This window comes from Saccopteryx leptura, chromosome 3 (assembly GCF_036850995.1).
Source record: "Saccopteryx leptura isolate mSacLep1 chromosome 3, mSacLep1_pri_phased_curated, whole genome shotgun sequence".
NCBI classification, from domain to species: domain Eukaryota; kingdom Metazoa; phylum Chordata; class Mammalia; order Chiroptera; family Emballonuridae; genus Saccopteryx; species Saccopteryx leptura.
Genome location: NC_089505.1, coordinates 160,310,164 through 160,381,488, shown reverse-complemented (window position 1 = coordinate 160,381,488; position 71,325 = coordinate 160,310,164). Strand labels below are relative to the sequence as shown.

At 42.6% G+C, this 71,325-nt stretch overlaps 2 protein-coding genes, 1 non-coding gene and 1 pseudogene across 3 annotated transcripts; all 4 read left to right on the top strand.

The window, feature by feature from the left end:
* The first annotated feature begins 18,790 nt into the window (after positions 1-18,790).
* LOC136398346 (coiled-coil domain-containing protein 91 pseudogene) lies at positions 18,791-19,432 on the top strand (annotated as a pseudogene).
* Positions 19,433-23,640: 4,208 nt separating this feature from the next.
* On the top strand, positions 23,641-23,716 carry TRNAA-UGC (transfer RNA alanine (anticodon UGC)). Its single transcript has one exon. It is a non-coding gene; the product is annotated as a tRNA-Ala (tRNA).
* Positions 23,717-30,817: 7,101 nt separating this feature from the next.
* BCL10 (BCL10 immune signaling adaptor) lies at positions 30,818-46,113 on the top strand. Its single transcript, XM_066376691.1, has 3 exons — positions 30,818-31,264; positions 38,789-39,077; positions 41,842-46,113. Exons 1-3 carry the CDS (start codon positions 31,208-31,210, stop codon positions 42,210-42,212), a joined length of 717 nt encoding a protein of 238 aa, XP_066232788.1. The 5' UTR covers positions 30,818-31,207; the 3' UTR covers positions 42,213-46,113.
* Positions 46,114-48,870: 2,757 nt separating this feature from the next.
* On the top strand, positions 48,871-58,575 carry C3H1orf52 (chromosome 3 C1orf52 homolog). The gene is made up of 3 exons (XM_066376690.1): positions 48,871-49,706; positions 50,345-50,543; positions 57,261-58,575. The coding sequence occupies exons 1-3, from the start codon at positions 49,230-49,232 to the stop codon at positions 57,332-57,334; spliced, it is 750 nt and encodes a 249-aa protein (XP_066232787.1). The 5' UTR covers positions 48,871-49,229; the 3' UTR covers positions 57,335-58,575.
* The last annotated feature ends 12,750 nt before the right edge of the window (positions 58,576-71,325 follow it).

Here is a 71,325-nt window from a genome sequence, read left to right as displayed (position 1 = left end):
AGAGGTGGAGAGAGGGAAGGACTGGGGAGGGATCAGGGAAGGGAGGGCAGGAGAGGAGGCTAGCCCAGACCCTTCTGCAGTCTGAGTCACTCCCAGGCTTCCAAAGCATGAAGAACCTGTAAGGGCACTTTTGTTCAATGCACCAGACATTTCAAGGGCTATTGCTTGGTGTATAATCTTTTTTTTCTTTTTTTTCCCCCCCATTATATGAAATGTCCAGGACAGGCAAATCCACAGACACAGAGAATGGGTTCACAGTTGCCAGGGGCTGGTGGGGGATGATGGGGGTCACTACTCATGGGGACAGGGCTTCCTGTTGGGGTAATGGAATGTTCTGGAACTAGATAGTAGTGGTGATTGCACAACTTTGTGAATGCACAAAATGCCACTTAATTGTACACTTTAGGATAACTAACTAAATTTATGATAGAGCCTGACCTGTGGTGGTGCAGTGGATAAAGCATCAACCTGGAATGCTGAGGTCACCAGTTCAAAACCCTGGGCTTGCCTGGTCAAGGCACATATGGGAGTTGATGCTTCCTGCTCCTCCCCCCTTCTCTCTCTCTCCTCTCTAAAATGAATAAATAAAATCTTATAAATTTATGATGTAATTTTACCTCAATTTTTAAGGTAAACTATGGTGATGGAAGCTTGAATAGTGGCGTGCTGTGGGCAGTGCTAGCCAGGTGGGCGCTGGGCAGCTGTTCAGCTCAGTGTGGGTGCTGTGCGCCTAAGACTTTCTTTTCTTTTTTTTTTTTTTAACAAAGAAGTTTTATTTATAATTATAACAAAATTGGATCTTATTTGTATATGCAAATTTTATATTTTGCTATGGTAGATTTTATTATGATGAACAGCATTAAACATAAATGTTTGTGTTAATGTCTGATTTCTTTTTTCCTTTAAGAATGATTACTACAAGTGGAGTTTGTGGGTGAAAAGATGAAACATTTTTAAAGCATTTGATATCTATATGTGGCCAAAATGCATCCAGAAATATTTACATTCTTTTTTTTTATAATTAAATTTTTATTAACGTTAATGGGGTGACATCAATAAATCAGGGTACATATATTCAAAGAAAACATGTCCAGGTTATCTTATCATTCAATTATGTTGCAGACTCATCACCCAAAGTCAGATTGTGCTCCATCACCTTCTATCTAGTTTTCTTTCTTTCTTTTTTTTTTTTTTTTTTTGTATTTTTTCTGAAGCTGGAAACGGGGAGAGACAGTCAGACAGACTCCCACATGCGCCCGACCAGGATCCATCCGGCATGCCCACCAGGGGCGACACTCTGCCCACCAGGGGGCGCTGCTCTGCCATGACCAGAGCCACTCTAGCGCCTGGGGCAGAGGCCAAAGAGCCATCCCCAGCGCCCGGGCCATCTTTGCTCCAATGGAGCCTTAGCTGCGGGAGGGGAAGAGAGAGACAGAGAGGAAGGAGGGGGGGTGGAGAAGCAAATGGGTACTTCTCCTATGTGCCCTGGCCGGGAATCGAACCCGGGTACCCCGCACACCAGGCCGACGCTCTACCGCTGAGCCAACCGGCCAGGGCCTATCTAGTTTTCTTTGTGCCCCTCTCCCTCCTTCCCTCCCGTGCACCCCACCCCCGGTAACCACCACACTCTTGTCCATGTCTCTTCGTCTCGTTTTTATGTCCCACCAATGTATGGAATCATGTAGTTCTTGGGTTTTTCTGATTTACTTATTTCACTCCGTATAATGTTATCAAGATCCCACCATTTTGTTGTAAATGATCCAATGTCATCATTTCTTATGGCTGAGTAGTATTCCATAGTGTATATGTGCCACATCTTCTTTATCCAGTCTTCTATTGAAGGGCTTTTTGGTTGTTTCCATGTCTTGGCCACTGTGAACAGTGCTGCAATGAACATGGGGCTACATGTGTCTTTACGTATCAATGTTTCTGAGTTTTTGCCAACTAGAGAAACAGAATTGATCAGATAAGTCGATAGATGATAGATAGATAGATAGATAGATAGATAGATAGATAGATAGATGATAGATAGATGATAGATAGATAGATGATAGATAGATGATAGATAGATAGATGATAGATAGATAGATAGATAGATAGATAGATAGATAGATAGATAGATAGATAGATAGATAGATGATGGATAGAAGATAGATAGGCTATACAGAGTTGGCTCACACCATTATGGAGACTGAGAAGGCCAAGATTTGCAATTAGCAAGATAGAGGCCCTGGAGAGCCTCTGGTATAAGTTCCAGTCTGAGTCCAAGGCTGACGCCATGAGAAGCCCTGTGTCTCAGCTCAAAGGCAGTTAGACAGAGACAGGGAATTCTTCCTTCCTCGGGCTTTTGTATTCTATTCAGGCCCGCAAAGGACTGGATGAGGCCAACCCATGATGGGAAAGGCAATCTGCTTAACAAAATTCACCACTCTGGGGTCAGTCTCATCCAGAAATACTCTAACAGACACACTCAGAAATAATGTTCAACCAAATGTCGGCACACTCTGTGGCCCGTTCAAGTTGATAAAATTAACCATTGCATTTGGCAACAGCACCTCTCAGCACATTGCCTTCTGGTTGTTTTGCCCAGGTTGTCCTCACCCAGACAGCAGAGGCTGCAGGCAGGAACAGCCTTTCCTGGCAGTGTACCCCCAGCACCTAACAGAGCAAGCGGTGAGAATGTTCAAAAAGTGCAAGAGCAGATAAATGAACAAACTCACAGATTTGGGCCCAATATAAAAAATATATAGTACTCGTCTCATTATACTCCTGGGTCCTCTACAAAGGACCCAGTGAGCTCTGAGTGGGGAGCTATGCAGGTCATCACTTTCCCAGTGCTTAGGTGGTGTTTGACACACATTAGGTGCTCAATAAATATTGGTGGCCTAGGAAGAAATGAATCAAGCAGTGAGTGAGAGACTGGAGCCAGCCATCTAGCACCTTAGATGAGCAGGGCTGGCTTTGCTTTTCACTTAGAGCTCATCAAAAACCACTCTTAGCTCTGATCTGAATCAGACACAGGCTTTCATAAACTGGTATCTTTGCTATTCTCTTCAGGTTTGAGAAGTCTTTGTTTGTAAAAACCCAGCCATGCCTGTTGTCACCACTGTTATCCAAAAACTGTCAAACACTTATAGAAACCCTTTGAAGAAAACCAGGAAGAGTGTACAATTCATGCTGTCCAGAGGAACAAGGGCAGCACCTGGGTCCTTCTAGGGGAAGATGACAGTCTTATGTAAAGTATGAATATAACCAGACTAGAAAATTTTGGTATTCTGGTTATGCACAGCTAAGTTCACATGCTGTGCTTTGTATGCAAACACAGCTTCCGCACAAGTCCCTTCGCAGTCCCAAACACCCCGAACCAGATCACCATCCTACACCTGTCCTATATGTAACTTCGGGAGCCAACACTAGCAAAGCACTCACCTCTGTAGGCTAGTTTCTTCCTCTGTCAAAACAATAACAGGTAATATAGTTATTGAGTACTTTGTGCTTTCCAGGCCATGAGCTAGAGGGCCTTACCTGAATTGTGTCCTTTAATCCTTATAACAACAGTATAAAATCCGTTCTTACCGCTCTGTGCCTCAACTTTTCAAGTTGTGAGATAGAAATACTACACCTACCTCTTGAGTTGGAGTGGAGGTTAAAAGGGATGGTGCACATAGAGTGCCTGGCACCGGGGTGTGCAATAAATGGTCGTTATAATGATTTTAATGATGCTGGAGAGGCTGAAGATGAGGAGGTGGGGGAGGAGAAGGAAGATGAAGCCATGGCTACTGGTGGGCAGTCTCTAGCTTATGCTTGGACCCCCTCAAGCACTCACACTTAGCTGCTCTGTCTCCTACCTGTAAGCCATGAAATGTCTCAGCAATATCTCCATACACATTTAATCCCTGTCAGCTCTTGGCTGAAGTACAGAAGGGACCCGCAACCTCTGTAAAGTATGTGGATCTGGCCTTGGATCATTGTCAACATACGGTTTCTCTCTTTGTGATACCCTTCCAGCAGAAGGTCCCCCACCCCAAGCAAGTTCCTAACAGAGACTTAGGGGAGAAGCAAAAAGAACCAGTCTGGAACAGGCCAGGTCCATGAATACAGAGAGAGCCACGGTTAGGGATCATGGGAATGAGGTTTGGGAGTCGATGATATAAGGATTCAAAAACAATTAGTGCAGTGGGGAAAGGACAGACGGATGAGTGATAGAGACTGCTTATTGTCCAGGTGTGTCCATTCTCCCCTTCTTCCTTTTAGTAATAGGCTCTGGAAATTTTATGAGGCACATGACCAGTCAGCTGGAGACTACATTTCCCAGCCTCCCTTGAAGCAAATTATAGCCACGGAAGTAAGTTCTGGCCAACGCAACAGGAATGAAAGGGATGTGAACAATTTATAGGTCATATGCCTTCCTCTTTCTTTGCTTCCCTTCCTGTAGGCTGAAGCACAGTCCTGGTCCAGAGGTGGCAACTCGGCCATGACAACCAAGGCAAGCCCCTGGAATTGGCAAAGTAACACAATAGAGGGAAACTGGCTTCCTAGATGACCTCACCCAGGGCCACCCAGTTATCTATGGATTTTTCCTTGAGCATTCCATAAACTTCTAATTAACTGGATGGTCCTCTGGTTAAAGCATCACAGCTTGTACCCATTTATCAATTGTCCAAAATGAGCTCAAAATCCAGATCCAAGAACGGGATTACTCCAGCCAGAATCCCAGCAAGCAGGTCATCACGTCCAAGGAGATCTTGACTGCTGCTCTAGCCCTTCTCTGAGGGACAGGTCTTTGGGTTTCAAAGGAAAGAGCACGGGTTTCTGAAGCTCAGGGTGAAAATGGCTGGGATGCAAAGGGAAGTGAACTGCTCCCATCAAAGAGAGTGGAGCCTCTCCCAGACACCAGGGACCAAGTTCAAGCCAATGCAGATGGTGTTTCCCAAAGATCATAGACCAGCTCTCATCTGTAGAATAGCTCATTCCTGGGGAAAAGTAGCACCTGGCTTTTCCTACCATTACATCCCCAATTCTTGGTCTGGCACACAGAGGAACTCAATAACTATTGATTTGATTAGTGATTGAATTAATAATGAAGCTTGTAAATTTTAAGCTCTCCAAAACAGGAACAGTTCTGGCAGCAATGACCAAGAATTGGGCAGCCAAAAGTAAAGGCAGCAGTTGGCTCTCTCTGGCCAGTTCCTATGGGATGGCACTCTGAAAGTCAAGGGACTGTGAGGCTCTTTGGAGAACAAGCTCTTCTTTGGGTATCCCTGGGCCACTCCCCAAACTTTAGGAAACAGGGAGTTGGAGAATTTCAAAAAGCCTTTTGTTTCAAGAAAATGGATTTGGGGAGACTGCCACTGGGCTACTGAAGATCTAAACTGAAAAAGTTGCTAAGGAAACCACACAAACGGAACTGCCTTCCTTCACCATCCATTCCTTCATTCAGAGCAATTTTATTGAGGCTTTACTAGATGCCAGCACTCAACCAAGTTCTGGGTTTATAGAGACTACAGATTACAACACTGTTCCTGCCCTCGGTGAGTTTACGTAGAGGCCTGCTCCCTCCTCATGACCACAGCCCCTCCCATCCCAGACGCACTTCAAAGACAGAGCAGCCAGTGGGGAGCACAGCCACCAGCTTAGGAGAGAAATGAGGGTGAAAACAGAGAATCAGCAATACCACCATCCAGAGGGAGAAAGGAGATGCCAGAAGGATCCTCCTCCACCGCCAGCCCCGCCCTTTGGGCCTCTGTTCTCCTCCCTCCCACCTGTGGAAATATTACCAGGTATTACAGCCCAGAGTCCAGCCCACGGGGAACTCCTGCATGTGCTGCTGGCTGGGAAGTAGATACAGAAATCGAATCACAAGGCTTCTCTTGTCAGAGCCTGGACACGCTCTTGCACGGTCCACCGCCATTTAAAGTGCAGCGGTTACTGTCTCCCAAAGCTTCCTCAACCTTGACCAGACTGAAGTGGGGAGCAGCCTCGTTCACGTGAAAGGGGAGAGGCTGGAGGACATCACCCGGAGCCTGGCGGTTGGGCGGGGAAGGGTGCAATCGGAGGAGTGGGAAGCAGAACACAGGAAACTGTTAGAGAATTGGGTCTGAAGGCTTTTTATCAGAAAGCACATGTAGGTGGCAGTGGTGATGGTGGCTATGAGCAGGCTGAGGGACCGTGCACGATATCAGGAAAAAGTGATCATGATCTCTGCTGCCCGCGCACATCAGGAGAGCCAGCAAAGAGGAAAGCCAGACTAACACCTGGCTGGACTGTCTGCGCAACATACCGACTTACCTCAGCCTAGAGGAACTGCTGACCATCTACGGATGAAGTCATAGTTATAGAAACCAACATGCACATTAAAAGAATATGTCAGGCTTCCTTTTTCTATCTTTTTATGTTGAACTAGTTTTAGACTTGCAAAAAAGTGGCAAAAATAGTACAAAAAATTCTCTCATATCCCTTCCTCCACTCCCCTAATGTTAACATCTTACATTCTCACAGTATAATTTTCAAAAATGGGAAATTAACATTAGTATAATAATATTAACTAAACTACAGACCGTAGTTGAATTTCACCATTTTTTTTCTATTAATGTTCTTTTTTGTTCCAGGAGCCTATCCAGAATCCCACAGTGCATTTAGTTGCCTTGTCTTCTTCCCTCTTGCAGTCTGTAACAGTGTCTCAGTCTTTTGTAAACTTGACACTTTCAAAGAGTCCTAGTCAGTTTGTAAAATTTGGGTTTGTTCAATGTTTCTGGATCAGGTTATGTATATTTGAGATTGTGTGCTTCTGATTATATCATAGAGGTTCGTAATGTTGATCTGTCTTATAATAGATGTTTTATCAATCACATGGTTGGTGTCTGGGAGATTCTCCACAGAAACGCTCTCTCCATCTGTAGTTGATATGTAGGAAGTCAAAGTAGATGAGTCTAAACTGTTTTGTGAACTGTAAACTGCTATAAAGAACTGATGTTTTATTGTTTTATTTTTCAATATAGGAACTACTCTATATGTGTCACACACCGTCAGTTAAAGTGCTGGTTTATTTTGGGTTTTGTTTGTTTTGTTTTGCTTGGGGATGAGTTTGAGGGGGTTGTTTTATTTGTTTGTTTGTTTTTGCTGTTGCTGTTTTTGCTTTTTTGTTCTGGTTTCTGTGCCATTCCATTCCACAAGGAAATTAGTGGTAATTCAGAAACCTAGCTGGCCTTCAGGCACAGCTGAGTCTCCTGGAAGCTCATTGTCACCCTGCAGCAGGCTACCTAGATTTGCTCAGGTGAGAAGTGGCTCAACTACCAGGTCACCCCTGACACTCAGAGTGTCTGTCCTGTGATGGGAATAACATCAGAAACCACGGAGTGCTTCCCCTGTTCTGATGTGTAAGGCGAGTGCATGGGCTTCTGACTGAATCTCAAACTCAGCAGCTTTGGGGGACTCTTTGTGACACCCCTCCCTGGGATTCTGCTGTGGTCTCAGTAATGTTTTGCTTCCCAGCCTGAGTTCTAAACCTATTGAAAACAAAGACAAAAGACTAAGGATATATTTAGAGGCCAATATATTGCATTTATTACTGATAAAGGCTAGATTGGAAGATAGAAATCATATCTATTGGCACATGGAAACTGAACTTTAGATACCACCCTTTCAAGGCAGCGCTGGACCACAGCAAGGCTCCCCTGCAGGGACAGAGCCTGCCTCTGAGGAGCTGGACAGAATGTGTGCTCCCAGCAGGGAAGCACGGGGCATTGAGCCAAGCTCCCAGCTTTCCTTACCCAATTGACCAAGTAGAAGAAATGCTGCCATAAATCAGACCTAGCCAAAGTCTTTTTACTTAAAGTCTTCCTGAGGCAAAGACATTACTGAGACCACAGCAGAATCCTGGGGAGGGGGTGTCACAAAGAATCCCCCAAAGCTGCTGAGTTTGAGATTCAGTCAGACAGCTTATAGAATGACAGTTTAAGAGCCATCTGGTTACCCTATGATCTATTCTGACATAGTAATTAAAACACCTCTATTCCATGCTCTTTCTGGTGTTTACCGCAAACCCAAGTTGCGTTCTGGCATTCACACCTCCCACCACTACAGTCATTTCTTCCCTTTACCTAACAGCCAACGCCCACTCACCACCAGCTGTACTCTGAGGACACGCAGAACATAGTGGCCTGAGTTAGCATTTGCTCTTAAACTATTTAATGTTACAACCTGTCCCTTTTTTGTACTTACATAGATACATTCTGTTGGCAGTTCCATATATTTGGACTTTAGTGTCATTAAGTATCATATGTACCCACAACAACAAAAAATGGGAAACCTAATCACTGTGGTTTAAAAAAAAAAAAAGTCTGTTCCATTTAAGTGAGTCATACCATTAGGTAAATACATAGTTTCCTTTAAACCCTTAAACAGTTACATAACTACGAAGGAGTTCACTCTGACCCTGTGTTATATTATGTTTTTTGCCTTGTTCTATAAAACTTTCGTTCTTGGATTACACATTGTCAGGGATGACTGCCAAATCCTCCCTTTGCCCTCAGCCCTCAGCGTGTGTGCGTGTGTGTGTGTGTGTGTGTGTGTGTGTGTGTGTGTGTGTGTGTGTGTGTTTAATGTTAGCATCCTAGTCTTGCAAATAAATGTCACCTTTCCTGTTTTCTCAGCAACTTGAATCACTTCCATTTCTCTGCTGGATTTCCCTGTTAGTGTTTGGTGTTGTGTGTTTTGTTGGATTGTTCCAATAAGCTTCCCACTCTGTTTCCAAGGCATCTAAGGTGAAGAGCATTACATCATAACTAAGCTGAACTTTCTAATCCTTCAAAGGCTCAGCCTTCTCCCCAGAGGACCCAGCCACTGGCGGGTGATTAAGAGAAACTGGCAGGTAGCTTCAGCCTCCTTGTGCTCCCATCCTCTTCCAGGAACACTTTATACTTCATTCTATTATGGACACAAGCCCTGCATCTTCATGGCTGGATTCTCTTTCTCCTTATCTATGCTGTGAATTCCTCCCAGGCAAAACTCGACCCTGTTCTTCTTTCGATCTGTTCCAGCTAGCTCCTGACTCCTAGTGGGAGCTCAGTTAATATTCAAAGAAAGGAAAGAAGTGAGGGAGGTCAGAGGGGAGGGATGCAGCCCCAGCACCCTTGAATATACTAGTACCCCGCTCTAGAAAGTGTTCCCCCACATACTTCCATGGCCACATCCTTCTCTGTTACTCCAATGTCCATCCAATGTCACCCCCTCAGAGTGTCACCCCTTCCCTGACTTCCTTCCTAAAGGAATCACCACACTGGCACACATGTATGCCCAACACAATCACTATCTTTCCCATTTTGTTTAGCTCATGGCTCTTTGCTATCTGAAATTAATTTAGCTGTATGTTTATTTATTGCCTGTCTCCCTCCACTATAATGTAAGCTCCAGGAGGTCCTATAGCTTTAGTATCTTCAGTAGTGCCTGGCATATAGTAAGTGCCTAAGTTTCAATTGGATGAGAAAACAGAAAAAGACAAGCAGAAAGGAAGGATGTGTCGCCCCTCTCCCTTTTCCTAATGCAATCAACTTCAAAATGTAGAGGTGTGGGAACCAACAGAGGAAAGGGAAGCTGTTCTTCTGCTCTTTGCTGCCCCATGGCTCTTCCATGTGAACTGCAGGGCCCAGAAGGCACCTTCAGTGGGAGAACAGGTGAAGGAAATGAGAAATGTCTCAGCTAACTCTCCTTTGAGATGCAAAGGAAGAATGCTATAAGGAATGTGGCAATCCAGAAAGGAGGAGCCTTCCTAGCGATGGTTCCAGCCACGTCCCCTGCGAGCAGCAAGATCAGGCTGAGCTTCTGTTAGGATAATGTGAACATGGTTTGCACTGACACTCACAGGCATTTAAGCAGAGGGGAGGCTTTATTTTAGATACATCATGGCACCATGAACAAGTGGCATAATGAAGCCTCAGGAGGGCCTGGAGCTAGACCTGGGAAGCCAGGGGCCGAAGGTGCTGCTCATCTGGCAATACTGACCCCATGTCTCTGCTGCTCGGTGCTCCTCCTCCTCAGCTCTCACAGCAAAGCTGTGCACGTGGCTGCTCACGAGCCTCAGTGGCCCGTTTGCCCATTCCAAGGGGGAAAATATGACAGGTCCCACTTGGGTCAAGTGCCCATACCCCTTCCAGTCTTTTGTGGGGTGGGGTCACATTGTATGGGGTGGCAGCTGATGCAGAGACGGGGAGTATGATCATAGGAGCACCCAAAAAAATATTTGCCATCTTATATTAATCAGCAGATGGCATGTTTCAAACTGCAAATATAACTGAGAAGATTTTGATTGTTGTTTCCTTTTCCTTTCAAATATTCAGATATTTTCCATTTGTCTTCTCTGTTGTGAACCCACAATACCTAGCAGTGGAAACAGAAACTACAAAAGGCCACCCTCTGCAATATGCGCTGGGTCACTAGGGCACTGAGCACTTGCTTCCAGTGCACATGCAGCTAAAGTAGCAATCATGAGTCAAGGACAGTGAAGTGAGTCCTGCCCCAAATTAGTCTCAGGAAGTCCTGTGGGCAGCTTTCCACCTTCCTCTTTCGATTTTGGGGTGTGAGAAAACAGCTCCTAGGATGCAAACACTGAATCCAGACACCTCAACAAAACAAGACAGTGTATCCTGAATCCACCCAAAACACACCTTTCCATGGGTAATTATGAGGCCAGCTCACACAGCCGTATGCCTCCCTTGCTGACTATTTCTGACTCATTCAAATGGTTTTTCTGGCTGTGTAGGTGTGTGTGATAAAAGATGACCCTAGATGAGATCATACCATGGGTTTTTTGAATACTTGGTATTTTTCAGTTGATTTACTTTTGAGCAAACAGCTCCTCTGCTGTGGGAAGCCTGTAATAGACTGGGATGTGGCAGAGAATGAGGGTTAAAACAAGAGGGCTTCAAGGAGAAAAGCTGCTCTGCAAATTAATATAAGATTTGTCATAACTGTGGACAGAGATATATTTCTAAAGATGATGTTCCCTTTGGAGAAATATTCCTATTCTAAGAAGTATAAGACAGATGTGTGTAGAACACTGTCCTGGCTTATTAAGAGGTTTAGGGGCCTGACCAGGCGGTGGCGCAATGGATGGAGCGTCGGACGGGGATGCGGAAGGACCCAGGTCCGAGACCCCGGGGTTGCCAGTGTGAGCGCGGGCTCATCTGGCTTGAGCAGGGGCTCACTAGCATGGACCCAAGATCACTGGCTCGAGCGGAGGGTTGCTCGGTCTGCTGAAGGCCCATGGCACATATGAGAGGGCAATCAATGAACGGCTACGGTGTCGCAACTAAAGGCTGATGATTAATGCTTCTCATCTCTCTCCGTTCCTGTCTGTCTGCCCCTATCTATCCCTCTATCTGACTCTCTCTCTCTGTCCCTATAAAAATAAAAAAATTTAAAAAAAGAGGTTTAGGGTAAGTTCTGTTTGGTCCCATGATACTATTTGCCCAAGTACTATGGAAGACCCTCTAGGGGACCAACATTTTAATCCTGGTGCTTTTAATTGGCCCAAGCTGTTCAACGGGTGCTTCCCACATAGTAGGGTGGGGCAGAGCACTGAACAAAATCCTGGGGCACAGGTCGTTGTCTTTGGACCTAGCTAATCATCACTGCGACTGACTGCAGCAGCCCACAAGCAACCCTCACCCTTGGTGAACAGGACATCTAATCTAGGTCTTTGGGGCAGGTGCAAGTGTCCAGCGGTGTGAGCTAATGGGCCATGCTCCAGTGGAGCACGCTGTCTCTTTCTGTCCCTGAGGTCCTTCCTCTCTCCCTATCCCTCAGCCTGTAGAATCTTTAGTTTGGCGTGGGGGGGGGGGGGGCAGAGTTCACCTTGCAATTATGCAGTTATGCACCCAGCTCTTTCTGTCCTACACCCGCATCAGTGACTTTTGAACTTAAATACAGTACTACAGATTTGCCTCCTTTATTCTCTGGTTCAAGAGTGATGTCCTTCCCCTGAAGCAGTGGATGACTCATACCTCGTTTTCTGGGATGGGAGGAAGATCCCCGGGGCTGCAAGTGAAGAAAATCTGAAAGCAGAGTTGGAAGGGTTGTGAAGGTTTGGGGATGGACAAGAACATAGAAATAATTATGTAAAGTATTGCCCCACTACATGTGGATTAAGCATTGTGCCTATTATAGAAGGCTTGTTATTGCTGAGTTGTGTGTTCTTGTTCACGTGGCTTCTTACAGGGCCGGAGGACAGACATATGGACCTGACATGGAGGAGAGAGCCGGAAAGGAGCTGCCCTGGGTTGGTCCAGCCAGATTGGGCTGGTCTGTGATATCCTGCTGCACCACGTACTGAGAAACCTAGACATTGGGAAATGCACTGATATCAGACCTTGCATTCTTTTGTCCTTGGTCTTCTTGAAGACCATCTTGCCAGCAATGAAATTATGTTTTTCCCTTGAAGGGATATCCCTGTCAATCATTTCTTGGGTAATGACATAAAACTCAATCAAGGAAAAAAATAAACAAGTACCTTCTTATTCTCCCTGGGATTAGTTGGACCTAGATTCTAAGCATAAACTTGAGTGGAGCTCTCCTATTCAGGGAGCTGCATTTGTTAATTAGGATGGTCTTTGCTATGGAGGTAGGAATGGGCGAGTATATAGGCACTGTCTATGCCCCCTAAAATGCTTCTTCCTGAGTCTGTGCCTAGGGCTCTCTTCAACTCAGAAGAACATTCTGCTTTGCACAAAGCAGCCAGAAACACCAGGGAGTTAACTTTCTCAGGAAAGTGTTGGGCCTGTGACGGTCTGGAGCAAGTGGGTAAATCTACCGTTTCTTCAGTTTTCAGGTAAGATTATTCTAAAGCACGTTCTATTCCAGCGCCATCCAATAGCATATAATGTGAGTCATATATGTAATTTTACATTCCAGTAATCACATTTTAAAAAGTAAAATGAAACAGGTGAAATGAATTTTAATAATAGATTTTGTTTAACCCCCTATATCTAAAATAGTATCCTTACAATATGTAAGCTATATAAAAGTTATCAATGAGACATTTTATTTTTCTGTACTAAGTGTAAGAAATCTGATGTGTGTCTTACACTTAAAGCACATCTTATTTCTGAAAAGCCGCATTTCAAGCGCTCAACTGCCGCATGTAGCTAATGGCCACTGTATTGGCCAGGGCAGTTCTATATCGTCTCTCAGAGATTCCCGATGGATTGAGCACCAGTTACCACAGTAGTGATCTTATTTATGCACACTATCCAGACTTCCTGCTTTGCTGATGAATGGCTTCTCCACTTTCTGACCGAGGCTTCCTGGGATTATCTGCCACCTGAACTACTTGCTCACTTTGTACCCCTGTGTCAGTTTCTGTGGAACACAACCTAAGACATGATGAGTCTAAGCCTGTAAGCTCTTAAGGGTCGTCACTTCTCAAATTTAGTTACTCTCAATTTTGAACTTTTCTTCTATTACTTTTATATAGTCAATACATGCTAAAAGTTACAGCAAGGTGTGGTCTTGTGGTCTACGCTGTGACCACATAGGAGAAGAATCTCTCCATTCTCAAGCCTGACAGCAAAGGACAGAGCAGTGTCCCCTCCCCTGAAGCCAAAATGGTAGTAGCAGTAACAGTGCATGGACACAGCTTTGCCCAGCAGAGGAGAAAATTTCATGAGAGTCGCCAGCAGCCATGTGACTGAGTGATAAGAGGAGGCTGAGGCAGAACACAAGAGACTGATTGCTTTCCCACAAATGGCCCTGGAGACCCTCAGACAAGCCAGAGGACAGTTTCCAGTCACAAAACTGCAAGGAGGGTGTACAATCTAACACAATTATATATATTTAAAAGAAAATTTAAATGTATAGGCATGGGTGGTAGACAGGACAGCTGGATGGCATGCAAATTAAGTCTCAATCTGCTGTTTCAACCAGGATGGCTTCAGAGACTCCTCCACTGCAATTCTGAGAGTCTAGACACAGACTGACTCTGCACTGTTCATGAATTCCCCTAGAGCAGGTGTGCACTTCTGGGAGTTGGAGCATGACTTACGATGATGTCAGACAACACTTAACACATAAAACAGCTCTATCAAGGTGTGGAGCAAAGATGAGGGAGCAATTTTATGTAAGTGGGTGCTAAAATATCTCTAGAAGAAACCTGACCCCAAAATATCCACATTTATTAATATAGTCTTTTGTTGTGTATTTATTTAGTGAATATGGGAAATTCCTTTGTGCTTATGTGTTCTCTGTCTTTAACTCTCTTAGGCAAAGTGGAACAGTCCTTTGAGAGAGAACCTAGCTGTATATTTTCAGGCACATTTTCTTTTCAAGTAATCACCCACACTCAATAAAGGTCAGTGTATTTCAACTGCCATGAGCCATACATTATAAATGAACAAAACATCATACAGAAGACTAGTATAACCTTGCAGCTTTAATTCCTTACCTCACAAAACTGTGTGCCTCCATTACGTTTTCCAAAAATTGTTTTTAAAATATCATTTCATTTTGCCTTCCACAACACATTCTACTGAAATTACCCTCTCTATGGTAACCAATGACCTCCTATCCTGAAGCCAGGGGCCCTCTCTCTGTTCTCATTCTTCTTGAATTTTCTGCAGCATTCAAGATATTGAACAACTTTTTTCTTTGTTCGTTCCATTTTAATAAATATTTATTAGCACCTACTACAAACTGAGCACTGTTCCAAGCACCTTTGATACATCAGGAAGTAAACCAAAACCTCTGCCTTTAAGGAGCTTACATTATAGCAGAGACATCATAAACCATAAGCCGCAGTAAAGGAGAGAGTTTAAAAGAAGTTGGAGACCAAACTGCCCTTTTTGCACTCCAAGAAAAGGACTTGGGCTTTGGAGGCTGAAGAGTGTGAGTCAGAGGCGTGAAGACAACAGAAAGCTATCAGGGAACACAGTATCTGCAGTCAGTAAATTTCTAAGCATCACAAGATGTCAAGTGTAATTGGATTTCTATGGAAAACAAAGTTGTGGTGCTGCTTCACATCTGGGTCTGGCACGTTGCACTGAGGCTCTAACCCACACCCGCTGCCTCGCACTCCTGCCACCACTGGATGAGTTCAGGGGCTCAGCCTTCAAGCAGCCCTCCCTCCTGAGCTCCAGCCTCACTCTTCTCTACCCCTCCCCTCAGATTACTGCCTGAGAGATGTTTCCCTAAAATAAAAATCGAATCCTCTTGCTGTCTTTGTCCTAAAATAGAGCTCCTGAAATTGGTAATAGGCTTATAAAATGTCCCCTGGCAAGATATACACTGAAAGACACGGGTTCGTTTCTTCATAGTATCATAACTGCACAATTCTGATTCTAGAAAAAGCACAATGGAATCATTTTTTCCCTTGCAACAAGGGCAAACTTGCTCTTCCAGTTTTAGAAAGCAGTTTTCACTGCTACTGTAACTACCTGTCATTGAAATGAACAGCAAAATCTACAAAACTATGGTGGTTGATAGAGCTAAAGTAATTTTGACCACAAAGACAATCAAAAGTGGTAAGTTTTGGGTTTTTAGAAATGGCATCCATTAGTTTAAAGCACGTGAATCTAACTCAACTAAGTACACAATGCCCAACCAGAAACACAGAATCAACTACTGTTCCTTACAACAGTTTTCTACACTCTGAAGGTACATCAGCAGGTGTGGGTCCTGCCCCAGGGAACCACAGTCTCCCAAGGCAGCCTTGTGGCTGTATCTTCCAGGCAACATCGTTGAGGGGAGCAAGTACACTGTGGCCAAGGAAAACCAAGGTCATCACCAAGAGGAAGGTGCTGACAAGCATCAGCTCTGAAGGACGAGTTAATAAAGACAATAAATCTCAAGAATAAAAAATAATAATAATAAATAAATAATAATGATCATTGTTAACATTTACTGCCTGTGTGGCATATGCAAGAAACTAAGCACTTCACATGCATTCAGTTAACTATGAAGTAAGATGTTGCTATTTCTGATCCTTTATGTTAGTATTGCCCCACATTCTACATTTCCTCCTCTTCTCTTCACAGATTTAAAGCGTTTTCCCAGGGTGGATGAGAAACTTGGGGCACAGAGCAGTTAGGAAACTTGTCTGAACCTGAACAGCAAGTGTAAAGGACTACCTCAGGTCCAAGTGAATGAAGGCTGAAAACCAGAGAATGGGTGAGTCAGAGACCACAAAGATTAGGGTCAGGCAAGGGATGGGCTGGGGCAAGGGGGTTGGAGCTGAGGCCTGGAAGAGTGATAGAACACTGAATTCTCCTTTAGCTGCATCCTGCTGTGCCATAGAAGTAAGAACAGCAGCTGAGAGAAGCCATGAAGGTCCGATGGGCGTAATGAAAGAGTGTGCTGACACGAAGAAGTTAAAAATGGTATTTTATTCTATTTATTTTATTGTGGTAAGAAACTTAATGTGAGCTCTACCCTCTTAATAAAATTTTAGGTATATGATACAGTATTGTCAACTATGGGCACAGTGTTGTTCAGCAGAGCACTAGAACATACTCATCTTGCATAACTGAAATTTTATACTCATCAAATGCTTTTATTTAGTTGGTCAGTCATTCAACATGTATTTATTATACACGTACTGTCTTAGTCCATTCAGGCTGCTATGACAAATTACCATAGGCTGGTGGCTTCTAAACAATGGAATTTTATTTCTCATGGTTTTAGAAGCTATATAAGTCTAAGATCAGGGAGCCAGCCTGATCTGGTTCTGGTGAGGGTCCTCTTCCAGGGGGTAGACTGCTGACTCATATGGTAGAAAAAGGAAGGGAGCTCTCTGAAGCCCCTTTTATAAGGGCCACTCAGCCCATTCATGAGGGTGTTGTCCTCTTGACCTGATCATCTTCCAAAGGTCCCACTTCCTAATACCTTCACACTGAGGGGTAGAATTTCATTACATGAATTTTGGGGAGACATGAACATTTAGTGTATAACACCTACTATATGTAAGGCACTCTTCTAGGAACACTACTGAAAAAGCAGATAATGCTCTGGCTGGGTAGCTCGGTTGGTTTTAGCATTATCTTGAGATGCAGAGGTTGCCAGTTCAGTCCCCAGTCAGGGCACATACAAGAACAGATCAGTGTTTCTTTCTCTTTCTCCCCCTTCTTCTCTCTCTAAAATCAATCAATAATTTTTCCTTGACCAGGTGGTGACACATGGGTAGAGCATCAACCTGGGATGCTGAGGATCTGGGTTTGAAACCCCAAGGTCACTGGCTTGAGTGCAGGCTCACCAGCTTAAACACAGGGTCACCAACTTGTGTGTGAGATCACAGACAATCATGGTTGCTGGCTTGAGACCAAAGTCGCTGGCTTGAAGCCCAGGGTTGCTGGCTTGAGAAAGGGGTCACTGGCTCATCTGGAACCCCTCAGTCAAGGCACACATGAGAAAGAAATCAATGGACAACTAAAGTGACACGACTATAGTTGATGTTTCTCATCTCTTCCCCTTCCTGTCTGTCTTTCCCTGTTTCTATCTGTCTCTCTCTCACTAAAAAAAAAAAAAAAAAAAAAAATCAATATTTTAAAGTCAATAAAATGCTGACTTTATATAAGTTACAATCTAATTGAGTAAGAATAGATTATATATTAAACAATAAAAATAGTAGATCTGGTGCCCTGTCCAGTGGCACAGTGAGTAGAGCTCCACCTCCCGAGAGCTAAGGTCACCAGCTAGAGCATGGTATCACCAGCTTGATCACAAGGTGACAGTTTGAGCCCCAGTCAAGACACATATGAGAAGCAATCAATGGCACAACTATGGGGAACAATGAGTTCATGCTTCTCTGTCTTCCCCTCTCTCCAAAAAATAAAAAGTAGATCTGATATGCCCTGCGATCATTGCCAGCACTTTTCAAGACAAAACCCCAGTGGAACTGCGTTAGGAAATCAGAAGAAAGCAAAGGAGAAAAACAACTTCCTACTCTGCAGTCCCCGCCCATTCTAGCAGAGATCTTCGAGTTTGCACAGTATGAACATGGTCTTTCAAAGGCTTAAAGATGTGGCCACCATCCAAATCACTTAGGCCAGCTACCTTGTCTTCTGGTTTTCGAATCTCCTTCTATGACTTTTTTTTTTTTGTATTTTTCCAAAGTTTGAAGTGGGGAGGCAGTCAGATAGACTTCTGCATGTGCCTGACCGGGATCCACCTGATATGCCCACCAAAGGGCAATGTTCTACCTATCCAGGGCTTTGCTCCATTGCAGCCTGAGCCATTCTAGTGCCTGACACAAAGGCCATGGAGCCATCCTCAGCACCTGGGGCCAACTTTTCTCCAATGGAGCCTTGGCTGCGGGAGGGAAGGGGAAGGATGGAGAAGCAGATGGGCGCTTCTCCTGTGAGCCCTGACCGAGACTTCCACACACCAGGCTGATGCTCTACCACTGAGCCAACCAGCCAGGGCTCCTTCTATGACTTCTTTATAGAAAGTTGTCTGGAATATGCTTGAATACCTTGCTGGAAAGAAACCTTTATACTTCTCAATATAACCCACTCTGGAGAAGATCAGTTTCAGTTTGGTTTTGTTTACCTCATACTTATCTCTGTTTCAGTTCATCTTGCCACTGAGTCTGTCATTAAAAGTATTTTATGTTTAGTGATTGAAACCGGGTGGTGGGTGGGCTACCCCACCTTGTGTGGCTGGTGGTGGTGGTTCCACCTATGGGTCTGGGGTTGTGCCCCGAATGTGCGTGTGTGGGTCTGTGTGCTGGGGGGTGGCTCACCCAGACTGAGCAGTGCAGCAGCAGCAGCGGGCAGCTGCTGCAAGTGGGAACAGGTGCACTTGAAGAATGGATGATGATTTTGGTGGTTTTGAGGCTACAGAGATTTTTGACGGGAGTAATGGTGAAACGCAAACTACATCTCCTGCTATTCCTTGGGCAACCTCTCCTACAGTATCTGGAGTCAATCTTTCTCCAGCTTTTCCTGTGACTGTACTGGACCATGACCACTCTTCTCTGTCAATTGGCCACCTCTCCTCTGAGCACATTATTTCATCACCACAGGTTACCCATGCAGACAACAGCATCATCAGTCCAATTGTTCCAAAATCACAGATTCGGCAATCAACACTCACTGATTTGTATATCTCACTTTTTCCATTCGGTTTAACTGATGAGAAAAGTCATGGAACAGATGTTCTTGTGTATGATTCTGAGGACCCTGGAGCCAAAGTATCAAACATACAGCTTCAGCAGAAAATGTCAAGTCTGGAGATTAAATTCAGAGTTTCTGAAGAAGAAAAACAGAGAATTAAAAAGGATGTGGAATCACTGCTAGAAAAGCATAGTGTCTTGGAAAAATATTTCCTTAAAGAAAAAGAGAAAGAGGCCATTTCTTTCCAAGATAGATACAACGACCTCCAGGAAAAACATAAACAAAAACTGGAGGACATGAGGAAAGCTGGTCATGAGCCCTCAGCATTACTATAGATGATACAAAGCTAATGGTGGGAAGAATAAAAATACTGGAATTTACATAGTTCTCTTGGAGTAATAAGTGATATGTTCTTGGATGAATTTATATTTTACTTTTTATTTATGAATTTTAAATAAAATGTTTGAAAGTTAAAAAAAAGCATTTTATGTTCTCAGCTTTGGGTTATCCACAAACTAATTTTAAAAATACCTTTTGGGCCCTGGCCAGTTGGCTCAGTGGTAGAGCGTCAGCCTGGCGTGCAGGAGTCCTGGGTTCGATTCCCGGCCAGGGCACACAGGAGAAGCACCCATCTGCTTCTCCACCCTTCCTCCTCTCCTTCCTCTCTGTCTCTCTCTTCCCCTCCCGCAGCCAGGGCTCCATTGGAGCAAAGTTGGCCCGGGCACTGAGGTTGGCTCTATGGCCTCTGCCTCAGGCGCTAGAATGGCTCTGGTTGCAACAGAGCAATGCCCCAGATGGGCAAAGCATCGCCCCCTGGTGGGCCTGCCGAGTGAATCCTGGCCGGGCATATGCGGGCGTCTATCTGACTGCCTCCCCATTTCCAACTTCAGAAAAATGCAAAAAAAAAAAAAACTTCTGGATTATGGGTTTTGAAGCAATGATCTATAAATCCCTGATTCCCGGGAAGAAGGGCCCAGAGTGGTGGGATGTGAGAGAGGAAGTGTCTAAGGGCCAACAGGCAGGACTCTGAGAACCCACCCTCTTCTCAGTGGTCCCTAGAGCTGCCCCACCTTTATCTGTTTTATCTTTTTAGCTTCCACAGAGGATTTCATTGAAGAAAGGATTGCAATTAAAAATTCTTATTCCAGATATTCATCCTGTGAAGTTATTAGTGTAAATGGTGAATCAATAGAATTAAGAGCAGGGCACCGAGGCACATCTCCCTGCATGTTGACAGCAATCACTAGTATCTTGGGTGCAGCTGGTAAACCTCGCCGTTCCACAGGGATCCCCAAGGGTTATGAAGTATCTCCCTTGAAGCTGTCAGTGTGTTCTTCTCTGTTTCATCATTTTGTTGATGTCAATAGTTCTCAACCCTGGAATTCTAATGATCTCATTAGAATGGACTGGGAAGTTTTCAAAACTACCATTTCACCTCAAAAGGTTAAACATAGGCCCTGGCCGGTTGGCTCAGTGGTGGAGCATCGGCCTGGCGTGCACGAGTCCCAGGTTTGATTCCCGGCCAGGGCACACAGGAGAAGTGCCCATCTGCTTCTCCACCCCTCCCCCTCTCCTTCCTCTCTGTCTCTCTCTTCCCCTCCCGCAGCCAAGGCTCCATTGGAGCAGAGTTGGCCGGGCACTGAGGATGGCTCTGTGGCCTCTGCCTCAGGCACTAGAATGGCTCTGGTTGCAACAGAGCAACGCCCCAGATGGGCAGAGCATTGCCCCCTGGTGGGCATGCCGGGTAGATCCCGGTTGGGCTCATGTGGGAGTCTGTCTGACTGCCTCCTCATTTCCGGCTTTAGAAAAATACAAAAAAAAAAAAAAAAAAGGTTAAACACAGAGTGCCATGTGACCCAGCAATTTCATTCCTATATATATATATATACACAGGAGAAATGAAAACATATGTCCACACAATAACTTGTACACAAATGTTTATAATATCAGAATTATTTTTAGTAGCTAAATAGTGGAAATAATCCAGATGTTCACCAGCTTATGAATGCATAAACAAAAGGTAAGTACATCCATAAAATGGAATATTATTCAGCCATAAACAGGGATAAAGTACTGATTCCTGTTGCAGCATGGAGGAGCCTTGAAAACATTATACTTGTGAAAGAAGTCAGGCACGAAAGGTCATGCATCATTCATTTACATTAAAGTCAAAAATTGGCAAACCTATAGGGAAAGCAAATGAATGTCTAGGGATAGGAAAGATGGGAGGAGTGAGGGTAAAGGCTATGGTAGTTTTTTTGTTAGGAGTGATGAAATATTCTAAAAGTGATTGTGGTTATGGTTGCACAACTCTGTAAATATGTTAAAAAACCATTGAATTGTATACTTTAAATAGAAATGCATGGTATATGAAATAATATCTCAATAAAACTGTTAGGAAAAAAACTAGTAATGCTCAGATTGCCAGAGATTTTTAAAAATTGGACCACACTGAGAACCACTGATTCTAACCACAGCTAATGGGAAGGGAAATGACTGATTTTGAGGGAAGGCATGCTGCCTCTCAGTGGTCATGCCACCCTCCTTGGAGAGGCACTCATGGGCTACTCCTTTGATATTCCTTCCCAAAATTATGTCTTTGATGGAGCCCAACCTGGAATTCACAAGTGCCACCTTCTCCTTCCTTGTACAAGTTGTATGACTTAACCATTCCTAGTTTTCAGTCCCCCTCACTGTTGCCCACAATACCTCATGGATCTTCAGCAGGAGCCGGCATCTTCATTTGCAAAGTTCCTCCTTGTGGGGCAGCTATGTTAGGATTGCTTGTGGGGTTACCAGCTGCAAGCACTTTGCCTGATTGGTGGGTGCATAGCAGCGCCATGTGTGTATGGCCTATATAAGGCTATAGGTGCTTGCGTGTGTGGTGTGTGTGTGTGTGTGTGTGTGTGTGTGTGTGTGTGTGTGTGTGTGAGAGAGAGAGAGAGAGAGAGAGAGAGAGAGAGAGAAAGAGAGAAAGAGAAGGAAGGAAGGAAGGAAAGAAGGAAGGAAGGAAGGAAGGAAGGAAGGAAGGAAGGAAGGAAGGAAGGAAGGAAGGAGAGAAGAGAGAGAGAAAGAGAGAGGGAAAGAAAGAAAGAAGAAAGAAAGAAAAAGAAGAAAGAAAGAAAGAAAGAAAGAAAGAAAGAAAGAAAGAAAGAAAGAAAGAAAGAAAGAAAGAAGAAAGAAAGAGGGAGGGAGGGAGGGAGGGAGGGAGGGAGGAAGGAAGAGAAGGGAGGGAGGGAGGGAGGAAGGAAGGAAGGAAGGAAGGAAGGAAGGAAGGAAGGAAGGAAGGAAGGAAGGAAGGAAGGAAGGGAGGGAGGGAGGGAGGGAGGAAGGAAGGGAGAGAAAAAGAAAGAGATAAATAAATAGCGGATTGCAGATGCACGGATTGCCTGCTCACCACTGTGAGGGGTCATTTTGCTGTTTGTTTGCCTGAGAAGTGGTTTTCCCTGCCTGTGTGCTAGTCTGCCATTGTGAGACTTCATTAGACGAAATGGCCCAACCCCTTCTGGCTCCACAGTTTCTCTACCATCTGCCAAATCCAATGTGAACCTGCCTGGCCTCAGCCACTGGCATTACACTCCTATACCCTGAGGTGCCATCTGACAGTATAACCTCTGAACTCATGGAAAACTCTTTTGTTACCACCTCTTCATTCACCAGAACTATAGTGATTAAGTCCTCTTACTATGTTCCTGAGCTTTGGCTTCAGCATAATTATAGTATATTGATGCTCCTTTTCTGGAATCCTGCTTCATCACTTGCATCTCTAGGCCTGGAGCAGGAGGTCCAATCCATCTTGGCAGTATGCCCTTATAAAGCTGCAATTCAGGGACCATCAAGAGCCAGAGAGCTCCCAGTCCTGCAATCTTGAGTGTTCTCTTCCACATTTGGGGAGTTTGGAAAGTCCCATGATAAGTTTTCTGGCTTTGCTTTTTCCTACCTCAGGGACAAAAAACAGACCTGAATGCATTGTACCTTTTGCTTTGCCCCAAGGATTGTTTGAGAATCCTAACTCAGTGTTTTTTAACTACCAATCCTCGGACAGGTGCTGATCTGCCAGAAATTTCATGCCAGTCCACGAAAGAGTTAACCACCTGATGTTGTGTGAAGATTATAGACCCAATGATCTTAGTTGAATTCACTTATGCTCAGGGTGATTGCTACTTATCAGCCTGTCTCATCAGTGAAAATACTATTAAGGTTGTCTTACATATCTTTAGAACGTGTAGGCTCATTTGAACAATCTTTTGCACCATGCAGAGCATTTACAAACATACGCAATAGACAAAAAGCATTCAAATAAACTTTTGTAATATTTAATGAATCGTACAAGTGGAGTTTGGAAATCAAGCACCAGCTTGTACTGTGTTGCACTGTTATGCCCAAGGAGCTAACACTTTATGCATTGCCTGTTTCCTCGAGGGCTAGGTCACCAGTCCCCAAGTGTGAAAAGGTTGAAAAAACCACTGTCCTAACTCATCTTATTTACTATTCCCTGAAGCAATTACTCAGCCTACTGCTAGTAATTAAGAAAAAATGGCCAGCCCTGGCTGGTTGGCTCAGTGGTAGAGCATCGGCCTTGCGTGCAGGAGTCCCAGGTTCGATTCCCGGCCAGGGCACACAGGAGAAGCACCCATCTGCTTCTCCACCCCTCCCCCTCTCCTTCCTCTCTGTCTCTCTCTTCCCCTCCCGCAGCCAAGGCTCCATTGGAGCAGAGTTGGCCCCGGGCGCTGAGGATGGCTCTGTGGCCTCTGCCTCAGGCGCTAGAATGGCTCTGGTTGCAACAGAGCAATGCCCCAGATGGGCAGAGCATCGCCCCCTGGTGGGCATGCCGGGTGGATCCCGGTTGGGCGCATGTGGGAGTCTGTCCGTTTCCAACTTCAGAAAAATACAGGAAAAAAAAAACCCCAAAACTGCTAGTGGAGAATACTATACCAAACCAAAATATACTTAAAAAAAAAAAAAAGAAAAATGGCCTTGTTATCAGACAGAGGCAGTTGATATCCTGATTCTGCTACTTGGTAGAGGAGTGGCTTTGGGCAAATCATGTTTTCTAAGATTCAGCTTTCTCATCTGTGAGGTGAGGGCAATAAAGCCCACCTGGAAGGATTGTTATAGGGATTAAATTGCAATAGTAGATGTAATGTGTTAGGCTTCAAGTAGGTATGAAAGAAATTGTTAGTGATTATTTCTTCCTAGGCAGCTATAAGACTGGGATATTGCCTCTGGTTTATTGCCTCCCTTTAATAATATTCAGGGCACCTTGTCCATAATCATGCAAGTCTGTATCTAATACTAAATTCCTATACTTGCTCTCCAAACCAACAGTCTTCTAGGAGGAAAGGAGAGGGAATGATCCTTTCTCTTAGGGTCCCTCATCAGCCCCAACAATGTCCTAGTCTTCGGGTGCTCTTGCAAATGTCCTCAGAGCATTTGCTAAACCAACGCTCACCTCCCCACACCCTCCTGGGAGCCATTCTTAGGCGCAGGGCCACCTCACGTCTTCACAAAGTCCCTGAGCGGAAATGATCTGAATTCTACCACATACCGTTTTGCCATTAAAATCCAGGAGTGACTGTCTCAGAACTCGCTGCTTTTTTCCTCCAACTATTTACCGGACATTTATAACTCACAATCACTTGGAAGATAATTCACTACAGTACCTGGTATCTGGCAGGAAATTTTGGAATAAATCATTAAACAGCAGTTTAAGCTCCATCTATTAAAATCCTATGGCTCAGTTTAAACACACCTGTGTGGAAGCAGCTGTGTTAGGCTTGCTCGCTCGATTACTGGCTGCAAGCACTTTGCCTGATGGTGTGTGTGTGTGGCAGCGCCTCCAGTGTATGGCCTGTGTAAGGCTATGAGTGCTTGCGTGGGACGGGGGGTGCTTGCGGATGGCAGGTAGCCTGCCCGCCACTGTGAGGGGCCATTTTTGCTGTTTCTTCACCTGAGAAGTGGTTTTTCTTTGCTTGAGAAGCAGTTTCCCCTACCTGTGTGCTTGTCTGCTGATGTGAAACTCGATTAAACAGAATGGCTCAATGCTTCCCAGCTCTACGGTTTCTCTACCATCTGCCAAATCCAATATGAACCTGCCTGGCCTCGGCCACCGGCTTTACAACACCCATTCCATGTTATCAGTTAGAAATAGTTTCTTATTCTCTTCCTCTGCATTCCTATAATAGCTGTCTTTATTGAAAGCTTATTAGATGCTCCCAGGTCAAACAGTGAATAATTGGCAGATCTACACTCCAACTGTACTGAGTTAAACAGTGTCTTCCCAAAATTCATGTCTACTCGACCTCAGAGTATGACCTTATTTGAAAATAGTATTGTGGGGCAGTTGTGTTAGGCTCGCTCACTGGTGTACCAGCTGCAAGCACTTTGATTAGCGCCTGTGTACATGGCAGAGGCACGTGTGCATAACCTATATAAGGCTATGGGTGCTTGCTCTCTATGGGGGATTGTGGATGCATAGATTGCCTGCTCACCACCACTGTGAGAGGCCATTTTGCTGTTTGTTTCCTGAGAGGCGGTTTCCCCTACCTGTGTGCTTGTCCGCCTTTGTGAGACTTTATTAAATGGAATGGCCCAATGCTTTCTAGGTCCACAATTTTTCTACCATCTGCCTGAATCCAATGTGGACCTGTTTGGCCACGGCCACCAGCATTACAAGTATCTTTAAATCAAGTTAGATAAAGGCATACTGAAATAAATGGGCCATAAATCCAATGATAGTGTGCTTATGAGAAGAAAATTTGGAAGCAGAGATATAGGAGAAAAACAGAAAAGAAGGACATGTAAAGATGGAGGCAGAGAGTGAAGTTAGGCTGCCACAGCCAAAGAATACCAAGGATTGCTGGCAACCGCCAGAAGCTAGGAGGAAACAAGAAGTTTCTTCAGTGGACAGAGTGTCATCCAGGTGCATCAAATTCATGGGTTCAATCCCTGGTCAGGGCACATATGAAAAGCAACCAGTGAGTACATGGCTAAATGGAACAACAAGTTGATACTTCTCTCTCTCTCTCTGTCATCAGTGGAAAAAATAAAATTAAAAAAAAAATTCTTCCCTAAACCTTTGGAAAGGAGCATGGCCCCACCAATATTGAAAGTCCAGCCTTCCAAAACTGTGAGCATAAATCTGTTCTTTTAAACTTATTGATTTTTAGAGATAGAGGAAGGGAGAAAGACACAAAGAGAAACACCAATTTGTTGTTCCAGCCATTCATGCTTGCTTCATTGGTTGATTCTTATATGTGCCCTGACCGGGGATGGAACCCACACTTTGGCTTGTCAGGATGATGCACCAACCAAGCTATTTGCTCATGGCCAAATTTCTGTTCTTTTAAGCCTACCCAGTTTGTGGTAATTTGTATGGCAGCCCTAGGGAACTATTATACCAGACTAGGTCTGTCAAGTGCCAACATCCTTCTTAACCATTGATATGCTGCCTTAAGTCTGCAGCACCTAAACTGTGTCCTTCACAGTATATTGATAAGATGCCTCGTATTTCACACTGGGAGGCAGATGATGCTCCTAGAAGTTGGGAGGTGGGGATGGAGAGGATGGGAAGGAGGCAGAATTATTGTAAGGTAAAGAATGGGCAGGACTGGCCCTGGCTGGTTGGCTCAGCGGTAGAGCATCAGCCTGGCGTGCAGGGGACCCGGGTTCAATTCCCGGCCAGGGCACATAGGAGAAGCGCCCATTTGCTTCTCCACCCCACCCTTCCTCTCTGTCTCTCTCTTCCCCTCCCGCAGCCAAGGCTCCATTGGAGCAAAGATGGCCCAGGCGCTGGGGATGGCTCCTTGGCCTCTGCCCCAGGCGCTAGAGTGGCTCTGGTTGCAGCAGAGCGACACCCCAGAGGGGCAGAGCATCGCCCCCTGGTGGGCAGAGCGTTGCCCCTGGTGGGCGTGCCGGGTGGATCCCGGTCAGGCGCATGCAGGAGTCTGTCTGACTGTCTCTCCCCGTTTCCAGCTTCAGAAAAATACAAAAAAAAAAAAAAAGAATGGGCAGGACTATTTTCTTGAAAATATGCCCAACCTTCATTATAGCCTGGTCCTGCTTATGAAAGAAATATGATACATTAGGGGGAGAAAAAAGCAGGAACTACAATGTTGGCCATGAACTAGCTCTGTGATGGGCACACGACATTCAGAGATGGCTGCTTTGACACAATTTGACTTGGGAACATTGAGACATGTCCTCAAAAACAAACTCAAATTTACAGCTGTTAAAAATTGCTAAGCTCCTTACTCAGCTGCACCTTATTCCATAACTCCCATTTCAACACACAGCAGACACAAATTTTTAGCTGAATAAATGAAAAGAAAAAATGAATACCTATGATGGAAGAAGGTTTGAGGTATCAGAAATGAAATGATGGTCAATGACCAGGAAAGTCATATGTATAGGAAGTGTCACGAAAGAAGGCTCAAGGATCAGAGATGTCTGCCACTAATATTTGGATGTCAGAAACCAATGTAGCAAAATATAAATATTTGTTAAATCTTGGTAATGAATGTAGGATGTGTGTGACGCAGTAGATAGAACATCAACCCAGAACACTGAGGACACCAGCTTGAGTGCAGCATCCTCCACGTAATCCCAGGGCCTCTGGCCTGAAGTGCAATGTCGCTGGCTTGAGCAAGTACTCGCTGGCTCAGCCTGAGTGTTCCCACCCTCACCTAGCCATCAAGGAATGTATGAAAACAATCAGTGCACAACTAAAGTGAGGCAATGAGTTAATACTTCTCTCTCCTTCTTCTCTCCCCACCCCCGTTTCTCTCTCCCTTTCTCAAAAAAAAAAAAAAAAAAAAAAAAAAGCCACAAAATAAAATAAAATAAAATAAATTAAAATTAAATTAAAATAAATAAAATAAAATAAAATAAAATATAGAACAGAACAGTAATTGAACAGCAACATCACAATGGCCGGGCCAAAATGGGTGTTATCAAATTGGCATCGTTTAAATCCCTTTGCTTTAATGGGTTCTGAATCGCCTCCTTCATCAGCAGAGCTGGTATAGTTACAGCAAAACACAGTTCACTTCCACACATGGAGGAGACCTATGGAAATATATATGAAAAGACAAAAAATAATAATTTCCTTGGGTGTCTATACTCCTGCTTCTAGGAGTTTATGTAAAAGAAATGATAATCCAAAAAAAAATTATGCAGGGGGAATATGTAGGTAAAAAATTGGGGGATAGCCTGACCAGGCGGTGGCGCAGTGGAAAGAGTGTTGGACTGGGATGTGGAGGACTCAGGTTCGAGACCCCGAGGTCACCAGCTTGAGCACAGGCTCATCTGCTTTGAGTTAAGCTCACCAGCTTGGACCCAAGGTCGCTAGCTTGAGCAAGGGGTTACTCGGTCTGCTGAAGGCCCACGGTCAAGGCACATATGAGAAAGCAATCAATGAACAACTAAAGCAGTGGTAGTCAACTTGGTCCCTACTGCCCACTGGTGGGCGTTCCAGCTTTCATGGTGGGCAGTAGCAGGGCAACCAAAGTATCATATAAATAAAAAGAGATTTAACTATAGTAAGTTGTTTTATAAAGATTTATTCTGCCAAACTTAGTGAAAATCCGACATAAAGTACTTGGTAAGTAATTATTATTATATGCTTTAACTTGATGTAACTGTGCTTTATAAATTTTATAAAGTAAAGTTTCTTCCCTACTTTATAAATCACTATTACTGTGGAATCGGTGGGCGGTTAGAAAATTTTACTACCAACAGAGATACAAAAGTGGGTGGTAGGTATAAAAAGGTTGACTACCCCTGAACTAAGGTGTCGCAAGGAAAAACTGATGATTGATGCTTCTCATCTCCCTCTGTTCCTGTCTGTCTGTCCCTATCTATTCCTCTCTCTGACTCTCTCTGTGTCTCTAAAAAAAAAAAAATTGGGGGACAAATGTTTTCTAACAATGAAAAATTGGGAATAACAAGGTAACCATGGAGAAGTGTTCACCACAGCTACAGTCAACACCAGCTGGTCCCTGTTTCCTCCTTTACACCTACGTCTACTCTTTCCTCAGCAGCCAGAGTGATCTTTTTAAAAGGAAATGAAATCACTTCCCCACTCCTCACCATCCTCACTGCTTCCAACCTTTTCTGAGCCACCATGTCCTCAGGGCTCATAATGGAAATAGTCTCCTAACTGGTCTTCACTCTTCCATCCTCCTTTCCTTCAAGTCAAAAGTAAAAGTGCTCTTTTTCAAATCATAAATCGGATCATGTCACTTCTCTGCTCAGAACCTTCCAGTGGCTTCCCGTGTGACTCAGAGTGAACCCATATGACTCAGAACAATGTCAGAGTAAACTTTTACAGTGGAAAACAAGGACCTCAGGTCCTTCCCAGCCACACTGAATCCTTTGCATTGTCTGTTCTCTATACTCGTATGTTCTTTCTCCATGTGTCCTTATGGCTCATTCCCTCACTTTTTTCAGGTGGTAACTAAAATCTCTCCTTTTCAGAGAGGTCTTCATTAACCATCATATTTTAAACGTTACCTCTCCATAAAGCCTCACCCTACTTTTCTGTTTTATTGCTTCTCTTACTGGTTATCATCTAACATAATAAATAACTTATGTAACATTTTTCAAATGTCTATATGCCTGCTCCAAACACACATACACTAGAATTTAAATTCCAGAAGCAAAGAGAACTATACCTATTTTGTTCACAGCTGTTTTCTCAAGTACCTAGAATAATGTCTGACACTTAGCTGACATTCAGTAAATATCTGTGAAATGAACAAACAAATCGTTGAGTAAATTGGGTAATACCATGGTGACAGAAGATGAAGCAATCAGAAAAAATACTGCATACCAATGTGGGAAAAGATATATGACATAATGTGGATGTTAAAAGCAGAATGCCAATGTTGTGATCAATATACATTGGCGTGGCTTTGGCAATATTTTTCTTTTCTGATTCTTTTGCTTTCTCTTCCCTTAAATATTGGGGTTCCCAAGTTTGTCTTTAGTATTCCTATCATTTTAATCTACAAACTTTAATTTGAAATTCTGTAATTTCAAATGCCATCTAGCTTTTTTCCAGTTTATTTAGCATATTGTCCAAACAACGGCTGGGCCCCAAGGCCCTCTTTTGAGGGTCCCTCACCCATATTGCTTGTTGCTTCATACACACCTGTAATAGAACACCATCCTGGAAATAGCTGTGTGCTCCTCAGTCTCCCTCAGTAAAATGGGAGAACTCTTACAGTATAAGACGCGTAAAACATAAGTGTTTGAGTAATACAAGATAATAAATAAACCGAGTGCACAATGTGTGCCAAGTACCTCTAGAAACTTAACGTTTATCATATTTAATTCTCACCGCAGCCCTACTGAGGTAGACATTGCTTCATTACACAGATGAAAAATACAGACGTTAAATTAGATGTTAAAGGATGGGATTGTAAATGGCACCGCAGTCAGGCTGTGTGTGCGTCTGTGTACACGCTGTGCGTGTCTGCGTGAGAGCAAATAATTTAAAGACTTGATTGAGCAAACACTGCAACAGGAAGTTGTTGGGCAAGGTCTGGGAAGAGGGGAGGAACCCAAAAGCACAGGCCTGCCGAGATTAAACTCCACCAGAGAGCAGTCCGCGAAGGCGGGAGTGCCCAAAGGCCAAGAAGCGACGGGTTCCACCCACGGAAACGATTCCTTTCCGGGAGGCCTAACTGCAGCCACACGCAGCCCTGAGGCTGTGGGCGGAGCCACGCCTGAAAGGATCGGGCCGGGGGCAGGGACGGATTGGGCCCGAGGGCTGACACTGATTGGCTGCCGCGTGGAAGGGGCGGGCTCTGCCTGTGGCCCTGCCTCACCGAGGAAAGGCACCTGCGTCCAGCCTCCCGGAGAGGGAAGGAGCGGGGTTCCGAGAGCCGCGTCGGGACTCCTAGGTGTGCATCGCTGTCGCCCTAGACTAGAGGGAGGGCCGGGAGTGCTACGGTTTGACTCCCGAGCCTTTCTGCTTCCGAAGGGGCAGCGCTCTTCCTCCGACCCCGCCTCTCGCCCCTCCTACCGAGGCCGAAGCCCCCGGTTTAGGTGGGGCGGCGCAGCCGGAGCTCCCGGACCCGGAAGAGGCGCCATCCCCCGCCTGCGCCATGGAGCCCGCTGCGCTGTCGCTCACCGAGGAGGACCTGACTGAAGTGAAGAAGGACGTGAGTAGCCCTCTCTCGCCCAGGCGCCCCGCGGGCTGGGGGCGGGCTGCAGTTGGCGGCGGAGGAGGAAAGCGGAAACCTGGAGTCGGAACCTGGGTCGGGGTCGGGGGAGGAGCCTGCGGGTGGGAGGGGCGGGCCGCGGCGCCTGGGGCCCTACGCCCGAGCGGCCTGTGTGCAAGTATTTCTCCCCGGCCCCGCGACCAGTTGATCGACTTTTTAATTTGCTAAAATCAGGGCGTGGGTGGCTGAAACCTTCTTCAGTGGAGCGTTTCTTCGCAGTCGGCTTCTTGCCCACTCCTCACCTATCCCCAGGTTGTGTCCTCCCCCTGCGCTTTGGAGCCGCCTTGTTAGGGATCGAAGGCTCATGTTCATCCTGGAGTCCCAATTCCCCAGCCTGCTGGCTCAACCTGGAGCAGAGGCTCGACCAGACACAGGAGCCCGAGCAGAGGTGCAGATATGCGAAACTCCTTTGCAAAGCGGCTAGGGGGAAGCGCAGCAGCGGAAAGCACAACCTGGAATTCCCCTAGTAAGCAGACGCCCACATAGTTAAATTGAGGGGAGGGGGATGAATACAGGTAGCCGGTAAATAATTTACAAGCAAACGTTGAAAATATTCAGTAAATTTTGTAATTCTGCTTGCATGCTGCAGAAAAAATCTTAATATATATTTTTAAACAATGGCTTTGTTGAGATTCGGCGCTTTTTTTTTCTTATGCCTTTAGTTGTTTTGCCGGTTGAGACCTATATGAGTGCCAGCCACTACGATAGTTTATATCAATTCAAATTAAAAACACGCACTCGATATGAAGTATGTTCTGGCTTAAAACTTACAGAATCGTCTTTGTGAAGTGGACAGGACAACAGCTCTTCAGATGTTCATCTATTTCAAATCCCCTCCTTTTCTCTCCCCCGTGAGGTTTATTATGTTGTACTCATGATTACTATTGGACTCATTAGCAGAAGGAAACTGGGCATAACTGGAACTAGTGCCTTAGTTTCCTCATTCAGCAGATATTTATGGATCATTTACTCTATGGAAAGTACTGTCCCTTGGTCTGGCCAAATAGAAAAAAAACTACAGGTCCTTGCTTTAAGTTCTAGTTGAGATACGATTGGGACATTGATAATACGTGAGTGCTGTCTTACTCAAGATGTGTGCTAGTGAGCCGTGAACTCCAAGAGCTAGACTTGCTATGTTCTAAATGCTGTGTCCCACAATTTAGGATCTTCCCATTTAATGTTTACAACATAGAGCATTTTCATTCCCATTTTACAGCTGATAAAACAGGCAGTGAGAGGTTATAAGACGGAGAGTATAAAACTTGTACACAAACACAGATGCAAAGAATGGCTTCCAAACCTTACTTTTTCCTGAGTTCTTTGATACTATTCATCTCCATGGTTTCATTTTACAACCATGTCAGAAGTTCATAACCTTGGGGAATCATGGACATGTTTCAAGGTCTATTAAAAAAAAGTATGTGCACATATTTTTCTAAAAAATTTTGTCACGATATTTTCAAAATGGTTTATGACCTTAGAAGGTTTTTAAATGTTCACCCACATATTTGGACTTCCTTCGCTCTCAACTACAGCCACTTATTTTCAGATATCTGCTGGAAATCCACTTTTACATCCTGCAGATTTCTCCTTCACTTGTCTAATATTGAACTTTTCCTCCCCCCAAAATTGCTTTATATTTCTGCTCTGTCCTCTGATGAATAGTATACTATCACCCATCCTTCTTCACTATGCTCTTCCTTCCCTTCTGCCCCAGCAAGTCATTTACTTCATCTTTTTGGTTGAATTCAGTTCAGTTTTGTTAATATGGGTTACATGCTGCTGTGAGGCTGATACTGTAGTTGAATCCAACAGTTCAAAAATTTAAAACTAAGACACAGTCCTAGTTTGAAAAGAGCTTGGTTTCTTAGGAGGGCAATAGACATAAAATGATAATTACAAACTACAAAACATTCATCCGCCTGACCAAGCCGTGGCGCAGTGGATACAGTATAGAACTGGGATGCTGAGGACCCAGATTGGAAACCCTGGCTTAGTACAGGCTCATCCAGCTTGAGCACTGGCTCACCAGCTTGAGCGCAGGGTTGCTGGCTTGAGCCCAAGGGCACTGGCTCAGCCAGTGCTGAGCTCCCCCCCTCCCATCAAGGCACATATAAGAAGCAATCAGTGAACAATTAAAGTGTTGCAACGACAAGTTGATGCTTCTCATCTCTTCTTTCCTGTCTCTCGCACTAAATTTAAAAAAAAAGAAAAAAATTCATCCCTAATTATCTACTTAGCACTCTGCTAAGTTTAAGGTATACAGAGGAGAATGGAACATAGCTGGGTTTTGACAGCTTCAAACATGGAGGTCATTAGGGATGAAAACAAATAAATGTATAATTACAAATTATGGTAAGTACTATTAAGGAGACAAAACAGGGGCATCTACTTGAGATAGGATAGTCAGAAAAGGTTACAGTTAAAGTGGTTCCTGAAGAATATGACAGAACTGGGGGAAGAGCATTCTAGGCAGAACAGAATTTGCAAAGGACCTAATACAAGCAAGATCTTGGTGACTTGGGGAAATTGGAAGAGGCAGAAGGTTCCCTGAGGGGAAGTTAGGAAGTTTAGGCTAGACCCAAATTATGAAGGGTCTTACTGATGGTAGTAAAATTTTGGATTTTTTTCCCCCAAGTGTGGAAGGGACCTATTGAAGATTTTATATATTTATTTATATATATATGTGTATTTTTTAAATTCAGTGAGAAGAAGGGAGGCAGAGAGACAGACAGACTCCTGCCCTTGCCCCAATGAGGATCCACCTGGCAAGCCCACAGGGGGTGATGCTCCGTGTATCTGTGGTGTTGCTCTATTGCTCCGAACTGAGCTGTTCTTAGAGCCTGAAGCAGAGGCCAGGGAGCCATCCTCACTCAGTACCTGGGTCCAACTCACTCGGTCAAGCCATGGCTGCAGGAGGGGTAAAGAGAGAGAGAAGTGAGGGGGAGGGGTGGAGAAGCAAATGGGTGTTTCTCCTGTGTGCCTTGACCAGGCATTGAACCCAGGACTTCCACATGCCCGCTGATGCTATACTACTGAGCTAACTGGCCAGGTTCCTAATGTTATATTTTTAAAAGATTCCTTTGCCTGTTGTATGTACTGAGGACAGTAAAAGTGAAAGGAAGGACACCAGTGAAGAGACTCAGAATTTATATAGTTGAAAGAGGATGGTGATTTGGATCTGGGTAAAGGCAGTGGAAATGAATGGAGCAGAATTCCAGATGTATTTGTGAAATAAAAATGATAGGCCTTGATGATGGAGTGAATGTGGTGGGAGTTTAGGTAGAGAGTAGAACAGGGGTCCCCAAAGCTTTTTACACAGGGGGCCAGTTCACTGTCCCTCAGACCGTTGGAGGGCCGGACTATAAAAAAAAAACTATGGCCTGACCTGTGGTGGCGCAGTGGATAAAGCGTCAACCTGGAAATGCTGAGGTTGCCGGTTCGAAACCCTGGGCTTGCCTGGTCAAGGCACATATGGGAGTTGATGCTTCCAGCTCCTCCCCCCTTCTCTCTCTCTCTCTCTGTCTCTCTCTCTCTCTCTCTCTCCTCTCTAAAAATGAATAAATAAAAAAATTTAAAAAAAAACTATGAACAAATCCCTATGCACACTGCACATATCTTATTTTAAAGTAAAAAAAAAAAAAGGGAATAAATACAATATTTAAAATAAAGAACAAGTAAATTTAAATCAACAAACTGACCAGTATTTCAATGGGAACTATGGGTTTGCTTTTGGCTAATGAGATGGTCAATGTGCTCCTCTCAATGACCACCAATGAAAGAGGTGCTTCTTCCAGAAGTGCGGTGGGGGCCGGATAAATGGCCTCAGGGGGCCGCAGTTTGGGGACCCCTGGAGTAGAATCAGGTTAGTAACTAGAAATGTCAAATCAGCAACTTGACCAACAACTCTGAAAGTCAGAGATCTAAGCTGGAAATGTACTGCTCCCAAAAATTAGGGAATATTTTAAAATGAATATGAAGCTATAAAATATCCCTTAATTTTTGTGAGCAGTATACAAGTGAGATTGAATGAGTTCACCTAGAAGTTGCAAACTAGAAGGGAAGAAGGAGATCATAGAAGAGTTTTGAAAAGTGAGAAGTTATAGCCATAGAGATGGGAAGAAAGCCTGGATAGTGTTGTATAATATAGGAAGACAAGAAAAGAGTATTTCAAGGAAGGAGTGGTCATCTGTGTCCATGCTGCTGAGAAGTAAGATGACTAAAAAGTATCAGATTTCACATTAAGGAGGCAATTGGTGACTTTGAGGAGAGTAGTAGGACAGAATGAGAATGTCTGGGAATGAATTGGGAGACGGAAAGTAGAGTCCTGATGTGTGTGAGAGAGAGAAATGCATACACAGGGTACTGCAAGGACAGAGGAGAAGGTGCCTAACTTTTTCTGCAGAGTTTAGGTAAAGCTTCCTGAAGGAGATGACCACTGTCCTGATTCTTAAAGGATGAATAGTGACTTGGAGTATAGAGAAGAAAAAACAAGGCAAAGGTAACAATGTAAAGAAATACAGAGTGACAAACAGCAGTTTTAGGTATAGCATAAGGTACCAGGACCATAGAGGTGACAGATCCATAGTGTGAAGTGCCCTGTCTGCCAGTATCAAATAACTATTATTTATTGAGCACTTCCTGTGTATCACAGACTGTTAAGCCTTTATATTCATTGTCCCATTTAGTCCTCCTAGGAGTCCGCCAAAGTAAGGAATAGTATTTTGTCAGTAAGGATCAGGATGTTTAGAAAGGTAGTAACTTAGCCCAACTCTCACAGAAGTATATGGCGGATTCAAGATTTGAACTGAGGTCGGTCTGAGACCAGAGCCATGCTCTTAATTAACTTCTCTACTCTTCTGCCATTGTTGAAGAAATTTATGCTTTTAAGTCAAGAGTAGAACACAGTGTTAAATTTTTAAAAAGTTACCTGATGACATTTCAGTATTAACTATATAACACTCCAGGTTTCTGTTTTCTCTTGAAGAGTTGTAAGAGCTTGTAGAGTAAAGGAGAAGTTTTAGGGGGAGCAGTGGAGTAGGAAGTATAGCTAGGTGTCCATTGTTAACAGTCCATGCAGTATATCACAAGGACCTGAACTAGAGTAATGCTAATAATAGAGGTGAAGTGAAGGGGCAGATTATATAAATATAAGGGGTAGAGTGGCAGGTCTTGGTAAGTGAGTGAAAGAGAAAAAAGTCAAGGTTCAGTTGTAAGTCTGTAGCATGATTGGATGGGTGTGGTATTCCCAAGTGAGTTGGGAACATGAGAGGAAAAGAATAGGGGGAGATAAATTTGTTTTTGGACATCCTGAATTTGAAGTATCTTTGGGAGGTCTAGGTGGAGAAAGTCTTGATCACATACACAAATTTGGGAATCATCACTGGAGACTGGACAGGGTGGTGAACACACAAGATAGTGTACAGGTGCTGGGTTGTAGAATTGTGCACCTGAAACCTGTATGATTTTGTTAACCCATGACATTGTATAATAGTGTCACCCCAATAAATTCAATAAAAAGGAAAAAAATATTTTAAAATTTTAAAAATAATACAGAATTTGGGGATCATCAGTGTATAGGTGGTATAATTAACGATGAGGTTTTTCAAGGAGTTTATCTTTTAAATCTAGTCTGTCTCTCTGTCTTCACAGCTTCAGTTTATGCACTCAACATATGTAAGGTATTGCAGCATCTTCTAATTTGTTTCCTTTGACCCCACTTTTTGCTCCTCCTCGTTCTCTGTAAAACTTTTCTTAACTGCTTCTTATTTATAAACTTTGGATGACTCTTTTGGCTATAAGGAAATGTGTGTTCCTCAACTGTTATAAAAATTCCTCCATGATTCAATTTTCCTTCCTAACTACATTTCTTACCACCCTATCACATGCAGCCTGTTCCAGCTGCCCCAGACTTCTCAGTATTTCCCCACTGTGCACCTTCATATCTCTAGCAAAAGTGTAGCCTCTGTAAAATTCCCAGGTCCTGGAGGTTGAGTCAGTTGCTTACTTGTACTTCCCCAGTACTTGGCCAACAGTCTTTTTTTTTCCTGGAGCATATCACATTGTCTTAAAATTATTGGCTTACATGTAATATATATTCTCCAACCAGAGCATGTGCCCTTTGCAAGCAGGATTCAAGTCTTGTTGATCTTTGCATGCTTAGTACTTAAAGTATTAGATATAAGAAATGTTTGTTGTGTGAATAAGTAAATCAATGTGGGGGTTCAGCAAACTGAGAACTATAGGAACCCTTCACCTAGCCAACTTTTCTGCCGCCATATACTAGGGTATTTCTAAAATCTTCCGTTGCCTTTTGCTCATCATTATAAATGTGAGTTAAATTATCATTGTCACTATCACTAACATTTATTGATCATTTTGTATGTACCAGGCACTTTCCTAAGAACTTGACATGTATTTATTCCTCATAACACTTAGATGAGGAAACTGAGGCACAGAGGAGTTAAGTTACACATGATAACATATAAAATAAATGGAGGAATTAGAATGCAGTCACTGAAATAGGACTATTAATGCTACTTATTGGGACCCAGGCCATTTTTCTGCTAATAAAGCCCCCTAAGCTACTTCTCAGATCTAGGCCTGTTTGTTGTGATTTCTTCTTTGTTTCTTTAATTTCTTCCCCCATTCACTATTCCTTCAGGTTTCATTTCTCCACCCCCATCTAACTACCTCCTTTCTTACCACTGACTTACTTGAGTTATTGTCTTTGCAACTGACTCCAAATATAGATACATTATGGGCCATTATAGTATAGTGGGTAGTTTTTAAGTGATTTTACTGTAGGAAGATGGAAAATTAACAAACATGAGAAAGTTACATGATATGAGACCTCTCACTAAGTTATCCTCTCTGGTCCTGACTAATCCTGGCTCCTTGATAAATATTAACTAAAGTATGTGGAAGCTTCTGCTCTCATCTTTACCCCCAAAGGTGGCCCTCAGCAGACTTCCCTATTTCCATGGACCCTGGCCCTCTGGATGACAGTGGCTGCTCTTTTCAATAGTGTGGTCTTGTTTATAGGTGTGAAAATGAGACCAGAGCAGGACAGAAGCTGTGAGGATATGTCTAATCTAGAACCTACTTTTGTCTGCTTGGACCTTTATCTTAATAATATGCATTTTATATATTTATTTTTAAGATTTTATTGATTTTAGAGAGACAGAGAAGTGGGGAAGGAATGGTAAGCATCAAATTGTAGTATTTGTTTCTCATATGTGACTTGACCAGGCCAGCCCAAGGTTTTGAACCAGCGACCTCAGCATTCCAGGTCAGTGTTTTATCCACTGCGCCACCATAGGTCAGGCAATAGGATGCATTTTAGTAAACCTGAACCTCCTGACTTTAGGATGTCTTCTCCCACCAGTTAAGATTCCTAATGGATTACCATGTGATTTCCTTAGGTGTTAAAAATAACATTGAAGCACATTTTATGTCTTTCAGGCTTTAGAAAATTTGCGTGTATATCTGTGTGAAAAAATCATAGCTGAGAGACATTTTGATCATCTACGTGCAAAAAAAATACTAAGTAGAGAAGACACTGAAGAAATTTCTTGCCGAACATCAAGTAGAAAAAGGGCTGGAAAATTGTTAGACTACTTACAAGAAAACCCCAAAGGACTAGATACCCTTGTTGAATCTATTCGTCGAGAAAAAACACAGAACTTTCTGATACAAAAGATTACGGATGAAGTGCTGAAACTTCGGAATATAAAACTAGAACATCTGAAAGGTAAATATCTTAGGTAACCAAGAGTTAATTTAAATGTAACAATGCTCTTAAAAGTAAAATGTAAAAGAAAACCAAGAAGTGATCATTTTGCTTTTACTGAAAAGTTTAAGCTTCAGAGTTACATTCATTTGCGTTTTTAACCTTATAGAATATCATTACATTGGAAAAGTGGAATATCACTCAATGTTCAGTATTTATATTCATTTAATAATATCATTTATAGGAAATTTAACAGTAACAAAGTTCCAGTCTACATAGGGGTTTGTTTCTAAAGTAGCAGAATGTCAAATTAATCTAACCCCGGAAAATGCACATAATACATAAGGAATAGTATGTAGGCAAAGTATTGTAATAAATCCTGACTCTGATAGTTTTTCTCCTGCCAGTTGATCACAAGATGAAGTAGTGGCAGTGTTTATAAGAATCATGTTCTGTAAATTATAGATAACTTTCATATTTTTAAAATTTTTTTAAAGATTTTATTCATTTATTTTAGAGAGGAGAGAGAAAAAGAGAGAGAGAAAGAAGGGGGAGGAGCAGGAAGCATCAACTCCCATATGTGCCTTGACCGGGCAAGCCTAGGGTTTTGAACCAGCAACCTCAGCATTCCAGGTCATCGCTTTATCCACTGCGCCACCACAGGTCAGGCTAAATTATAGATAACTTTAAACACCAGAGTTGTACTCAGTCTGGTAAAATGAGAGAGTCATGGGAACTGAGATTGAAGAAGGGAATGGCCAGCTCACCTCTCTCTTTCACCTTCACCCTGGAGCACACACACGCATTGATTAAAATGTTGTTTGCCTAAGCCTATCCTGTGGTGGCGCAGCGGATAAAGCGTCGACCTGGAAATGCTGAGGTTGCCGGTTCAAAACCCTGGGCTTGCCTAGTCAAGGCACATATGGGAGTTGATGTTTCCAGCTCCTCCCCCCCTTCTCTCTCTCTCTTTCTCCCTCTCCTCTCTAAAATGAATAAATAAATAAATAAATTTTAAGAAAAATGTTGTTTGCCTATATAGTTTAAATCCTCCTTGCCCTCGAAACTTCCATCTCCCCTCTGTCTCTCTCCAGAGCACTTAAGTTAAATGTGAACATGATACAGCTCTCCAGCTATTCTAGGTTCTAGGGATACAGAAATGAGTAACTTAGGGCTCCAACTTTAAGGAGCTCACTGTGAGTCCATGCTGGAACACATTGGGAGTTTCCCCTTTTGAGCCATACTTAAGAAAATAGTTTCTATAGCATGGAACAGAAGTGCTGAATGTATTGTGAAGTTGAAAAACTAGTGGAAAAAAATGACATAGAAATGTGCTTTACAGCCTGACCAGGCGGTGGTGCAGTGGGTAGAGCGTCGGACTGGGATGCGGAGGACCCAGGTTCGAGACCCCGAGGTCGCCATCTTAAGCATGGCTCATCTGGTTTGAGCAAAGCTCACCAGCTTGGACCCAAGGTCGTTGGCTCCCATTACTTGGTCTGCTGAAGGCCCACAGTCAAGGCACATATGAGAAAGCAATCAATGAACAACTAAGGTGTTGCAATGCGCAACGAAAAACTAATGATTGATGCTTCTCATCTCTCCATTCCTGTCCGTCTGTCCCTGTCTATCCATCTCTCTGTAAAAAAAAAAAAAGAAAAAAGAAATGTGCTTTACAGACTTTGCAGGTTTTACATAAAATTTGTCAACTCAGAAGGTCCTATATCTATAGATAGTTATAGGTTGAATATTTGCTAAGCCTAACAGAAAGATAAACTGTGTTTGTGTTTAGTCTTTCTATAGTGAGACCAGTTGTTGACTGTATCATTCAGATATGGTAAAAATCTTTGGGCAGAACAACCACCATCATTTAAGTAAATAGGTTGAAACCAGGACATTATTTAATGTGGAGAGGAGACCTGGGATCTAAGTTTCCCTTTCCCATGAAATAGTCCTGGAATGTTGGGCATGGCTTAACTGCTCTGCAGCTCGGTTTTCTCATTTCTAATAGTGAGAGTCTACCCCAAATGATCTCTAAAATCCCTTTCACTTCTTACACCCTCTGATTCCGGATTCAGCAACTGGCATTAATTAACTTATAGAATTTTAGCATATTCCCTGTTTAAATTTTGTTTCTATTAGGTAATGCTTTTTTGTGCCAGTATGCTAAAGAATATTAGTTGTGAAAGCCATTTATTTTATGAAAAACTTTCAGGGCTACTTTATTTTTCCCAGGCCCTTTAGTGGTTAAGTATATAAGTATACAAATTGAGTGATTTTATATCATGTCATTTAGCTTCCTTGAGACTATTTTCTTATCTAGAAAATGTAAATAATAGTTACATTTCATATTTGTAGGGAAAGGAAAATGAAATGTGAAATAGATTATGAAAATTTATAAATTGCTATTTAAGTTTTGTTTGTATGGTAACTAGTTTATAATCTTTAAAAAGTTACAAGATGGGCCCTAACTGGGTAGCTCAGTTGGTTGGAGTGTCGTTCTGATGTTCCAGGGTTGTGGGTTCAATCCCCGGTTGGGGACACACAGGAATCAACCAATGAGTGCAAACAGGTGAAACAACAAATCAGTGTTTCTCTCCCTCTCTCTCTGTCTCCCACACTCCCTCCCCCTTTCCCTCTCTCCCCTCCCTCTTCCTCTTTCTCTAAAATCAATAAATTAAAAAAATGTTTCTTAATTGTTTAAAAAGTTACAAGATAGGCATAGACTCAATTTTGGAGTTTTTTGGTTACTTTTTTTTTTTTTATTAACATTTGAATAATTTCATTGTAGGACTAAAAGGGAGCAACTGTGAGCCTTTTCCAGATGGAGCTACAAACAACCTCTCTAGATCAAACTCAGATGAGAGTAATTTCTCTGAAAAGCAGAGAGCATCCACTATCATGTACCATCCAGAAGGAGAATCCAGCACAGCCTTCTTTTTCTCTACTAATTCATCTCTGAATTTGCCTGTTCTAGAAGTAGGCAAAACTGAAACTCCTACCTTCTCTTCAACTACACTTCCCAGGCCTGGGGATCCTGGGGCTCCTCCACTGCCCCCAGAGCTGCAGTTAGAAGAAGGAACTTGTGGAAACTCTAGTGAGATGTTTCTTCCCCTAAGATCACGTGCTCTCTCACGGCAATCACAGTTTACAGCCTTTTAAATCTTTTTAATAATGACTAATATTTGAAAAAATATGAATCTTTATAAAACTGCTATAATGACTTATTAACCCTTGATACATGTCTTTTAACGTGCCATGTAAGCATACCTTGTAAATAGACTTTTTTGGAATAAAAGAAGCATACTTTTAGATAGCTAAAGTAAATCATGTTGATCATGTGCTTTTCAGAATTTTGAGGTGTTTTTTCGTATTTTCATTTTTGAGATACTTAGTGTTTTCCCATTTTTTTGTGTTTTAAAACCAACATAGGGAACATTTCTATTTGATAACAAGTCTTAGGCTGGGAGTGATGTTGTTTGTCAATGCATTTGTGTTAGAAATTTTCACAGTCTAATAATAGTTCTTTCCAACCATCTAGCAGTAACTTTTCAGGATTAAGCTGTTTCTAATTATTTAAAAAGCCAATTACTGATGGGAAAGACTGCCGGTGTACCAAAAACAATCTCTTTCCTCCTCAGTTTGCTTCATAGACACTTACAGCATCCTCTTCTGATGAGAGGAGCATCTGATAGAGTTTGAGCCACCTAACATCTCAATTTGCCAAAATATATTTATTAACCTTATTAATTCATGCTACTTTCTTAAGATTATCACATCCTTTGCTTTAGAATTTTCATCTAAAGAAAAATCTTTACAAAAACGTTATTACATGTAATACTTTACTTTTTATTCTATTTTATTGAAGATCATGAAATAACCAGAACAAAATGTTTATTTTCATGTATATGTGTGTGTGTGTGTATATATATATATATATATATATATATATATATATATATATATATATGTGACAGTCTGTTTTTAATACTAATTGGACCAAGCAAGCCATTAGTCTTTTTGTTGTACAACAAAGTTTGACTAAAGTTATGCGTTTATAAATTATGCCCTTATTGTGTTCATTTAAATCATACTTCTAGGCCTGACCTGTGGTGGCGCAGTGGATAAAGCGTCAACCTGGAAATGCTGAGGTCGCCAGTTCGAAACCCTGGGCTTGCCTGGTCAAGGCACATATGGGAGTTGATGCTTCCAGTTCCTCTCCCCTTCTCTCTCTCTGTCTCTCCTCTCTCTCTCTCTTTCTGTCTCTCCCTCTCCTCTCTAAAATGAATAAATTAAAAATTTAAATCATACTTCTATTTCCTGATGTACATCTAATATATTTCCATTACTTGCAAAAAGCAGAGATGGAATGCCTGACCTGTGGTGGCGCAGTGGATAAAGCGTTGACCTGGAAATGCTGAGGTCACCAGTTCGAAACCCTGGGCTTGCCTGGTCAAGGCACATATGGGAGTTGATGCTTCCAGCTCCAACCCCCTTTCTCTCTCTCCCTCTCTCTCTCTCTCTCTCTCTCTCTCTCTCTCTGTCTCTCCCTCTCCTCTCTAAAATGAATAAATAAAAATTTTCAAAAAAAAAAAAGCAGAGATGGAAATGTGCTATTAACAGTGAAAGTTTATCGTCCTGGCTCAGTTGGTTGGAATGTCATCCTAATGCACCAGGGTTGTGGGTTTGATCCCCAGTCAGGACACATATAGGAGCCAACCAATGAATGCACAAATGGGTGAACAGCAAATCAGTGTTTCTCTCTCTCTCTCTCTCTCCTTCTTCCTGTAAATCAATTAATTTTTTAAAAATTTAAAGAAACAAGTTTTTAAATTGTACTGCTATGTTTTGGAAGTTGAAAACTTTTGAATAGGAAGTAAATACCTAAAACATTTTATGTGTACCAATTTTTATAGAAAAAAGCATTTCAACTGTGGGATCAAGTTGCATTTCTGGATAGACTGGTGAGTTTATCAATCTGAAGAAGATTGGCATATTGGTTTTAAAAAATTATTAAAGACTGTGAGTTTTATAATACAAGCATTTTCTACAGATTATGAGCAAATATGTTTTATGTCCAGTGTAGCATAAGAAAAAATGGCCTTACATTTAAAGAAATCTCTTTTAAAGCAGAAGCAGTCCTTAATTTTATTAAAATAAAATTTGAAGCCTTGAAGTGGATAGAGCGTCGGCTCGGTGTGCAGAAGTCCCAGGTTTGATCCTCAGTCAGGGCACAGGAGAAGTGACCATCTTGCTTCTCTTCCCCTCCCTCTCCCTCTTCTCTTTCTCTCTTCCCATCTCAGCCAGTGGCTCTATTCGTTCCAGCATCAGCCCTGGGTGCTGAGGATAGCTCAGTTAGTCCGAGTGTCAGCCCCAGACGGGGGTTGCTATGTGGATCTGGGTCAGGGCCCGTTCAGGAATCTATCTTCCCTCCTCTCACTTTATTTTTTTTTTATTTGAGAGAGAGATGATGAGCATCAACTTGTTGCACCACTTCAGTTGTTCATGGGTTGCTTTCTCATACGTGCCTTGACCAGTGGGCTCCAGCCCAGCCAGTGACCCCTTGCTCAAGCCAGTGACCTTTGATCTTCAGCCAGTGACCATTGAGTCATGTCTATGATCCCATGCTTAAACTGGCAACCTCGCACTCAAGCTGGTGAGCCCACACTGAAGCTGGATTAGCCTGTGCTCAAGCCATTGACCTCGGGGTTTCGAACCCACGTCCTCAGCATCCCAGGCTGGCACTCTATCCACTGCACCACCGCCTGGTCAGACTCCCCTCCTCTCACTTTAAAACAAAAATTTTTTTTTGATATGCAGTTAACTTTCTTAAAATTTAAATAGGATTAACCCTGGCCGGTTGGCTCAGTGGTAGAGCGTTGGCCTGGCGTGCAGGAGTCCCAGGTTTGATTCCCAGCCAGGGCATGCAGGAGAAGCGCCCATCTGCTTCTCCACCCCTCCCCCCCCTCCTTCCTCTCTGTCTCTCTCTTCCCCTCCTGCAGCTGAGGCTCCATTGGAGCAAAGTTGGCCCCGGCACTAAGGATGGTTCTATGGCCTCTGCCTCAGGCGCTGGAATGGCTCTGGTTGCAACAGAGTGACGCCCCAGATGGGCAGAGCATTGCCCCCTGGTGGGTATGCCGGGTGGATCCTGGTTGGGCGCATGCGGGAATCTGTCTGACTGCCTCCCCATTTCCAACTTTAGAAAAATACAAAAAAAAAAAAAAATTTAATAGGATTTACTCAGAATCAAAGACCATAATTTAGATACGCTATAGAATTTCTATAGTTTGTAATACTGTTTGTTTTTCAGACTATTGAATAAGTATATAGACAAAATTAAGGGTTTAACAAATTTAGGCTTTTGGGTTTTCTGAATCCTATAAAGTCATTGTTTCCCCTAAAACCACTGAAAAACAGCTATGGCCAACAAATGTTTAATGATATGTTACAATGCAGCTGGTTATGAGGTTCACTAATGCAGCAGTAAAGAGGTTACTTTTTACAGATACCATATCATCACTTAATACAAACACCTTTGAGCTCACTTTTTTTATTGCTTTTTATTTATTTTCTTAGGTTAGAGGAGGGGAGATAGTGAGGTAGACTCCCACATGCACCCCAACCGGCATCAACCTTGCAACCCCATCTTGGGCTGATACTGGAGTACCAAGTTATTTTTTAGCACCTGAGGCCAATGTGCTCCAATGGAGCCTTCCCCAACACCCTGGGGCCATCCTCAAACCAGTTGAGCCACTGGCTGTGGAAGGGAGGAAGAAGCAGATGGTTACTTATCCTGTGTGCCCTGACCAGAAATTGAACCCAGGACATCCATATGCTGGGCCGCTGCTCTAGCCACTGAGTCACCGGCCAGAACCAAAAAAAAATTTTTTTAATTAAAAGACTTCATTTTTTAAAGCTGTTTTAGATTTACAGAAAACTTGAGCAGAAAGTATGAAGTCCTCATATATTCCCTCTCCTCCTCCCATGTTAACATCTCTATTAGTGTGATACATTTGTTAACACCGATGAGCCAGTCTTAATAAAGTTACTAGTTTATGCTGGGGTTCACGCTGTGTTGTACAGTTCTGTAAGTTTTGACAAATGCATAATGTCATACATTCACTACTATAAAATACAGTATATAATGGGTGCACTGCTCTAAAAATCCTGTATTACACTTATTTCTTTCCTCCCCCTTCCTATCCTTGCAACCACTGGTCTTTTTATTGTCTCTATAGTGTTATTATTTCCAAAATGTCATAGTTGGGATCTTACAGGATATAGTCATTTCAGAATGACTAATTTTACTTAGCAATAGGCATTGAACGTTCCTCTGTTTTCATGGTGAGCTCACTTTCAAGAGGTAATCCATCTTTGTCAGCGTATTGCTCTTGTTGCAAAGTCAAACACTGCCAAATTAAGGGCAAGCCTGGATACTGAAAATTTGTTTTTATTTTAATTTTGAGGTTTTTTATTTTGGGAGTTTTTTGGTTTATTTTCAATAAACTTTTTTATTTTAATTAAGTACAGTGGTTAGTTCTTTTATAGTTAGTGTTTTTTTGTGTCCCTAATAAATCTTTGTCCTAATGTCATGATGATAGTCAGTGTTTTCTTTTGGAAACTTAGTTGTTTTAGTTTTACAGTTAACTCTATGAGCCATTAGACAGTAATTTTTGTGTATGGTATAAGGTAGAAGTCAAGTCTTACAGCTACTGTCTTTTTACCTAAGTATAAAAGGAAGCAGGAAGTTTTAGGCTATGGCCTTATCATGTGTTACTGGATGAACATGTACACTGTTGACTAAGAAAAAAAAAATATTGATCCACAGTTGTTAAATGTAATCTTAGGAAGGCCTTCTGAAAGAGCTGAATTTGAAGCCCCAAAAATACACAGATTGAGTGCTCCTCCTAAAATCCTTATTCTGAATTTGCCATACTATTCAATTATCAAGACAATTGTTCTTTATTACAGTGGTTCCTAAACTTTGCTGCCCATTTTAGAATCACCTGGAGGGCTTTGAAAGATTCTGATGCCCAGGATGTACCCCATACCAATTAAATTTGAATGCTTGGTTGTGGAAGTCAAGACATCAGAAAGCTATAAGGATTTCCAGGTGAGCCTGACCTGTGGTGACACAGTGGATAGACTTCAACCTGGAATGCTGAAGTCGGCAGTTCAAAATTCCATGCTTGGGCCCTGGCCGGTTGGCTCAGTGGTAGAGCGTCGGCCTGGCGTGCGGAAGTCCCGGGTTCGATTCCCGGCCAGGGCACACAGGAGAAGCGCCCATCTGCTTCTCCACCCCCCCTCCTTCCTCTCTGTCTCTCTCTTCCCCTCCCGTAGCCAAGGCTCCATTGGAGCAAAGATAGCCCGGGCGCTGGGGATGGCTCCTTGGCCTCTGCCCCAGGCGCTAGAGTGGCTCTGGTCGCGGCAGAGCGACGCCCCCCCCCCCTCGGCCAGGGGCAGAGCATCGCCCCCTGGTGGGCAGAGCGTTGCCCCTGGTGGGCGTGCCGGGTGGATCCCGGTCGGGCGCATGCGGGAGTCTGTCTGTCTGACCGTCTCTCCCCGTTTCCAGCTTCAGAAAAATACAAAAAAAAAAAAAGTGCATGTATGAGCGAAAAAGTAACTTGGAAAGAGTATTGATAGCATCATGAAGGAAGTCCTCTCAGAGCAGGTAACATTTGAGCTAAGGCCTAAATAATAGGAGCCAGTCACATGGCATTCTGGGGAAAGTTAAGGCAGAAGTAACAGCCAGTGCAAAAGCCCTTGCGGCAGGAGTGAGTCACGGAGGACCACATTAGCCTTGCGAGGCTGGAACATAAGTGTGAGGGGCGACTATGGAGAACTAAGCCTGGATTGAGATGAGGTTTTACAAGTAGCAAGGATCAAACATAGATGGGTTACAGACCATTGTAAGAAGTTCGGATTTTCTTCTAAAGTGGGAGACAGTTGGAGGGCTACTTGGAATATAAATAAATAAAGCATGTTTGTTGTGTTGAGATGAATGTGTTGTGTAAATGAGCAGGCATCCTTAAGTGGGGCTCTGTAAATGTTGACACTGAGTCCAACTTTATCACTTTCACTTGGGTATCATTCCCTCTTAATTCAGGAAGAGTTCAGGATTTTTGGTTTTCCTGGTGACTAGGCACATGGTTGTCACTTACTAAGAGGGAACACAAATGCAGACACAAGTTGTGTGGAAAGAAATTCATCCTAAAAGTGGGTGTTTGAGACCCTAGCACGATATTCCAATGGAAAGTTTAAGAGCCAGATATAGGAATGGTACAGAGCTTGGAGGGGAAAGACAAGTTGCAAGCGGAAGGTAGTTAATGCCATAAAAAGAGGTGGGCTGGGCCTCATCAGGCGGGCGCAGTGGATAGAGCATCGGACTGGGATGCCGAAGGACTCAGGTTCGAGACCCTGAGGTCACCAGCTTGAGCGCAGGTTCATGTGGTTTGAGTAAAGCTCACCAGCTTGGACCCAAGGTCTCTGAAGGCCTTGCGTCAAGGCACATATGAGAAAGCAATCAATGAACAACTAAGGTGTCACAGGAAAAACTGTTGATTGATGCTTCTCATCTCTCTCCATTCCTGTCTGTCTGTCCCTATCTAACCTTCTCTCTGACTCTCTCTCTGTCTCTGTTTAAAAAAATGATAAAATAAAAGGGATGGGCTGACTTGCAACTTTGTAACATCCTGTAGAAAATCGGTAGTAAGTATTGCTAAAAGATGATATATGTTGGGAAACACCAACTTTTAAGGGCCATACAGAGCAGAGCAGGCATGGAAGGAGGCTGACAATGAGAAACCAGATTTTGGAGGACCCGGGAGTGGTGGGATGCAATCGAAGAGTTTCATCAAAGAGAGGCTGTTTAGAGTGCGCTAGAACGAGGTCAAACAAGGGAAGACTAAGTTTGTGACTTGATGAGTCCACCACTTACAGAGGTTTTCCATGACAACTAAGGGAAGCACACTGAGTGATTTTTGTTTGTTTTTGTTTTCTATTTTGAAGAGGAGATGCAGCTGGAGCAGGAGCAGCTCGTTTTCTCTGGGCAAGAATTAAAGTGAGGTGGCAATAAAAAGACAAAATTCTTAGCTTTTCTGTGCCTTTAATAAATTCTTACTGGATGCTGATTTTGGCTGGGATCACTGAGGTCCTCTTCTCAGTGCACCTCAGACAGAAATGAACAAGGGCCCCTGCTTGGAAATAGATGTGACCTCTTCCGCCTCAGCACTTCAGCCGGGGTGCAGTGGCGCGGCAGAGCCACCAGGGGACGGTGTCCCCGAGATTATCTGCGAGAGTTGGTGCGGGGCCAGCTGCGGGGCGGGACCTGGAACAGCTTCCGGTTTCCGGCGGAGCCGTCGGTCGTCGTGCGTCGCCGTCATGGCAGCGGAGGAGAAGGACCCTTTGAGTTATTTCGCAGTTTACGGGAGCAGCAGCTCAGGCTCCTCAGACGAGGAGGACAACAGCGAGCCGGAGGACACGAATCGCAGGGCTTCGGATGCGGCGAAGTCGGCGGGCGGCTGTGGGAAGCAGACGGAGAAGCGGCTGCCGGGACCGGACGAGCTGTTCCGGAGCGTGACTCGTCCGGCCTTTCTCTACAATCCGCTCAACAAACAGATAGACTGGGAGAGGCACGTCGTCAAGGCGCCCGAGGAGGTGAGGTCCCCGACCCCGGCTCTCCATCTTGGTCCCGGCCTCCGCCCCCTTTCTCCTGAGCCGCCTCCTGGGGACCGGAAGTCCGTTCCCCCACACGCAGTCACCCCCTGCGGGCCGCCGCGCCGTCCCCTCCTCCAGCCCCGGGGAGCCCGGGCCCCTCCCCTAGCCTGGTGGGTGTCAGGTCGGACCCGCAGCCCCCGCCCGCTTGTGAGGAGACCCAAACCTCCGCGCTCGGTGCCCCGACCTGCGTGGCCAGGACTAACGGTGGTGACTCCCCCGCCCCCCCCCCCCCGCTGCAGCTCCACCCCGAGACCCCTTCCCTTTGACGCCGAAGTGCCTGCGGTGCTGCCTCCAAGACAGTGTCTGCTGCAGCCTCCTGAAGGGGTCAGCCTTGGCGTAGTATCTCTGAGACTGGATTCTTCTTTGGTAACTAAAAGTTATTAGCTTTATTCGTATAGGGAACCCTTTGGCTTTTCACTTAACGGTATTGTGATTTTGATGGAAAAAAAATGTATCTTTAAAATGTAAAAAAAAAAGTCAACCCGAACAATAATGGAACGGCAGGGAGGTGCATGTGCCCATACTGTTGATAGGAACCTCGGTTCGTCACAGTGCTTCTTAATGTGTTTGCTTAACAGCCTCCAAAGGAATTCAAAATCTGGAAGTCAAACTGTGTTCCACCTCCGGAGACCTACGCTACTGAGAAGAAACCTCCCCCTCCAGAGCTGGATATGGCAATAAAATGGTCTAACATATATGAGGACAATGGTGATGATGCCCCACAGAACGTTAAGAAAGCTAGGCTTCTGCCAGAAGGGGAGGAGACAGTGGAGTCAGGTAAGGACAGTCAGACTTTGGTGGTAGTACCTTTGGTCCCTGTGATGAGTTTAAGAAGCTCGAGATAGTTAATGAACGAAATCTAGTGAGTTAGCAAATTATGATGGTCTTTGAATACGTTTTTTACTGTTTTTGAAAAAGATAGTGTGTAAGTTGAGTTTGAAGGTCTGATATCTAAACCAGTAGTATTTGCTGCATTTTAGAGAAAGATCATAAATTATTTGGGCTGTAAGGTGAAATTTCTGATATCTCAAGCAGTAGTATATGTGATTTATGATCTTATTAGAAGGGTAGAAGTTAATTTATAGATTCTATTTTGTGATTGCAGCTGTGAAGGCTTCATTTTATATTGAAGCAGTTGTGCTTTAGAGCCAAAATTAGTGCGACAAAATTAACTGAGTGTTTCTATATAGTAATTAAAAATAGCAATAGGAAGTTGACTTAGTTGTCTTGTCTTCGTTCATAATTTTATATATAGTTTTATCTTAGACTATAAATAATCACAGTAATCTCTGCTTCCCCACCTTCATCCCCCAATTCCATCCTTCACACTGCAGCTAATGTTCACTTTCAAAAACTCATATCTTAGCCTCACCAGGCAGTGGCGTAGTGGATAGAGCATTGGACTGGGAATTGGAGGACCCAGTTTCGAAACCCCGAAGTTTCCAGCTTGAGCGCGGGCTCATCTGGTTTGAGTGAGGCTAACCAGCTAGGACTCAAGGTTGCTGGCTTGAGCAAGGAGTCACTCTGTCTGCTGTAGCGTGTGTCGTCGTCGTCGTCGTCCCCTCCCCCTGTCAAGGCACATATGAGAAAGCAATCAATGAACAACTTAGGTGCTGCAACTGAGAATTGATGCTTCTCATCTCTCTCCCTTCCTCTCTGTCCCTGTCTTCTCTCTGCATCACAAAAATAAACAAACAAAAACTCATATCTTATTATGTCACCTGTTTAATGCCCTTCACAAACAGCATAGTCAAAGCCTTCTATGATAAGGCTCTGCCTTTTCTCCACCCTCATTTCACATGGCCCCCTTTCTAGCACATTAAGATCTTAAACAGAACTGAATAGACCATGGTATTATATAGTCCCATGCCTTTCAGTATATGTTGCACCTTAATCTAGACTGTTCTTTTCTTCTTTGGCTAGTAAACTCATTTATCCTTCAAAATCCAACTCTTAAGAAGACAGTCTCAACTATTACCTACCTCTAATCATTTGTTCCTCTGTGCCTTTTGTGTTCTGCTGTGGATTGCTCTTATCACCTTTTATGTGATTAGTTGTTCAAAGTCTGACTTAATGAAAATGAGCTCCTTAAAGAGCAGCATCCAGGTCTTATGTTTGTGTCACAGTTTGTAGTATGCATTGTAAGTACTCAGTGGACAGTTGTTGAGTTGGACTAAATATTTTGGACTATCATTTTATATGAAAGGGTGTGATCTTCCCATAACACAAGGGCAACCTACTTAGCTTTTACAACCATGTAGAGTTTTGTTTGTTTTAAGAGAAAGGGTAACTAACTGGTTGTTCTTATTCCAGTTTTGATTCTAGTTGAGTTTTTCATTTCTTTCACTGATTTCCCAATATGGAATAGTCTCTAATTAAGATACATCTTGAATAAATGGCATCTTTTTTAGACATGCAAAATTAAGGTGGCATTTAAAATACTTCATATTGTGTCCTGGCTAGGTATGTCAGTTAGTAGAACATTGTCCAGGTACACTAAGGTTGCAGGTTTGATCCCCGGTCAGGGCACCTACAAGATTCAACCAGTGAATGCAAAATAATTGGAACAACAAACTGGTGTGTTTGTCTCTCTCTCACCATCTCTCCCCCCCTTTCTCTCTCTAAAAATCAAATATTTTTTAAAAATGAAGTACTCCATATTGTATAGTATGTATTTTGCATAATTAATAAAAATATTTCTGCATAAATAATCCTTAGAACACTTTGTGAAAATATATAGGGAAATGTGGAAATGAGAACTTATGTGACCTAAGTTCACAAAAGTAGAAAATAATAAGCTCTAAGATACTTACCCTTCACAAATTTGGGTCCTTAAATGGAAATAGTGCTCCCCCCCAAAAGTGATAGAGACAGGAAGGGAGAGAGATGAGAAGCATCAACTCATAGTTGTGGCACTTGAATTGTTCATTTATTGCTTCTCATACATGCCTTGACCGGGCGGGCGCTCTAGCCAAGCCAGTGACCATGGGATTTTATTGATGATCCCACGCTCAAGCCGGGTGAGCCCATGCTCAAGCCAGCGAGCGACCTTGGGATTTCAAACCTGAGACTTCAGCGACCCAGGTCAACACTCTATCCAGTGTGCCACCACTGGTCAGATGGAAATGACGCATTATTAAACTGGAATTTAGTCGCTTGATGTTTTTCAAACTTAATAGACTGCTTGAGAAATAGTGTATACAAAGAATGGCACTAAGGCCACTAGAGTTGATACTCTTAACTAAGGAGCGATAAGCTGATGCTCTCCATTATTCTTTTATGGAAAAGGCGAGGATCTATGCAGGACAAATAGTGAGAAGAATTATCTTTTTTTATCCAGCTTGCCTAACGAGTTCAGACAGAAAGAATTCCAAATATGTGGCAAACAGTACTGCTAATTGCTATAATTTCTGACCTCCTGATCATGTCATGTTCCTCCAGAAAGTGAATGTTGGCAATATCAAAAACGGAAGGACCTGGCCCTGGTTGGGTGGCTCAGATAAAGCATCAACCTGGTACACCAAAGGTCACGGGTTCAACCCCCAGTCAGGGCACATCAACACATACACAACTAAATGGAACAACTAAGTGAAACAATGAGTTAATGCTTTTTTCTCCCTCCTTTACTCCCCCAACCCCTCCTATCTTCCCCTTCCTCTCAAATCAGTGGGAAAAAATTTTAACTAAATTTAACAATAAAAGGATCCAGAAACACTCAGCCAGTTTAAAACTGGGTTATAAGATTAAAAGATACTCTTAAAAACTTCAATTTTGACTTTTAATATTGGTTATTGAACATAATTATCTTCTTTTTGTAATAAATGCCTTCATTTTTTGAATTTTTTTTTTGCCATTTCAAACTCCCATCCATTTTCATAAAGTCACTATAAAATCGATTTTCCTGTTGTCATTCTTTACCTCAATTTTTTTTTATTGATATTAGAGAAAGAAATACTGATTTGTTGTTCCACTTAGTTATGTATTTGTTGGTTGATTCTTACATCCAGAATCAAACCTGCAACCTTGGCTTATCAAGACAATGCTCTAACCAACTGAGCTACCCAACCAGGGCTATTTATAAAATGTCCTGTATTAGAAACTACATACTCTTAAGTTACCAAGATTTTAGATTATCAAACTTAAATTATAAGTAGTAAGACTCAGTGACCGGTTTTGAATCTTTCCCAGCTCTTTTAAAATACCTGGAAGAAATTAATAGGCAAAAGAGCAGAAAATGGGAAGAAAAAGTAAATACAGAGTGCCTTAACCAGGCAAACTCAGGGCCTCGAACCAGCAACCTCAGCGTTCCAGGTTGATGCTTTATCCACTGCATCACCACAGGTCAGGCGGCACCTCTTGTTTAATGGTTGTAAAATGTAGATCAGTAAGGCTTAGTTATTCTAGCTTTATTAACATTTAATCATGAAAGTTTAGCCAAAGTAGTTAATGCTTTTTTGTTGATTTAGAAAATTACTGTAGTTTGTATTAATAATTTAAACGTATTTACCTCGTAATAGGAATTTCATAATAGAAAATTTATTTTTGTCCTGGTTGGTTGCCTTAGTTGTAGAGCGTCTGCCCCACTTGTGGATGTCTGGGGTTTGATTCCGGGTCAGGGCACACAGAAGAAGCAACCCCCTGCTTCTCCACTCCTACCCCTACCACCCCCTCCCCACCCACCTCTATCTCCCCCAACACCCCCCCACAGCAGTGGCTCCATTGGCTCCTGGAATTGGGCCTGTGGCCTCCCCCTCGGGTGCTAAAAATAGCTCGGTTGCTGAGCAACAGGCAACATCCCATAGGGGGCTTGCCCAGTAGATCCCTGTAAGGGCTATGCAGAAGTCTCTCTGCCTCCCCTGTTCTCAATTTTAAAAAAAGGAAAAAATTATTTTCTTACTACTACATCTGTAGTATGTGGCACAGATTAGTAAAGTTGAACTAATATTTCAGGATTTGGGAGTTTTAGAGTTTTTTTTCTTATTCTGGTTTTAAGGCAATACCTTGTTATGTCACTAGATGGCATTAGCTCTTCTGTTATTTTTCTAACCTCGTAATTTGTATTTTTGTTGTTCAGTAAATGTACTTGTAACAAGTAGATTAAAAACAAGTGTCTTAAGATCATCTTTATTATGTTGAGTCAATTTTCTTGTAGAGTTAGAAAGTAATTTTATTTTTTACATTAGTACTGAAAATAATCTCTAAAGTCAAGCATGATGATAATTAAACTCCAATTAAAAAACAAAGACCTTAGCCTGACCAGATGGTGGTGCAGTGGATAGAGTGTCAGACTGGGATGTGGAAGACCCAGGTTCGAGACCCCAAGGTCGCCAGCTTGAGCGCAGGTTCATCTGATTTGAGCAAGGCTCACTAGCTTGGACCCGAGGTCACTGGCTTGAGCAAGGGGCTACTTGGTCTGCGGTAGCCCCATGGTCAAGACACATAAGAGAAAGCAATCAATGAACAACTAAAGTGCCACAACGAAAAATTGATGATACTCATCTCTCTCCCTTCCTGTCTATCTATCCCTCTCTCTCTCTCTCACTGTCTCTGTAAAAAAAACGAAGGTATTGGTTTAAGCTATATGTTCTGTTGGTTTGTAGAGTAGATCTTTTTTGTGCATAAATAATAAACATTAAAACTTTGGTTTGTAAATTCCTGGGATGATTCATTGATCTGAATTGTATTTTATCTTACTGTCTACATAAATTCATAGTGCTTTATGAAATGAGTGAATAATGTCTCCGTGCTGTGTTTAAAGATGAATGAAGATGGGCCCTGGCCAGTTGGCTCAGTGGTAGAGCGTCGGCCTGGGGTGCAGGAGTCCCGGGTTCAATTCCTGACCAGGGCACACAGGAGAAGTGCCCATCTGCTTCTCCATCCCTCCCCCTCTCCTTCCTCTCTGTCTCTTCCCCTCCCTCAACCAAGGCTCCATTGGAGCAAAGTTTGCCCGGGCGCTGAGGATGGCTCTGTGGCCTCTGCCTCAGGCGCTAGAATGGCTCTGGTTGCAACAGAGCGACGCCCCAGATGGGCAGAACATCGCCCCCTGGTGGGCATGCCGGGTGGATCCCGGTCGGGTGCATGCGGGAGTCTGACTGCCTCCCTGTTTCCAGCTTCAGAAAAATACCAAAAAAAAAAAAGATGAATGAAGTTGAGCCCACCTGCTCTTAGTACTAATTATTATTTATATCAACAAAGGTATTCTGAGTATGATACAATTAGCAGAAGGATATTTAAGGTTTAAGGTTTTAAGTATATTTCCTCTATAGTTTATGATCTGATATCAGTTACTTCCCAAATTTTTTAATAGGAAGGACCCTTTTGCCCTGGCAAGGATAGCTCAGTTGGTTGGAGCATCATCCCAAAGCACAGAGAGATTTGCCAGTTCTGTCCCTAGTCAGGGCACATATAAGAACAGATCTATGTTTCTTTCTCTCTCTCTCTCTAAAATCAATAAATTTTTTTAAGAGGACCCTTACAACATCAAAAGAGTTTATAGAGCGCCACATGATAGTTGTTCAACTATGAGCATCTGCTGATTGAAGTCAAAGTACAATGAATTCATTAATAGGCTTAAAATAAATTGGCATTTTATAAATCATAACATCTTCTACATGTTATTTATTCCACTTATATGGAGTTCTTTAAGTAACACGTTTGTTAAGAGAGATGGGAAATTAGCAACAGTTGGTCTGTGTGCTATCCTGTGTTTTACTGAACATGGATGTTTTCACTTGAATAAAAGGGTCTGCTTTTTTTTTTTTTTTTTTTGACATTTTTATTAATTGGAAATTTTCTGTGGCTACAGACAATAATAACATTTTTGAAAAGTTATAAAGGATGTAATTGTGTTTTGGGTTGGTTTTTTTTTTTAATCCTCCCTTTTCAAAATTCTTCACAATATGAGGGGCAGGGGAAAGATACCTGTTTTTCATTACCATTGGAGTATTCTCACCCTCCTAGGAATGAGGAAGTGAGGGTGAGGGAGAACTGACTACATAGGACAGAATTGAAAATGCACTCTCAGTGAAACATCTACATGTGAGTGCTTTTTTTTTTTTAACTGCAAAATATAAGGGGCCTGGGGATAAGATAAGGAGGGTAGTTTGAAAGAAGGTGCAGAAAGCTGATTGGATGGGAAAGAATAACTGATAGCCACTTAAATAACATTATGGTTTCATTTGTACAAAGTATAGATTATATATTTAAGTATACACAATGTGTAAACTAGAATACATAAGGATAGCTTTATCATAATCTTATTTTATTTCAAGCTACCTTGTAGCACTAAAGGGTCACTGAATTTTGTATAACAATTGAAAAAAGTCTTCCTAGTTTTACTTGAATTTTAAAATCAGAGTTCTAAAAGCTTTTGGTTTTTATTGAGAAACTGAAAGAAACAATAGTTGACAGTAATATTGTTATAAAGTCAATGAAATTTTAATTCTTAACTTTTCAAAATTTACTGATTCAAACTCTTCCATTTCCTGTTTAAAGATGATGAAAGAGATGAGCATACTTCTAAAAAGCGCAAAGTAGAACCAGGAGAACCAACAAAGAAGAAAAAGTAGAAAACAACAAATAATGACATTGTTGGACTGCAAACTTATTGAAATGGTTTTTTTGGCAGATAAGTTGATGTTGTAAATTATTATGAAACATCTCCATGAAACTACATGTTAATTAACTAATACGTATTGCTGCAGAAACGTTCCATTGTAGAATTCACTTTTTATTTAAAACTTGTATGTATTTAAAATTCAAATGGTGACTTGTAATTGTGAAGTTGACAACACTTGGAAGCATACTTGCTATCACAGAATTGATGACATACTTCGAGAATTCTGTCACATATTGACATGCCAATGTTCTGTGAGCCTTTTATAAAGGTATATTTTTAAGTAAATATATTGTAACGTACTGTGAACTTGTGGGGTGCTTTTCAACAGTGTTTGTACAGTGTAAATATATCATGGAATTAAAATTACTTATTCAATCTTACTGTTACTGCATAACATTAACATTTGAATATTTGTGACAAATACCCTGTTTGCCATGTGATGTTAACTGTAGGTATTGCCGTTTAGGAAATGCCTCCTATGTTACAGGTGCTTGGTGCATACATTATCTGTGATCCTCAAACATCCTAGTAAAGCTAATAAAGTAGCCTCATTTTACAGTAAAGAATGATTAACTTATCCAAGGTTACACAGCTGATGAGCAGTGAATTTGGGATTTAACTCATGACATCTGAATTCTGTAAAATCATCACACTAAACCACCTATCCACCAATCAAAATGTAGGAACTGCAGTTGACATCTCTTCCAGGTACTCTTCTGTGGTAGTTAGTGGAGCTCTTGTCACCTGATTGTATTATTGTACTTATGTATGTATGCCTTATATTATGAAAATTCATTCATTTCCCTGTTACATAGTAAGTTTGATAAAGATAAGAATCTTCTAGAAAGAATTGAAAGATGTTGCAAATAAAAATACAGTACACGCAATTATGTTTGATTTTAGATAGACAACGAATAATGTTTTAGTATACATAATATGTAGGACCTATTTATGGTAAAAATTTGTTTATCCGATATTAAAATTTAATTGGATTTATATTTTATCTGCCAGCCCTACTTCATGTTTTCTCTAGCCAGCTTCTGTTTTAGTGCTTTGCGTATGGTAATAAAATCAACAGGGTTGTAGTCAAATCAACAGGGTTGTAGTCAGGAAGATAATCTTTGATTTGACTTCTACAGACCAAAATGCAGTGCTGTTATTTGTAACATTTTGAACAATAAAAAGAAATACTACATCAGTCTTTCCATGATTCTTAAGCCTTTAAGAGACAAGTGTTATTTGTAGGATACTGCGTTTAGTTTCTGAGTATTAAAAAATCCCCAGTCCAATTGTTTACCCTGTACTGGAAGCCAACATTTTGAAAACTAAAATTTGTTTACATGAGAACATGACCAAGTAGATTAAAATTTATAAGTCATGAAAAGTATGTTAGCCATGGTGATTTGTGAGATAAGAAAGGTAACAGTACAGTGGTTTCAGTATATCTCAAAAAAAACCCAATTTAGCTGCTTATCCTGTAGTTCAGGGGTACTCAACCTTTTTATACCTACCACCCATTTTTGTATCTCTGTTAGTAAAATTTTCTAACCGCCCACCAGTTCCACAGTAATGGTGATTTATAAAGTAGGGAAGTACTTTACTTTATAAAATTTATAAAGCAGAGTTACAGCAAGTCAAAGCATATAATAATAATTACTTACCAAGTACTTTATGTCAGATTTTTGCTAAGTTTGGCAGAATAAATCTTTATAAAACAACTTACTATAGTTAAATCTATTTTTTTATTTAGACTTTGGTTCCTCTGCTACTGCCCACCATGAAAGCTGGAACACCCACTAGTGGGTGGTAGGGACCAGGTTGACTACCACTGCTTTAGGTTTATAAATGCATGAACCCCCAAATTGAAGTAATTGATAAGGTAAGAAACTTGAAGGTTTGATAAAGTAAGAAACTTGAAGGTTGAAGTCTGTGAATGATTTGGGGGCTGTGATATATACTAGAGAGTAGCATCAACTGGTACAGCATGACTGCAATGTGACACCAAATTAACAAATGGAATTACAATTAGGTGTCAATCTATAGCAGGGGTCAGGAACCTATGGCTCGTGTGCCAGATGTGGCTCTTGATGGCTGCATCTGGCTCGCAGACAAATCTTTAAAAAAAATAACATTAAAAATATAAAACATTCTCATGTATTACAATCCATTTTCTACTGCTCATGGTCATGGTTGCAGGTGGCTGGAGCCAATCACAGCTGTCCTCGAGACAACACCAAATTTTTATTGGATAATGCTTAACGTACACGGGTCGTTGTATGGCTCTCAGGGAATTACATTTTAAAATATGCAGTGTTCATGGCTCTCAGCCAAAAAGGTTCCTGACCCCTGATCTATAGTCTGGATGCATGTACTGATGGAGTAGATATTTCATAAGTTACAAGATTAAATTAGCATGAGGCCCAGGCCAGTTGGCTCAGCTGTAGAGCATTGGCCTGGTGTGTGGAAGTCCCAGGTTTGATTCCCCAGCCAGGGCACACAGCACAAGCACCCATCTGCTTCTCCATCTTTCCCCCTCTCCTTTCTCTGTCTCTTCTCCCGCAGCCTAGGCTCCCTGGGAGCAAAGTTGGCCCCGGGGCAATGACTCCTATTGCAGTGGAGCAGTGCTCCAGGTGGACCAAGCATCGCCCCCTGGTGGGCATGCCAGGTGGACCCTGGTCGGTGCATGCGGGTGTGTGTCTGCCACCCTACCCCACCCCCCACCCCCACCCCCACCCCCACTTCTCACTTTGGAAAAATACAAAATAAAAAAAATTTTAAAAAGCATGAAAGCAAACCATAACCCCACAAGATAAAAGCCCATCAAGCCCCTGTCTGAAGATCTTTTTAACTTCTATTCAACTCTCATTAGTTCAACTCTCAGCTTACACCAATTAGTTTAAGACAGAATAAAGCTCACTACATCAATCCCCAGTGGTGATCTGAGCCTCTTTTCTAGAAGGGAATGGAATGGAGGGGACACAAATGCATTTTTTGGAGGGATTGTATGTTTTGATATTTTAGGACAGGTAGTGGCTACACTTGTGATGTTAAGTAACTGCTGGGAGGGAGTTGTGCACCTATGATATATAGGTCAAGGTAGTTTTAATTTGGGAGGGGGAAGAGGATTTAAGGAAGGAGGCTAAATATTTTGGAGTGGTTTCAACCATTTGTATCTTGGGCTTCTTTTCAAAATATGGCCTGTTAATGGGGGGAGGGGGCTGGGGAGAGGATGAACTTGCTTATGGATTGCTTCGCCTTCCACATAAATATCCCTGGTTGAAAAGTGGACTTGCATGTCACTTTCTACATCTGTCACCATATTAGAGAATGGATTTTTTTTTCTTCAGAGATGTTTTAGCAACATGTTTGTTTAGTTGGCCTTATAGGTACTATGGATTCCTTACTCTGAGGGAAGGAATTGTTTGATCCAGCTAGTGAAAATTCAGTGAAGAATCTTTTAAAAATCCATGTAGGCCTGACCTGTGGTGGCTCAGTGGGATAAAGCATCGACCTGGAAGTGCTGAGTTCGCTGGTTCGAAACCCTGGGCTTGCCTGGTCAAGGCACATATGGGAGTTGATGCTTCCTGCTCCTCCCCCCCTTCTCTCTCTCTGTCTCTCCTCTCTCTCTCTCTCTGTCTCTCCCTCTCCTCTCTAAAATGAATAAATAAATAAAAATTAAAATGCTCTCATCAATGTATAAAAATAAAAAATAAAAAAATCCATGTAGATAAGGAAAATCCTCTATCCAAACTGCTTCCTTGTTAGAGAATCAAATCACTTGATATTTCTAATTATTTTCCATCTTTAGGATAAAGAAAGTTATATTATGCATGAAGGACTTTGTTTAGTACAAGGATAAAATTTGAGGAAAAAACTTAAGTATTGTGGACCATGTTGTGTAAATAGCGTTATAGGAGGGGTTTTTTTGTTTTGTCTTGTTTTTTGACAGAGTCAGAGAGAGGGGCAGACAGGAAAGGGAGAGAAGCATCAATTTTGTTGCAGCTCCTTAATTGTTCATTGATTGGTTTCACATAATGTGCCTTGAGCAGGGGCACTACAGCAGAATGAGTGATCCCTTGCTCAAGCCAGCGACCTTGGGCTCAAGCTAACGACCTTGGGCTTCAAGCCAGCAACCTTTGGGCTCAAGCCAGCAACCACAGGGTCATGTCTATGATCCCACGCTCAAGCCAGCGACCCCATGCTCATCTGGTGAGCCCGTACTCAAGCCGGAGGAGCCCGCTGCACAAGCTGGCAACCTCCGGGTTTTGAACCTGAGTCCTCCACGTCTGTACCCGACGCCCTATCCACTGCACCACTGCCTGGCCAGGCAGCATTATAGAGTTTTATGGAAAACATTCTAATTGGAATCAGAGTATTATTGAGAAAACGGACACTGCTTTTTAGCCATTAAAATAGTAATAACTCATTTGCAAACCTGCAACTTTCTGATTTTAATTTTTTTTTTCAGAGACAGAGAGGGATAGATAGGGACAGACAGGAACGGAGAGAGATGAGAAGCATCAATCATCAGTTTTTTGTTGCTGCACCTTAGTTGTTTATTGATTGCTTTCTCATATGTGCCTTGACCGTGGGGCTACAGCAGACCGAGTAACCCCTTGCTTAAGCCAGCGACCTTCGGTCCAAGCTGGTGAGCTTTTGCTCAAACCAGATGAGCCCACGCTCAAGCTGGCGAACTCGGGGTCTCGAACCTGGGTCCTCTGCATCCCAGTCCGACACTCTATCCACTGCACCACCACCTGGTCAGGCTGATTTTAATTCTTGATGTTTTAAAGTGCTTTTGAGTTCACAGAGTTCAGTAACATAGTATTTTATTTTTTAAGAACCAAATGAGCCTGGCCTGTGGTGGCACAGTGGAGAAAACATCAACCTGGAACACTGAGGTTGCTGGTTCGAAACCCTGGGCTTGCCTGATCAAGACACATAATAGGAAGTTGATACTTCCTGTTCCTCCCCACCCTCTTTCTCTTCCTTCTCTTTCTCCTCTCTAAAATGAATAAATAAAATCTAAAAAAAAAAAAATTAGGTAGTTTTATAATTTCCAAATGAAAAATGGATTAATTAAAATGTGAATGGACTAACGGAGGTTTGGATATGACCTATGTATAACACATGTTGCCACATGATTAAGTTAGATAGAGCCTACCCAGACACTAGAAAAATGTGATTATTTTTACAGGTATATGAATGAATTTAGCAAGTCAATTTGATAAGTCAAAACTAATGGATTTAAATCCACAACTGGACTTCAAAATGTTTCATTTGTGGTACTGGGAATAGAGTTTTGTATACCTATAGAACTGCTCCTGTTTTACCCCTCTATTATCACTTAGTTCAAAAGTTCCAAAGAGTCTTGCATAAAGATGTTAAGTTCCCAGCAAATATTTTGGACTTTTCATTAAATTTTAAAGCTTTCTTTCTTGATCTCCTTCTACTTAGTTTTCCCAGTCTGAAGCATTGTATTTGCATTTTAACACAAGAAAAAAAAAAGATACCAAGAAGCATTTCTAGGTATGGCCCTGGAGAAGGAACTTTGCCTGTTCTGTTCATTGACAAGAACAATGCCTGGCACATAGTAGGCACTCAGTACAACTGCTAAATGTTGATAAACAGAGTTCTTCACCCCGGGCTTAGGGGTGACCCAGCAGAGGTTTGTGTTTTCATTTATGTGGGCCAGTAAGTCTTGACAATTTAAACCAGTTTAGGTTTTCTATCATTTTCAGTCAAAAACATCTCAATTGATGTGAAATTCTTTTTTTTTTTTTAATTTTATTTATTCATTTTAGAGAGGAGAGAAAAAGGGAGAGAGAGGCACAGAGAGGGAGAGAGACAGAGAGAGAAGGTGGGGAGGAGCTGGAAGCATCAAATCCCATATGTGCCTTGACCAGGCAAGCCCAGGGTTTTGAACCGGTGACCTCAGCATTTCCAGGTCGACGCTTTATCCACTGCGCCACCACAGGTCAGGCTGATGTGAAATTCTTTACTTTGGTTTCTTGCAGGGCCCCATGCTATCCTGGTTCACTTTTCTTTTCCTTTCTTTGGCTCCTCTTGAAACTGTCCTTGAATGCCACTGTAACTTATGTTGCTCCCTTCTCAGTCTCCACACTGGCTCTTGATTCCAGCCAAGTTTCAGCCCCAAATTTGCATATCCAATTGTATATTTCCCCTTAGGTCTCAAAGGCCCCTCACATACCCAATGTCCAAAATCAAACACATTGTGTCAAATAGCCCCCCATATTTTATTTCTGGTTAATAGCATCAACTCAGAAATTTGCCCTCTGTCTCACTCTCTGTTGCACAAGTTTGGTTCTTAAACCCTGAAGGTTCTCTCTCATTTCAGACCCCTCTTACTCTGGCTCTGATGAGCTGTTTAGAATTATACAACTATGCTATGAGTTTCATAGTTCTGTGCTTTCTCTTATACTATGCTTGGCCTAGCCTTTCATCTACTCCGTGAACACCTTTCTTACCCTCCAGAAAGTGGTTTGAACATCCCCTTCTTTATGTACCTTGTTCTGTTTGTCTCTAGATCCGGATCTGTTGTGCTTTCCCCATGTCCAGTATAACAGCCAACACTTCCTGAGGACTTACAGTATGCCGGGCTTGTTCTTGGAGTTGTGTGCTGTTACTTGCCCTACTTTTCAGGGGGAGAAAACTGAGGTTGAAAGAAGTTAAGTGGTTTGCTCAAGGTGCTAGACCTGGGAAGGGAAGGCACTCTGGCTCCAGGCCCAATGGGCACCTTATTACACTGGAGGGGAGGAAGGAGCCCCGGAAGGAGCCAGTAGATTGATGTTTTCATTCAAAAAAAGGCTTACCCCGGCCCTGGCCGGTTGGCTCAGCGGTAGAGCGTCGGCCTGACGTGCGGGGGACCCGGGCTCGATTCCCGGCCAGGGCACATAGGAGAAGCGCCCATTTGCTTCTCCACCCCCACCCCCTCCTTCCTCTCTGTCTCTCTCTTCCCCTCCCGCAGCCAAGGCTCCATTGGAGCAAAGATGGCCCGGGTGCTGGGGATGGCTCCTTGGCCTCTGCCCCAGGCACTAGAGTGGCTCTGGTCGTGGCAGAGTGACGCCCCGGAGGGGCAGAGCATCGCCCCCTGGTGGGCAGAGCATCGCCCCTGGTGGGCGGGCCGGGTGGATCCCGGTCAGGTGCATGCAGGAGTCTGTCTGACTGTCTCTCCCCGTTTCCAGCTTCAGAAAAATACAAAAAACAAACAAACAAACAAACAAAAAAGGCTTACCCCTAGCAGGCACTCAGAATACAAATATTTGGATCATTAATGAATCCAAAATCAGTTCAACAGAGGTGCAGAATTTGTTAACTATATCAGAAACATCTTTCATATTGATTAGCTGTGAAAGAAAAGTCAACATTTAAATATTTTAGAATTAATTCATAATTCAATGATCTAGTCACTTATTTATAATATATTTGGAGTATTTTTCATTGAAAGCTTTAAAACTGTCATAGGGCTGAGAATGTATCCCTGTCTCTCCAAAGATGTACTGTAGCTTTTCAAATTGTTTCTTAAAGTCTACTTTTTTGTAGCAAAATGAGAGAGCTTTAAGCCACAAATTTAAATTTTATTGGCTTTTCTCTAACATTTCAAATTATGACTTGAGTTTAGAATCATAGCACAAGAGCAGGGGAAGTCCTCCAGAGGGCCTGGGCCAGCCTTTCATAACGGGAACAGCTTCCCTGTGATCTTGGCCTCTCTTTTCTAGGCTCACAGACAAGCCCATAAAATGACAGGTTTACAGGCTGGATTTGAAAAGTCATTTCCTGTGTGTCTGTAATATTTTGGTGCCTGAAACTCTTTTTCCTTTTCCTGTGTTTACCATTTTTCTGAAAAAGGAGAAGAAACAGGATTTGGTGCATATCATTGAAGTAAAAGTGTGGTTCTATTCCTGGTATAATTACCTGTCTTTGTTTCCAAAGGGGACTAAAATTCTAGCAACCTTCCTAAGAACACTGGAGAGTTTGCATTAACATTTTAAATTTAGAATTCTTGGCCCTGGCCGGTTGGCTCAGTGGTAGAGCATCGGCCTGGCGTGCGGGGGACCTGGGTTCGATTCCCGGCCAGGGCACATAGGAGAAGAGCCCATTTGCTTCTCCATTCCCCCCTCCTTCCTCTCTGTCTCTCTCTTCCCCTCCCGCAGCCAAGGCTCCATTGGAGCAAAGATGGCCCGGGCGCTGGGGATGGCTCCTTGGCCTCTGCCTCAGGCGCTAGAGTGGCTCTGGTCGCAGCAGCAGAGCGACCTCCGGGAGGAGCAGAGCATCGAGCATCGCCCCCTGGTGGGCAGAGCTTCGTCCCCTGGTGGGCGTGCCGGGTGGTTCCCCGTCGGGCGTATGCGGGAGTCTGTCTGACTGTCTCTCCCCATTTCCAGCTTCAGAAAAATACAAAAAAAAAAAAATTTAGAATTCTTGAGAGAAACTGCAAGGAAATGACAAAAACGAACACTGCCAACAAAATCAGCTGAGACACCTCTGAGGCTCTCCTGACATGGAGATTTTAAGACCCCGTTGCAAGTTTTTGCTATTTTTCAGTTTGGACACACCCATACACATCTCCTGAGGCTTTCACAGTCACTAGAAACTTCTTATCCTCTCTACCATGCTCTCTCTGCCTTTGGGCCTTCCCCTTGATCCTTAATTACCAAGAGTGGCCTGAAAGAGCTGTAAAATGTCTTCCATAACATCTGGAATCCACATGTCAAATCTGAACAGCAGCAACTTTTGATTTTTTTTTTCTTTTAATTTAGGCTTAATGACTTAAGCTCCAGGAACCCGCTGCCCCTACCTCCCTCCATACCAAACTAATTAGGGCAATTACCTAAGCCATACATGGCTACAGATCTGTTAAAGCCTATTATTGAGGTTAACAAATGAGAGGGTTAATTTCTCTAGACTGCTCCATAGTTGGGGAAGAAAGATAATAAGCCCTTACAAGGTAGGGTGCTTTTGAGTTTTCAAGCTTTTTCTCTTCACCAAGCTACCACTCTGGAGAAGGGCTTCCTTTGGGATTCCAGACTGTCTGGAACCCTGAGGTAAGTGACTTAATTCTGAACTGAAGCACTGGATTCACTACCACTCACACACGAGACTCCCCCAGCCTTGCTGTTTCGATTGTGTAAAAAATATTCTGATGCTTTAAAAAAAAAAAAAAAAAAAAGAAATAGAATTGCCAGGTAGTAGCCTCTGGAATGAATTTGGAGATGTTTACTTAAAACCTGAGACGGTAATTGGCATTTTCTAATTTGGCCAGGGCCCTGTGTATTTTTAACTTATTTATAAGTTGCTGAATTCATCCAGTCACTCTGTCTAATTATAAACTGCCTAGGTTTTTCTATTCTTTTTCCACTTTTGTTTCCACTGTAACAGTAGCAAGGCTATCCTGTGTCAGTCTGCTGGGTAGCTAAAGCAGAGTTCCTAATTTAATCTTTGCACTGGCGGTTTTTCAGATCACATAGCCTAGTGTTGATTCTTTTTTTTTTTTTTTTAAGCCCCAGGGAGTTAGTTGAAAGAATGATTCAATTTTCTTAGCATTGCCGTAATTTCAACTAATTTTTCCAACAAGGGTTTGTGAAAATGTGATAAACAGTGATGAAGAGCAGGTTTTCAATTGCCTCATAGATATGCCAAAAGTTAAAAAAAAGAAAGAAAAAAAATCTATGTCACAGGAGCACAAAAAACAAAAACTTAAAATTTTTTTTTATTTTACTATAAATATGTTTAGACTTGCCAAGGGCAGGACTAAAGTTTATCCCAAAATTACAATAACAATTCATTATATTTTGTTTTAATTAATTTTCATAATATGAAAGATATAAATTCTTTGTAGTAGTAATGTTTGTTTAAATTTTTTCTTATTAGGAAAATGTTACATGCTCACTGTAGAAATTCTGAAAAAGAAAACAAAAAGAAACAAGAAAATAGAACTCAGTAGTGAAATCCACTGTTAATATTTTGATATACAGTATTTTCTTAGTGGTTTTTCTATACATATATGTGTGCATATTCTAAACAATAAACATTATCAATTCCATTAAGGATTCTTCAGAAACCTAATTTTTATTTTTCACTTATTTATTGGACATGAAAATCATTTTTATATTTTTCACTACTATAAAAAACACTAAGATGAACAGCATTGTAATTATTTGGCTGTCGTATTTGATTATAGAACTACTTTGATAAGAATTCAAGATGGAGTCATATGTAAAGTTCATCCAGTTTGCTTGACTTATTACTTCTAACTTCTTGAAACTACATTTAAACAAGTACTTTCAAATTTTTTAATTTCTCTTTAAAGCCCTAAATATTAAGTCTCTTGCCAGAAGCCAGTCCTATTATAACAGCAATTTGGCTTTTCTAAAATATGTCCTCTTTTTAGCTGCTCTGAAAACCACGTTTCTTTTTAGAATGCACCCAAAAGCTACTCTCCAGCGCTCAAATTGCGAGCCTGATTATTTGGCCCACAGCTAAAGGAATGTGTGGCTACTATGAACTAAACACGAAATCAGAAATGAAAAGGGGACTGGGAGAAAGCAATAATGAAGTAGATGGCTTTTCCCCCCTCCCACTTCTACATTATTGACCATATTACTGCAATTAACAGAGAAAAACCTTAGGTGGAGCTAAAGGCTTCCAAAGGAATACGCTCAGCATTGGGGCAGAAGAGGCCTCTTGGATTCCCCACAGCAGCTAGCTGGCCTCACTGCGGAAGGCGCCCAAAGCTAGCCAGCTAAGTGGGGAGAGTGCCAGGGAACACACTCTCCCCCAAAAAAGGAAAGAAAGAAAATGCCTCCTTATCGCACTTGTGGAATTGGGGAAATTCCACAAGAGCTCCCAGCAAAGCTTTACCAGAGGGTCAAAAAGCAGACTCCCAGGAGAGGAGCTCCCAGGGAGAAGTAACAGAAGTAACGTTATCCTAACTCTCATCTTGTCACTTAATCTCTTACATTGTTGCCTCCATGCTGGGCATGTATCTTACTAACTGGATTAGGGGTTGCTGGGGAATCAGCAGGGCCTTACATTTCTTGTGGGACAAACTCAGGGACCCAGCACAAAGCAATACAGTTAGAAATTGTTCAATAAGTAACTGAACACTTGAACCAACCCTTAGCATCTTAGAGCAAATGAGTTTTCAAGTCTTCTCCTGCCAGTCTCTTTTCAATGGGGGACTGAACAAAGCAGCCAAGGGAAAAAGGACTAGTAAAAAGCTGTTTACTAAGGTGACCAACTTTTTTACAATGAAAAGGAGGACAAAAATAAATTGAAGAAAACAATATCATAAATAAAAGAAACATTTTATTCATTGCAACAATACACTATAATATGATAAATGCAGAATAAAAACATTTGTAACATTTGATATTGTAATTATGCTTACATGCCTATTAATTTTTAATAATAATTGTAAGAAAAAAGTACTTATTTAGATACACATCACACGCAATGAATCGACTCTGCATCACTCGAATATGGACATTTACAGATTGGTCTTCCAATATCAAAAAGGAGGACATGTAGGAGGACACTTTTCGAGGGAGGACAGAACTTACAAAAGGAGTGTCCTCCCTAAAGGAGGATAATTGGTCACCTTATTCTTATTTACCAACGTTCTTATTTCCCCGGACTGCCCTGAAGGATGCTAACCAAGTCCAATTCTGGTCCTGTACCTCAATCCAACTATTAATAATTTTCAATTAACTGAGATCCTTACTCTTTACCCCCCCCCTTCAATATTTAGAAAGAAAAGCTTTAAGAAAACAAGAAGAATTTTTAAAGAAAAAGAAACTTAAAATCACGTCTCAGAGTGGGCCCTTGACTAGATATAAATCCAAACTAACCTCCTAAAGCTCCTCTATGAATGTTTCCGGAAGTGCGTCCCAAGAAAACTCCTGCAGATGCTCTGAGAAAAGGGCTTCAGTAACAAAGTCTAGGACTCCTCCCTGTTTGAAATTCACAATGAACACAAGAAGGTTCTGAAGAGTCATTCAGTAAAGAAGCCTCTTTACCCTCCTTGATGGTGTCTCAGAACTCCTGAGAAACAGCTAGTAACATCTGTGAGTGAACTTGGAGACATGCTGCTCTCTACCACGTGGAAGACTCATTGGAGTTTATACCTATGAGGAGGTGGGAGGGGGTAATCGATCATTGATTATTCAAGAATATTCATAGTGTTTTCAGTAGAGGATTTTCTAAAGGATTTTTCAAAATAGTTATTGAATCAAATAGATAATTTCAAGAGAAATGCAAATTGAAACTGCTACAAGATTCTATTTCTCACCAAATGAATGAAAATAATGCCACTTGAGAACACATTCTGATGAGTCTATAGGAACATAGCATGCTCATAAAATGCAGGTAGTAGGGCAAAATGATCCAAGCCCTGTGGAGCAATTTGGCAAAATCTACAGAAATCACAAATATATTGATCTGTTGACCTAGCAATCCACCTTTGGGAATTTATCCTGTAGATATGGTGGTACATGTAGATATGTGCAAGGTTATATATTGAGGCATTGTTTGTAATAGCAAAATATTGGAAGTAAATCAACTATCTTAGGGGACTGGTTAAATAACTGTGGTTGCCACACAATAGAATAGTATACAGTGGGAAAAAATATGGATATGGAAATATATCTGGGATAAAGCATTATAAAATGAAAAAGTAAGCTTCAGAAGGTATATATGTCATGCTACTTTTTACTTAAAAAAAAGATTTTATTTATCTTAGAGAGGAGAAAGAGAAGTGGGGGGGAGGAGCAGGAAGCATTAACGCCCATATGTGCCTTGACCAGGCAAACCCAGGGTTTCCAACCAGTGGCCTCAGCATTCTTGGTCGATGCTTTATCCATTGCGCCACCACAGGTCAGGCCACACTTTTTACTTTTTGTTTAAGAAAAGGGAGGATAAGAATACTATTCACCAGTGAATAGTGCTGAAATATTGTTCAGCACTAAATGAAATGAGCTATCAAGTCATGAAAAGACATAAAACAAACAAGTGCATATTACTAAGTGAAAGAGGCCAATCTGTAAAGGCTATCCATATACATACTGTGTGATTCCAACTATAAGACATTCTGGAAAAGGCAACACTATGGAGACAATAAAAAGATCAGTGGTTGCGAGGCACTGGGGTGCGTGGGAAGGATGAAGGTGGAACAAAAGATTTTGGCCCTGGCCGTTTGGCTCAGCGGTAGAGCATCGGCCTGGTGTGCGGGGGATCGGGTTCGACTCCTGGCCAGGGCACATAGGAGAAGCGCCCATTTGCTTCTCCACTACCCCCCTCCTTCCTCTCTGTCTCTCTCTTCCCCTCCCGCAGCCAAGGCTCCATTGGAGCAAAGATGGCCCGGGCGCTGGGGATGGCTCCTTGGCCTCTGCCCCAGGCGCTAGAGAGGCTCTGGTCGCCGGCAGAGCGACCCCCCCGGAGGAGCAGAGCATCGGCCCATGGTGGGCAGAGCGTTGCCCCTGGTGGGCGTGCCAGGTGGATCCCGGTCGGGCGCATGCGGGAGTCTGTCTGACTGTCTCCCTGTTTCCAGCTTCAGAAAAATACAAAAAAAAAAAAAGATTTTTAGGGCAGTCCGAATACTCTGTGTGATTATCATGATGGCACATGTGTTCAAACTCATAGTATGTAAAACACCAGAGTGAACTGTAATGTGAGGTATGGATTCTGAGTTATTATCCTGTGGTATTGTGGCTCTCAGCTGAAATAAATGTACCCCTCTGGTGGGGCATATGGATAAGGGAGGAGGCTGTGGGTGTGTGCAAGCAAGCGTGTTGGGTAATCTCTGTACCTTTCTCTCAATTTCCTTGTGGACCTAAAACTGCTCTAAAATAATAAAGTCGTTACAAAAGGAAAAGTCATATCTGCTTGTGTTTGTATAAGGAAATACTGTTACAAAACACAAGACAC

What these genes read in the sequence shown, in the direction of transcription:
- C3H1orf52 (XM_066376690.1), top strand. Translation starts at nt 49,230, where the DNA reads ATGAACAAGGGCCCCTGCTTGGAAATAGATGTGACCTCTTCCGCCTCA. An exon ending in TCGTCAAGGCGCCCGAGGAG is followed by an intron (nt 49,707 to 50,344) that starts GTGAGGTCCCCG and finishes TTTGCTTAACAG; the next exon opens with CCTCCAAAGGAATTCAAAAT. An exon ending in GGAGGAGACAGTGGAGTCAG is followed by an intron (nt 50,544 to 57,260) that starts GTAAGGACAGTC and finishes TCCTGTTTAAAG; the next exon opens with ATGATGAAAGAGATGAGCAT.
- BCL10 (XM_066376691.1), top strand. Translation starts at nt 31,208, where the DNA reads ATGGAGCCCGCTGCGCTGTCGCTCACCGAGGAGGACCTGACTGAAGTG. An exon ending in TGACTGAAGTGAAGAAGGAC is followed by an intron (nt 31,265 to 38,788) that starts GTGAGTAGCCCT and finishes TATGTCTTTCAG; the next exon opens with GCTTTAGAAAATTTGCGTGT. An exon ending in AAAACTAGAACATCTGAAAG is followed by an intron (nt 39,078 to 41,841) that starts GTAAATATCTTA and finishes ATTTCATTGTAG; the next exon opens with GACTAAAAGGGAGCAACTGT.